Source organism: Strix aluco, chromosome 30, assembly GCF_031877795.1.
Source record: "Strix aluco isolate bStrAlu1 chromosome 30, bStrAlu1.hap1, whole genome shotgun sequence".
NCBI lineage: Eukaryota > Metazoa > Chordata > Aves > Strigiformes > Strigidae > Strix > Strix aluco.
The window spans coordinates 3363618-3424565 of record NC_133960.1 but is presented as its reverse complement, the minus strand read 5'-3'; the positions used below and the strand labels follow the sequence as shown (position 1 = coordinate 3424565).

General features: G+C 56.8%; 5 protein-coding genes across 6 annotated transcripts; 2 read left to right on the top strand and 3 right to left on the bottom strand.

Annotated features, from left to right (window-relative positions):
- Positions 1–356: 356 nt before the first annotated feature.
- Positions 357–5482, top strand: LOC141916782 (uncharacterized). Its single transcript, XM_074809557.1, has 7 exons — positions 357–482; positions 938–1009; positions 1375–1482; positions 2570–2677; positions 3198–3260; positions 3944–4088; positions 5081–5482. Exons 1-7 carry the CDS (start codon positions 389–391, stop codon positions 5106–5108), a joined length of 618 nt encoding a protein of 205 aa, XP_074665658.1. The 5' UTR covers positions 357–388; the 3' UTR covers positions 5109–5482.
- Positions 5483–11399: 5917 nt separating this feature from the next.
- On the bottom strand, positions 11400–21893 carry LOC141916700 (uncharacterized). Of its 2 annotated transcripts, XM_074809449.1 has the most exons (15): positions 21858–21893; positions 20879–20942; positions 18719–18821; positions 16220–16338; positions 15974–16077; positions 15690–15839; positions 15420–15574; positions 14979–15126; positions 14465–14602; positions 14192–14368; positions 13642–13797; positions 12867–12968; positions 12372–12474; positions 12152–12211; positions 11400–11585 (listed from the first exon to the last, which is right to left on the bottom strand). In XM_074809449.1, exons 2-15 carry the CDS (start codon positions 20892–20894, stop codon positions 11452–11454), a joined length of 1665 nt encoding a protein of 554 aa, XP_074665550.1. In that variant the 5' UTR covers positions 20895–20942; positions 21858–21893; the 3' UTR covers positions 11400–11451. The 2 variants fall into 2 exon arrangements, with proteins under 2 accessions (XP_074665550.1, XP_074665549.1); XM_074809448.1 differs by lacking the exons at positions 20879–20942; positions 21858–21893 and adding an exon at positions 20100–20267.
- A 10256-nt stretch (positions 21894–32149) lies between these two features.
- On the top strand, positions 32150–37275 carry LOC141916723 (uncharacterized). Its single transcript, XM_074809480.1, has 7 exons — positions 32150–32275; positions 32731–32802; positions 33168–33275; positions 34363–34470; positions 34991–35053; positions 35737–35881; positions 36874–37275. Exons 1-7 carry the CDS (start codon positions 32182–32184, stop codon positions 36899–36901), a joined length of 618 nt encoding a protein of 205 aa, XP_074665581.1. The 5' UTR covers positions 32150–32181; the 3' UTR covers positions 36902–37275.
- A 5737-nt stretch (positions 37276–43012) lies between these two features.
- On the bottom strand, positions 43013–45647 carry LOC141916762 (maestro heat-like repeat-containing protein family member 7). Its single transcript, XM_074809518.1, has 6 exons — positions 45435–45647; positions 44660–44761; positions 44165–44267; positions 43945–44004; positions 43298–43378; positions 43013–43146 (listed from the first exon to the last, which is right to left on the bottom strand). The coding sequence occupies exons 1-6, from the start codon at positions 45645–45647 to the stop codon at positions 43013–43015; spliced, it is 693 nt and encodes a 230-aa protein (XP_074665619.1).
- Positions 45648–45681: 34 nt separating this feature from the next.
- LOC141916761 (uncharacterized) lies at positions 45682–48142 on the bottom strand. Its single transcript, XM_074809517.1, has 8 exons — positions 48076–48142; positions 47830–47933; positions 47546–47695; positions 47232–47386; positions 46791–46938; positions 46265–46402; positions 45985–46161; positions 45682–45822 (listed from the first exon to the last, which is right to left on the bottom strand). The coding sequence occupies exons 1-8, from the start codon at positions 48140–48142 to the stop codon at positions 45682–45684; spliced, it is 1080 nt and encodes a 359-aa protein (XP_074665618.1).
- Between the last annotated feature and the right edge of the window lie 12806 nt (positions 48143–60948).

The following is a 60948-nucleotide window of genomic DNA, read 5'->3' as shown; positions in this document are numbered from 1 at the left end:
TGCTCCAGCCCTGCAACTCTCTCCCCAGGCGAGCCCAGGTCGCCATGGGACACACAGCCCCAGCCCACAGCCCGGGGCAGCCTCTCCCTGGCCACTGGGCTCTTCTCCAACAGATACGTGAACAATAATGTTTTCACATGGGCGCCTTTTCCGCCCAGAAAACGTGTCCCAGGAAGAAATCCCCAGGGACCATACGTTTGTCCATCTGGTCCTTGAGGGCTGTTGCACAGGGCCTGGAAACAGTATTTTGAAAGCCTCCAGGTGCAGCTAACAGGTCACCCCGGCCCCTCTGCACCTCTGGAAATCTCCACCCACGTCTGGGTCCCATGGCATTACCTGCCCCCCTCCAGTCACTGCAGGTCACTGGGAAAGGAGCTCACAACCTCTAATGGGAACGTGCTTGATTACAGCTGTGCCCGAAGCCAACGGCCACCCGACTGCTCAGCCGGATCTTCTCCGGGGTCCTCAGGGTGATCCCACAGGTATGTCCCCTGAATGAGTGAGCACTTAGGTTTTCATATTCCGTTCGTGTGAAATTTCACTTAACTCTCTCTTGGCCCACACTCAGCTGTGCAGAAGAGGAGCAGGGAGGGAGCGGGTGCTGTGAGCACTCTGCCTTCCGAAGGTGTCTGTGCCAGCGTCTCTGGCCCTGCGCTGCTTCTAGTGCCTGCTGCAAGGCCAGCGGTGGGCTTGTTGGGGTTGAGTTTAGAGCTGGTGTGAGCTCCAGGGACTCCTTTCTCCCAACACCTCCGTGCATGTTTTGTTTTCGATCCTCCTGCTCCAGGCGCCCAGTACCTGTCTGCACAACGCTCCTGATGGAGGGGGGAGCTGAGTGCCACGGAGCACTCCCGTGTTGGAACTGCCTTCACGGCCGTTCAGACCTGCAGAGGTGTATTGAAATAGTTCATGGGAGCTTCTCTGTTCTGTCTGTTCACAGACGTGGCTGGAGGCGATGGCTCTGCAGCTTCCCAGCTGGGTTCCAGGGCGGACGCTCAGGGAGATCGCACGGGTACGTCACGGCTTTTGACTTCCTTTGGGAGCCGCCGGCTCAAAGCCCAGATGTGAGCGAGGCGTCTCTCGCGGCTGTGAGAACGTGGACCTGCACTGTGTGTGCAGTGTCATTGCGTGATCCGCTCGTATGTTCTGCTGCTCAGTCCTGGCGGTGTGTATCACCGTGCGTGATGGAAATTCTCGTGGGTGTTTGGTTGCAGATGTGGGTACAGGGGGGACTTTTCCAGATTCTCAGCTGGATCCTGCGCTGGAGCTTCCCTGGCGTCGCTGGGGTGAGGAGTCAGTCTTGACTGACTTCACAGACGAAGCACTCGTTTTCAGTATTGTATTTGTGACAAATTTAACTTTGGACTTTCCGTTCAGGTCCTCAAAGAGCAAAGTATAACGCTGAAATGGGAAAATCCTCCCAGTGGGCCTCAGAAGTCGTCCAGGGAATTCTGAAGGAGCTGGACAGGACCATGCCAGCCCAGGGTGAGTGTCTGTCCCTGTTAAGCAGAAGCCTTGTCAAGCTGAGGTTTTAGATGTGTGGATGGACAAGCCGTAGCCTGCACAGTAGGAAGGGGCGGCTCAGAGCCTCACTGCGGTGACGCTCAGTTTCAGGCCTTGTGGGCGCTGGCGAGCTGCAGAGATGGTCGAGCCTCTGCTGGCAGTTGCGGTTCCAGCTGAACCCCAGGAACAGCTGCTGCCCCAGTTACAGCCTTACTGGGGCCAGAGCTGATCTGGGCAGACGGTGGTGTCTAGCTGTCAGGAGCTGGTGGGACTCACGCCTTGAGTGTGTGAGGGACTTGCCGAGGAGCTGATGGCTGCTCAGTGCTGAGAGGGCAGCACCCTGCCAGTCGCCGGAGGGGAGAGCGCAGAGGATGCGCAGGCAGCTGGGGGCCGCTGAGACCAGCAGGCACTGCCGGGGCTGCAGGCCTGCCCTGGCCAGCATCGGAGCAGCCCCAGCTTCAGAGCCTGGTCCAGCCCCGTTGTTCTCCTTGATGTCTGAGGCCTCTCGGTGACGCCTCGGTGTCAGGGACGGGTGAAAGCTGGACACCCAGCATGAGGCCGGACACCTGACTTGAAGGCAGCGAAAAGGAAGGGCTGTGAATTCAGTCTTGGGTGGTTTAGCTCTCTGCTTCTAGTTGTGCTTTAGAAAACTGGCTGGTGGTTTTCCTCTTGTTTTGGGGGACTGTGGGAAGTGCTGCTCGGAAAAGCTCTTTCCCCAGCTCAACTGGCTACAGCATCTTCCTGTCCTCTCTGAAGGACGTAACCTGCCATCACCTTGCAGTTTGCCAAAATGCACTAAGTGGAACGTGAACAAGACCACGTGCAGTCTGCTAGTCTCTGGGCAGGTCAGGATTTGCTGTCTGCTGGTAAACTGGAAAGGGTGTAGCGCTGACAGTTTTCTCCATGACTGACACCTTGTTTGGACTAGTGACTAGGTGCACCCCCAAACGTCCAGGCCTTGTTTCTGAGCATTGTGAATGTATTTGGAGAAGTACTGCCCTCTGAAGGCATCATTATGCTGATGAGGAACAGTTACTTCTACTTAATCTGACCTTCTTTCTTTCTAAAGGGATGGACCGTGAGTCTATGGAGAAGGAGGTGTTTGGGGAAGGAGGCAGCCAGGCGGTGCCAGCCTCTGCTGAAAGAACAGGGGCAATGCAATCAGCGGGCGTGCAAGGTAATTGCTGTCCTTGGGTCACCCAGTGTCATACATCAAAACCTCTCCCTGTCTGCAGGCTCTTCCCCCAGTGCCCGCTCCTGCACACCCTGTCAGCAGCACAGCCCACAACTGTTAGTGCAGAGCAAGTGTTTTCAAAGCTCTGAGGAGGACTGTCACCTCTGGGGTGTGGAGTTTTTTGGTTTCAGACAGACGCTCACCTCCCAGCACAGCCCATCACAGGAATTTCAGGACTTTGCCAGTTTGGGAACAAGAGCATCTCAGCCACGCTCAGCAGACAATGGGAAATGTGACTCTTAATCGAATGGGCCTCCCGCAACACCTGCATCCCAGAGCTTGCTGTGGGTGCCTGGAGGCCCCAGGCACAGCAGAGGGGGATCCCTCCTGTGACCTGAGGGCCGAAGGGGTGCACTGGCAGATCGGGCACAGGCTTAGAGGGAACCTGCACCATCCTTCCGCACCCTCTGTGCCTGAGCCGTGACCTTTCTCTGAGGCATTTCCTTTCTCTGACTCTTGGCAGTGCTGTTCAGCCCCGGGGAAGCCCACCACGACAGGGTCTACAAATTTCTTCGAAACGATCCAGGTACTGAGCAGTCTTGCAGGGGGCCGTAAGTGGGAGACAAGTCCTGAAAACTGGAGGCACACGAGCAGTGCCCACGCTGGGGAAAAGGCGAAGAGGGAGAGCGAGGTTCAGGCGTCTGCCGAGAGGGCCCGAGTCTGTCCCCTCGGGGTGCGGGTGCTGGGCTGGGGAGGGAGAGCTGGGGGGGCACTCCCTGATGCAGGGATGTTTTCTGTCCCTCTCGCTCAAAGGGGCGATTGCTGTGCTCCCCCACGCGCTCTCCATCTGGCCCGATGACTTCAGTTCAGAGGGACGACTTGTCCCAAAGGGTCAGAGGGGGCCTCCGTGCAGCAGCACTAGCAAGCCTCGGAGACCGATGGTGGGAAGTGCCAAAGGAATTGTGCGCAGATGGGAAGGGTGGCCAAGAAAGGAGAGCAAACCCCTGACACTGGGAGACTCGATTGTGGCCCCCCCAGAGTGTAAGCAAAGCTGAGAGGAGAAAGGGACGCTCCAGAGTGCACTGATGTGCAGTGGCTTTGGGAGTTGCCTTTCTTCTGCTGAAACCGAGGAAACATTGCAGCCCCAGGACAGTCACTGGCTCAGAGTTGCTGACAAAGTGAGAAGGAACTGGCCCTGGCCGTGTCAGACCTCCTGTGAGATGACCAGTCGTGTGCAGGACACTCTAACGCACAGAATTGTTCCTCCAGGAACGGACGGCAAGAGAAGAGCAAATGCCGCGGATCCTATGAATTTCCGCAAGTACTGCGTGGAAGGGGCCTTGGCAGTCCTGGGCTCCATGCTGCTTGGGATGGTCTTCTGCTGTGTGATCTGTGTGTGGAGGAAGAGAAAACGGTGAGTGTTGCCAAACTTCTGTCTCCGATGGCTGTTGTATTAGCCATGAAGCATGTAGAGGTGGGGTATTCTGGAGTGCCGAGTTAGTCGCTGGCCAAACTCTACTGAGATTTCTGCTGCAAGAAGTTGCAGCTGCCCTCTCAATTCATGGGCACTCTTTTCTGAAACCCCTTCTTCCTGTTGCAAGTGTTACTTAAAGCGACCCTGCCCCACCAAGAGCAGACCCAGTGACAGAGGTAGGCCGGGCAAGGTCAGGAAGAAGAGCAGTGAGGAAGGGCGTTGCCATGGAAAGGGAGCAGCGCAATAGTGACATCTCCCTGCCAGTGAACCTCCCGGCGGAAATCACCCTGTTAGGTGATGCCATAAACCACACGTGTTCCCCTCGGCCAAGGTGTCCCGGCAGCTCCGACCGTGATGATGAACCTTCCCAGCCCTCAGCCTGGCTTTGGAGCAGGAGGGTCGTTCTGTCCCACCTGCGCCCAAACGCTGCCAGCGTGCGTGTTCTCGGCACAGGCCCCCGGGGGTTTTGTCTGTGCAGAGGTCTGCATCTCTTTGGATAAGTGTTCTGAAGAGAGGATGGAGGGCCCCTCCCCTCCCCGAGAGCCGAGGCTGCCCCTTGTCTGGGCAGGGACGGGCAGGGGAGCCGAGTGCTGGTCTCTGGCAGCACCAGGAGCCAGGAGAACAGGAGGCTCTCCTGGCCGCGCAGGGCCGTGCCCAGCTCTGGTCCCCTCGCTCTGCTGGGGTCAGGTCTCCTTCCCGGCACGTGCAGAGCAGGCAGGTCAGGATGGTGAGGGCCGAGAGGAGACGAGCCCAGGGGAGGCCAGCAGGGCCCCAGCCGAGGGGTGAGGGGCACCCCATTTTCTGCACAGAGCTCTCTGTACCCACGGCTCCCACGTGCAGCCAGGGGGCCCACACTTCACGGGGTGCCCGGCGCTGCCCCACACCCTCGCACTCAGCCTCAGGGGGCCCTCATCAGTCTCCTCTCTCTGCAGGCGCCTCGACGAAGCTTGGAGATCCTAGCCCGACAGCAGCAGCTGTGGGTGTGCATGCTGGTTTACTGAACTTTCCGCCCACACTGACAATGGAAAAGTACATCCAGCACTCGGGTCAGAAGATTAACGACATCTGAAAACAAGAAATAGTTACAAGAAGGCCAGAAGAAAAGAATGTGCTCGTTAAGGAAGAAACTGATAAAGAAGGGACCTTTTGGAATTGCAAAAGCAGGAACTTATCTACTGGCTACGTGCGGGTAGCAGTGTTTGTGGAAAGTACCGAGGGGAGCTACTTTAGAAATAAGCATGCACAACAGTCTGTAAGGGCTTGCTGCTATTTTTAGAAGGCACAGCGGTCTATAAGGGCTTGCTTGCTAATAAAAGTTTGAGCTTGACTTCCAATCATATTGATTGTCTGTGGTCTTGTCTGCCGTGACCTGCACGGGAATCCGTCCCCACACGGGAAAGCCCAATCGGCCGTAGGTGGCTGAGGTGAGGCAAGTGCCGCGTGTGGGAGATGCGGCAGCAGCGAGCGTGGGTCAGAGGGCAGCGCGTGGGGAGGAAGGGAGCAGAGGCTCGGGCCGTTCGGGGCAATCTGTGATGTAAACGTTCCTGGCCCGGCTGGCATGCCGTTAGCTCACAGCACCGGGACTGTGTCTCTGCGGGGTGTTTCTGCCTGCTCTGGGACAGGAGCAAATCGTGACCAACGCAGAAAACGCAGGAAAGCAGAGCAAATTCTGGAGGGGGTGAATTCGAGGTGTGGGGGAAATGGTAAACCGAAACGCTGCTGCCTGGTAAAACGAAGACTTTAATCTCTTTATTGAATGTGGTACCGTGGCAAGGTTTCAGATCTCACAGGTGCCAGCACTGGTTTCACAGCCAGTGTTACCCCAAAAAGGAGCACCAGGATCTCTCCCTCTGCGAGCTGGAGGTGGGTGGGGTGATCCACGGGCCAGAGTCTGGAAACGCAGAAAGCAGGGTGTTAAAGCCAGGCTTTAACTGTTTCTCAAAGCTTGGCATAACCTGGCAAATCCAATAATCCTTTTCAAATCCACCATTTTTTAGAAAGTATTCTTCTCTACTTGGTGCTAAACCCTCTTACAAACAGCTCTGAAACTGCCACATGGTCCATCACAGCTTCCCCTGAAGCCCCGACTCGTCAGAGTCGATTTCTCACAGGTTTTTCAGGAGATTTTACTATTCCAGCTATTGCCATCTCAAGTCTTACTTCCAACGTGTCTCCCAGCTTATCAAATGGAGGAATTCCAGGCAAACAGAACTTTCCATTGTGCTGCCATTTAAATTTAACTGAAGCTGTATGTGATGACCAGGGAAAGGAACGCGGAGAAACCCTTTCTGGGCGTCAGTTCCCTGTAACGAGCAACTCTCCACAAATCTCTGACAGTGAGAACTGTGTTTCTGCCATAACCAGGGCATTTTCTGTGCAAACTGTGCCTCTGCTTTCGAGCCTCCTCACATGGATTACTGACGGCTTCTTCTCATCTGCCGCGCTTCAGCTGTGTCTTCTCTAGACCACTTGTGCTTGCAATGGAACAGGTACAAGCCATAGAAGAGTGGCTCGTTTCTACGTCCAAGGAACAGGGGAACGGTTACATTTTCCATCTGCACAAGTGCCAGTGCCAGCCAGGCTCCGACACGGGCAAGCGCCATGGAGACAGGCGGCCCGCTGCCACGTCACTGTGCGGTGGGCTGTGACGTCAGCGAGCGATGGAATGTGACCTCACGTCCCTCCCTGCAGGCTCTGCCTGCGCCCGGCCCAGTCTGGCTCCTGCCTGGACTCCTGCCGAGCGTGTCTGCGAGGTCTGGAGGGTCGAGCGAGGCTGCTCCGGGTGCGGGGTGGTGCTCTGGGGGCTGCTGTTGGCAGGTCTCGGTGCCCATCCCGGAGCCATCCCCTGTGTTTCCCCGGCCCTGCCTGGGTCAGGCAGCCGGGCACCGCCGGGCGCGCTCGCGGCAGCGGAGGTGAGCTGTGCGGGGGAGCGTCCCCCCCGGGGCGGGCGAAGGGGCTCGGGGAGCCGGAGGGTGTCCTTCGCCAGGGGCCTGGGCATTTCTTCCTCCCCTCCCTTCGCTGGGACAGCCAGTGACCAGGGCCACTCTCACTTTTGCAGCAGGGACACCCTTTCGCGTCACCGGCGCCAGCGAGCGGGAGCAGCTCGTCGTCCTCAGCGCTCCCCACCCTGCTGCAGCGCGTGAACGTGGCCATGGAGTCAGAGCAGATCTGCCCCATCTGCCGCGACGAGCGAGATGACGCCGCTTATGTGATGCCCTGTTGCCACCGGTTCTGCCTGGGCTGCATCCTGCGGTGGGCAGATGTGAAGGCAGAGTGCCCGCTCTGCAGGGGACCGGTGGAGTCGGTGCGGTTCGCTGTGCCGGGAGGCAATGGCTATCGAGAGTGTGCCATCACGCTCCTCCAAGGGTCGCCCGAAGCCAGCAGCCAGGCAGACACAGCTCCCAGCCGCCCGGCCGAAAACAGCCCCCATCGCCCCGTGGCTTCCCCTCCATCCTCTCCGCAGGGGACACTGTCCCCAGATGAGCAGGGGGCTGCAGAACCCGAGGCCGTGGGTGGCATCCTGCCTGAGGGCTGGGCAAGTTTTTTCCAAACTCAAGAGTATTTCCTCGATCCCGTGCTGTTCTGGCTGCGCCGGGAGCTGGAGGCGATCTATGGGTCCCAGTGGTGGCAGGTACAGCGTGCAGAGGGCAACATCCTGCACGCCCTGTGCGTCTGCGGCCCGGCTGCGGAGGCCATGGTCCGGGAGCTGCAGCCTGTCCTCGGGGAACACGCAGCCCCTCTGGTCCGTGGCATCATCGACGCCATCGAGAGCTGCAGCGAGGAGCTCTGGACCCTGCCGTGCTCCCCGGCTGTGGGGGAGGAGGACGACAGCTCTGAGGACAGCTCCAGCCCCACCAACTCCGGCTGCAGCAGCTCCCGGTGCGGGACTGCCAACACCTACGCGACCTCCCCCAGCAGCCCTGAGAGATCTGACAGGGAGGAGGAAGGCGGCACGTCAGAGGCCGCCCTCCACGGGGGTCCCAGCTGCCCCCCATCTGCGCCCGTCCCGGCAGAGCAGGAGCAGCCCCAGGAGGAGCCGGGGGAGGCGGCGGCGGCAGGTCCCTCCGCTCCCGGCCGGGGCAGGGACCGCTCCAGTGGGAGGCCCAGGCGCCCCCCGAAGAGGAGGGCCCCCGGCCCCCAGGACTCTCCCCAGCCCTGCAAGAGGCCGCCCCACCGGCAGCACTAGCAGGGCTGCAGCAGGGCTTTGTTCAAGTCCAAGAAAATAAATTCCTATTTCCCTGACCCCGTCTCTGGGTGCGGCTTTCTCCCCCTTCTCCTGGTACATCTTTTGCTTTATGGTAATACTTACATGGAGTGTGTAAACTGACAACTTTAGGATTATTGTGGAATTAATAATTTGAATTAATGGAATTAAGCTGGAATTAACAGAGCACCAGAATGTTAATAATATTAATTTTTAATCCCGTTTTACAGACTTTACCTTGTCATCAGGCAGCATCCTCTGATGCAAAGTCAACTGCCCAGCACAAAAACATAATTTTGCCTTGTGCCTTGTGCCTCCTTCACAAGCAGGGATAAGACAGGAGATTGGCTTATGGATTCCTTTAATCCAAGAGCAGTTGATGCCTTTGGGCAGATTTTCAACCCAGGAACATCCCCTTTGTTGCAGTCAAGGATGTCCATGGCGGGATCGCCTCATTGGGAAGGTCCTGTGAGCCCCCTGGGAACGCTGCGAGATTACCAATGAGCTTTACACGACTAGAGAGGGAGTCTGTACTGAATACTAGCTGGTATTTCAGAGGGGGTGTGGGATCCACCCGATGCATTCACTGGTCCTTCAGCTGACGTCGTACTGAATTCACCGATCAGGCTCAGAGAGTCTTTCCTGCCATTGCAGCTGAAAGTAAGAAACAAGGGAATCACACTCAGGACAGAGGATTATGCCCCACGCTCTGCCCCTGCCCCCCAGGTGACCACCTTCAGCCCCTCCCCGGTGCCCACGGCCACCACTGTCCCCAGTGTCCAGCCTGTGGTCAAACTGGTGTCAGCAGTGCCCACGGTCCCCAGTGCCACTGTCACCGGCAGCGTCCAGAAGTACATCATGGTGTCCCTGCCCCCACCAGTGACACCAAGGGGACACTGGGACCCCCATGGGTGTCCCCACCCCAGGACCCAAACTGTTCCCCTCTGCCACCACCTCCCCCACTGTGCCCCCCAGATCAGAGCCTGGGACAGTCCACAGCCACCCCCCTCCTCCGTTGGGAAAGTCAACAGGACCACCAGGTGGTGGCACAGTGCCCCCAGTCTGCACAGTGACCCCACTGGGACCCTGATGCTGGGGACAGGGGGTGACCTGGTGGTCCCCCACTTTCCCCGTGTCACCCCCCAGTGTCCTGGGACCTCCCTATGGGGACAGGGGGTGACCTGGGGGTCCACCGCTGTCCCCGTGTCCCCCCTGCAGTGTTCCCAAGTGTCCCAGGACCAATCTGTGGGGATGTGGGAGTGCTTGGGGGTCCCCCAGTGTCACCCCCAGTGTCTCCCAGTGTCCTGGGACCACCTCTGTGGGGACAGGGGGTGCCCTGGGGGATCACCAGTGTCCTCATGTCCCCCCCCTGCAGTGTCCCCATGTGACTTAGAGGTCCCCATGTGTTCTTGGGACCATTGGAATCTTGGGAATAATGGGGGACCAGTAGGATCTGGGTGGGGGCTAAGGGGGTTTTGGAGGGACTTGGAGGGGGGGAAATGGGGTTTGGAGGTGTCACAGGGGTGATTTGGGGTCTCTGGGGGTCCCAGGGGTACCTGACCCCCCCTCCATGTGTCCCCCCTCAGAGGGTGCTGCTGCCCCAGGGGTACCCCGAGAGCATCAGCCCCAACTACCTCCAGTACCAGTGCTGGGAGGCACTCCAGGTGCTACTGGGAGTACTGGGAGGGACTGGGAGGGGACTGGAGATCACCAGAAGGGGTGCTGGGAGGGGACTGGAGGGCTCTGGGAGGCATGTGGGGGCTACTAGGAAAGATCTGGGGGGACTGGGAGGTAACTGTGAGGGAGGCAGTGTGGGCATGGGGTACTGGGAGGTAACTGGATGGTAACTGGGAGTACTGGGATGGATTGGGGGGGTACTGGGAGGTAATTGGAAGGCAGCTGTGGGCTACTGGGAGGGGACTCGGAGGCACTGGGATGAACTGGGGGCATGGGAGAGGACTGGAGAAACTGGAAGGTGGTTGGGGGCTACTGGGAGGAGCCAGGGGGGCACTGGGAGAGACTGGGAGGTAAGTGGGAGGGAGGCGGTGTAGATGGTGGTAACTGGGTGGTAACTGGGAGCACTGAGATGGGCTGGGGGTCACTGGTAATTGAATATGGTGGGGGACTACTGGGAGGTGTCTGGGGGTTAAGGAGAAGGACTGGGAAGTAGCTGGGAGGGAGGTGGGGCAGGTGGGGATTACTGGGAGGTAATAACTGGGGGTGACTGGGAGCACTGGGCAGGTGCTGTGCAGACTCTGATGGGTGCCCTGGCCACCCCGGGGGGTGCTCCAGGCCCATGGGGTTGGGGGATGGTGCTGCCACCATCACTGGGGCCACCCTCACCCGAATGCTGTGGGGTGAGACCCCCAAAGCCCCTTTTCACCCCCAAATCATCCATGGCCCCAGAATCCCTGCTTCACCACCAAATCCCCCAATTTTACCACAAAATTCCCACGTTTGACCCCCAAATCTCCCATTTTTGACTCCCAAATCTCCCACTTTGATCCCAGAATTTCCCAGTTTGACACCAAATCAGCCTCAGCACCCCCAAACCCCCTATTTTTCATCCCAAAATCTATCTTGAATCTCAAAATCTCCCAGTTTTACCCACAAATCTCCTACTTTTACCCCCAAATCTGCACCAGCACCCCCAAAAGCCTCACAGTTTCACCCCAAAATTCTCTTTGGACCCCAGAATTGCCCAGTTTGACCCCAAAATGTTCTAGCAACTAACCAGTGCCCAGTCAAAACCAGCCCAGCTCCCCAGTACAAGAGAGGATTTTGGTGCTGGGACAAATGGCGATGTGCCAGCTTGGCGCACGGGTGTGTTTCCGTGCCCTGAGATGTCTCGGGAGGGGTGGGATGGGCTAAAGGTGCCCTCCTCCTCCTCCTCCTCTCCGGGCTTTGTGGTCTCGTGGGATAACCTGGGTCCGGGTGTGCGGTCCCGGGGGCAGCGGCAGAGGCCGGGGTGGACCCTGCTCAGCACACTCAGGGTGGTCCCCTGGGAAGGACACTATGGAGTGAGTCCCAGCAGCTTGTGGCTCCAGCTTTATTTAAAAAAAAATTATTCCAGTACAGCCTTTTTCGTCTCTCCGAGGCTCAGCAGAGCCAGCAGCACAGCGACCGCAGGCTCCATCTTGGTAACGGGCTACGCTCTGCTGTCAGGACGGAGATGGTCTCGGCTGCCAGGGAACTGACGGAGAGTTCAGTGTCTTCCCTCAAGGGCAGGAGCGCTGCGAGAGAAGGGAACAGAGCAGACGTGAACCCCCACTGCCTGCAGAGACCCCCAGGACCCCCGTCCAGCCCATGCCAGCCCCATCCATCTCCTTCCCTGGCCGGGAGGAGCTGGTGAGACAACCAGAGCGGCTCAAGCTGCTGCTCAGGAATGACCCGTGTGCCCCCGACACACAAGAGAGCTCAGGACTGGGCCAGGCCACAGAGTCTTTCTTTCGTTTGCCGTACGAGCTAGTCTAGAGTTGTGTGCGGCCTCAACGAGCCCGTGTATTGATCTGAGCATCACAATGTGGAGTCTGGACATCATCAGCCTCCTGGCAAGGGGCAGGACAGAGATGGCTGTTCTTTCCCCACAAATTCCCTTCCTTTCTGGTGACAAAACAAAATTCCTCCAGTTTCAAGACCTTACTAGAAGAGATATGCTAACCTATGTGTCAAGACACAAACAACTTTCTGAAACTGCTCTTGAAAAAAACCTCCTGAAACTGCTCGTCTGCCCCTGGAGCGTTTTCCTGGAGCGGATCCGGGCACAGCAGCACCTGCCCGGGCTCTGTCCCCTACTCACCGTCCCAGACCTGCGACAGCTTCTCCTGCCTGAGGATCCTCCGGCCCCGCACAGCAAGCCCTGGGGCACAGAGATAATGTCAGAGCCCTGCTACCCCTCGGCAGGGCTGTCCCCCGGCAAGGACAGCTCCCGAGGGCGGTGGGACTCAGCAAGACCCCCAGCGAGCCCCACCAGTGGGGACTGGGGCTGGGTGGCCAGAAATGGGTCCCTGGGGACTCACCAATGAAAGTGATGGCCACCTCTCGCAGGGTGGCTTGACGGTCCTTCAGGTAGGGAAGGCTCTGGAGCAGATACTCATCCACCCTGCTCCTGTCGTGTGTTATCTGAGGGAGAACAAGGGCACGGGGCTGGTACGGACCCTCCGCGGCCGTCCGGACCAGTCCCTCCTGCCCGCACCCCCGTTCCCTCCCGGTGATTCCCATCTCCCAGCCAGGAGCCCCGTGGGGCTGAGGGCCAGAGAGAGCCGTGGGCAGAGGGGGCTGGGGGTGCTGAGACCCCTCCGTCCCGCTGCCAGGGCCCAGATGGGCTGGGGTCTCCTGGAGAAGAGCGCTTGGGGGGCTGCGTGCTGGAGGCCAGGGAAGGAGGATGCAGCTGGAGCAGCCGGGCTGGAGCAGGGCAGCGATGCAGAGCGGCACAGCCCTCCCCAGGGGTGGCCCCTGTCCCAGGCACGCAGCCCTCGTCCAGCCCGGCCCTGGGGTTTGGGGGTTGTCCTCACCAAGCACTCTCCGATCCGGTGTGTCTGCCATGTCTCGGCCAGGAAGCTGAGCTTCCTCCAGCCCAGGAACTCTCCACAGGCGCTGAGGGTGTCCCGGGAAGCCTGCGGAGAAGCAGAGGCTGGGAGATGGTACCAGAGCCCAGGGAAGGAGACCTGGCATCCTCCTCCTCTGGGCCTGGCTTTGAGCTGGGGGGGGCGGGCAGGGGACAGGCAGGGACATGGGGCAGCACTCCCTCAGGCAGAACAGAGATCCCCCCGAGGTGCTGCCTGCGATGGGGACAGGCACAGGGGGTGCGGGGCAGCGAGGGAGGCAGGACGGAGCTGGCAGCCCATCCCATGGGCACCCCCGGCAGCGGGACCCTTGGCTCTCCAGCAGGGGCTGCCCCAGCTCCTTCCCACCCAGGCTCCAGGCAAGCAGAGCTTTGATCCCGGGATGCAGGGCCAGGCCCCTTCATCTCCTGGGCACCTATGGGCACAGCCCTGGGCGACAGGAATTGGGGCTCAAAGCACAAAACCCGTGGGGACTCGTGTGGCCACGGGCCGCTGCTGAGCAGGGAAATGTCCGTGCCAGGTTCTCTGGCCCTGCTTGTGCTGGGGCTGCAGGGACCCTTCCTCTGGGCTGGGGGGGACCCCACCTCCCCATCCACCTCTGCAGCGGTGGGACCAGTGCAGCGGCACCCTGCGGTGACACACATTCCCATTGTCCCTCATGGCCAGGCCACCCCCGTGGTGCCAGCACACCCTTCCCCGCGACACCAGTCGCTGGTCACTGCACCTTGGCCACGTTCTCGACCACGTCGCTCATATGGAAGAACAGTGGGAGCAGGGCACTCCGCACTTTCTTCACCATTTTTTTCTTGTTTCTCCCCACCGCAGTCTTTATCACGTCTTTGAAGAGGCGGATGGAGACCTCCCGCAGACGGTTGGACTCCTGGCAGGGAAGAGGACAGAGGGAGCTCAGCACCCTGCCCACGGGGAGCAGGGGCATTAGCGCGGCTGATGGGAGAGGAGCTGCTCCGGGGTCAGATCCTGAATGCAGGAGCCGTCGGCCAGATCTGCAGCTGCAGTTCAATGGCCCCAGAGCCCTGGAAGGCCGCGGACGAGGAGCGGGGAGGGGAAGAGTCCTGGAAGGCCATGGAAGAGGAGTGGGGAGGGGAAGAGCCCTGGAAGGCCATGGAAGAGGAGTGGGGAGGGGAAGAGCCCTGGAAGGCTATGCAAGAGCAGCAAGGGGGGGGATCCCTGCCCAAATGCTTCCCGCATGGCCGCACTGAAGGGCAGCCATCTTGCAGCCACTGCCTTGGCTCAGGCTCCCATGGCAGCCTTACATCATCGAAGAGGGGTAGGAGCTCCTCCGCCAGCCTCAGGGAGATGAGGTTGGCCTCTTCCCTCTTCATGTGACCCATCATGTTGATGAACAACACCAGAGCCTTGGTCTTGACATCGGCGTTGGCATCCGTCAGGGTCTCCAGCACGTCAGGCAGCAGCACCGTCAGTTTTCTGGCCTGTACGAAACACACCGTTGCCTTTTTGTGAAAAGACCCCCCCACCGCCCCAGCCCCCGGCTGCCAATGTGGCTCCCCTTGCCGACCCCCGCTCACCGTTTCAGGTGTTTTTGAGAGGGTGACAAGGCCCGTGAGCACCAGCGAGAGCATCACCGGGCTGGGACGCCTCAGGTACCTCTGGGCTTTGTACAGGGCAGCAAACGCCTCCGCGTCAATGTCAGCATAGGCCAGGAGCTAAAATGGAGACAGTGGTGAGAGACCAGCAGAGCTGCAGGGCTCCCTCCCCCACACCAGCACGGTCCACGGCAAGTGTCTCCTGTCCCCTTGAAGCCACCTGAGTCCCCATGTCTCTGACCTGGTACCAGTAACTGCCTTGACTCTGGTTTCTGCCCCTTTCCGGGGTCTCCAGGCTGCAGAGCTGGGCAGGGGGATGCAGGCAGGGGGGAGGGCAGAGTGCTGCCTGTGCCGGGACAGGCTTGGTGGGGCCACACCAGCATGGGGTGGGCCCGAGCGTGTGGGCACGGGGATCTGGCTGGTGCTGGGCAGGGGGAGGAGGAGGAGGAGGAGGAGGAGGAGGGCAGAGCTCTGGGGCTGAGCGTGGGTCACTCACAGACAAGGGGTAGATGCAGGCGTCCTCCGTGACAGAGCTGAACACCTTGCGCACCCGGCAGTCCTGCAGCACGTCGAACAGCTCCATCAAGACGTTCCCCAAAGTCCAGGGCACGGAGATCATCACCTCCCACATGGCCATGGCAGCCCTGCGGAGCCAGAGCAAACTCGGTCAGCAGAGCTGCCTCGGCTCCTCCGGACGCTGGCCCTGCCCATCCCCCTCATTTTGGGATGCCCAGGGAGGCAGAGGGTGGTGAGGTTCTGTTCCCCATGGGGCAGGGGCTCCGCTTTGGCCAGCTCTGGCTGAAGGGGGAAGCGTGGTGGGATGGAGAGCCCTGCTCCTCAGGGATAGATATCCTGCAGTTTTCCGTGGGTCTGGCAGCCAGTCTCTGGGCCACTCTCCCTGTGGGGAACGAGCCCTCAAAGCTGTCGAGGCCGATACCTGTCACATGTAGGAGAGATCCTCAAAAGGCTCCTGACCACCTCCCTGGGGCTCCACTTGGTCAGCTCCAGCAGCAGTGAGTCCAGTCTTTTCTGGGCTGACTTCCTGCGGATGTGCTCCACACTTTTGTGGATGTATCTCATGATTTTTGGCACCTGGAGGGGACATGGGTAAGAATGGTGCTGCCGTTCCCATCCCTTAGGGCAGGAGGGAAGAACAAGACTTGACACGTCTTGACATGGAAGGACAGTCCAGCCACGGGTCACTTACATCCAACAGCCAGGATGCAGGGGCTCTCACAGCCATGTCCACGATGTCTCTGCCCATCTGCCTGACGTCGACATCGTCTGCCATCATGGCCTCGATGGCCACGAGGAGAACGTCCATCCTCTGAGAAGGCTGGAGGTGTTCGCCAAACACCTACGGGAGGAGGGATGGGGGGAGGAAGATGTGTCACGCTGAGCTTGGCTGAGCAGCTCAACCATCCCTGGGTCCCTTCGCTCACACCAGCCGATGCCACGGACAAGGGTCCCTGTGAGGGGGGAGCTCGTTACCATTGTGTCGCTGCTGTCAAGTGAAGAAAGCAACAAGGAGCTCTCAGAATTCTGTCCTGGTTGGAGCTCCAAGTGCTCTGAATTCTCCTCTGGCAGTGTCTCGCCTACATGGAAACAAGGAAGCGTCAGTAGGACACGCCATCTTCGCCAACAAGCCTCCCAGAAGGCGAAGAGAACTTTAAATGTCACCATGCTGAGGAAACGGGGTCCTGGCATGGAGCCAGCCCTGGGGAGCCCTCTACTCACCGATCTGCAGTGGCTGGGCCGTGGACACCTCGCAGGGCTCTGGTGGAGAGCTGCTCTCCTGGGGAGCACCCACCTCCTCCCAAACCATCGTGGCGCAGCTGGGGTGTCTCTCTGCCATCCTCAAAAATGGAGAAAAGTGGTTGAGGGACAGTGCGGGGGTTGAGCTTTTACGGGAAACGCCAGGGGTGGCGGGGAAAGATGTGGGCTGTGCTCAGGAGTATCCTCGCTGCGCTCCTGCCCTGTCCCTTCCCCGTCTTTCAGACACTGCGGGGCTGCGCTGCTTATATACAGTGCCGTGGGGTGACACGGAGGCGTGTCACAAAGGGGGTCACATTGTGACCCGTCACCCAGGCCGGGTGGGGCAGGGTTCCGCTGCAGGGGGTAGGGACCCAGATCGCCATTGGGCCATGGCTCCTCTTGGGGTGTCCCCAGGCCCCCATCATGTCCCCTCAGGACATTCCTGTACCCTCAGGCTCATCCCAGAGGGTTCACACACCCCGGCATGGCCCCTGGACATTCTGCTCTGATCCCGACAGACACTCCAGACTGCCCCATCTCTCCTTTGCGGTCACCTGAGGTGTTTGCTCGCCTGTGCCCAGTTCTCTCCCACACTCACAGAGTATGTTTAATCTGCTACAACAGTGCCCTGGTTTCAGCTGGGATAGAGTTAATTTTCTTGAGCTGGGAGCGGGTACAGCCGGAGTGCCAGGCCCAGACTGGACGTTGGAGTGTTCCATATCCCGTGACGTTATGCTCAGGATATAAAGCAGGTGCGTTCTCTCTCGCTTCCAGTTTTGTGACGACAGGATCTTCGTTCTGTCGGGATCGCTGGGCGGGAGCGGGCTGGGTGTCGGTCGGTGGGTGGTGAGCAATCACATTGTGCATTACCCACTTGTACTTTCTACTATTGTTATTGTTTTGTTTTATTACAATCACTAAACTGGTGGTTTTTATCTCAACCTACGAGTTTTCCTTGTGTCCTTCCACTCTCTTCCCCCACTCCCTGGATGGGGGGAGGGTGAGCGAGCGGCTGCGTGGAGTTTGGCTCCGTTCAAGTTCAAACCACAACAGTCCTTTTTGGTGCCCAGTGTGGGGCTCAGAGCGCTGAGATAATGACAGACCTGGTCAGTGTGTCATAACCATTTGTTAGAAGCATTCATTATATTGGCTTATCAATTGCTGCTCGTAATGTCAATCGCTCGTCTCCTCAAAATTTCCGCTCCTCATTTGCCGTATATAGTCCCCGTGCTGCTGCTCACCACCCGTGGGAGCTGGATTAAGATTTTTGTTTTGCTGAACTGTGTAACACTGATTTATGGCGCGATGAAGTCGTCGGTCCTGAGGCTACTTACAACTGGGAGCCAGTGTGTTCCTGCATGTGGTTCAGGCTTTGTTCAGGGTTAAGCAACTATTTAAGAGTATCACCAGGAGATCTACCCCAAGGTTGGGGAATTATGAGTGGTTGGGGGTGTGGGACAGCACGGGCAAGTGCCCAGGACAGTGGGCACCTCTGGTGTATTGGAACTTCACTCCCAACAGGTGCAAAATCCTGACAAACTAGTAAAATATTTGGAAAACGTGTGGTGTCACCCGGGTAATTCCAGAGAGACACAGCTCATTGCAACGTGCTGGGGCCTGGCCCGTGCCCACCGAGTCAGTGTGCAGAGGTGAAAGCCATCCAGCTGGACTTGACTATTGCTGAGCGAGAAAGGTGGCCAGTGCTCTGCCTCTGCACTGACTCATGGGTGGTGGCAAATGCGCTGTGGGGGTGGTTACAGCCGTGGAAACGGAGCCACTGGCAGCGCAGAGGCAAACCCGTCTGGGCTGCTGAACGAGGGCGAGAGATTGCTGCTGGGGTAGAGAACCTGGCTGTGAAAGTACCTCGTGTAGATGCTCACGTATCCAAGATCTGGGCCACTGAAGAACATCAGAACAACCAACAGGTGGATTAAGATTAAGGTGGCTCGAGTGGATCTGGACTGGCAGCGTAAGGGTGAACAATTTAGGGCTCGCTGGGCCCTTGACTCCTCAGGCCATCAGGGACGAGATGCAACATACAGATGGGCTCGTGACCGAGGGGTGGCCTTAACCATGGATGCTATTGCACAGGTGATCCATGAGCGTGAGAGATGTGCTGCGATCAAGCAACCAAACGGTTAAAGCCCCTTTGGTATGGAGGACAATGGTCAAAGTATAAATACGGGGAGGCCTGGCAGATTGATTATATCACGCTCCCACAAACTCGGCACGGCAAACGCTGTGTGCTCAGTTGTGGGAGCAGCCACCAGATGGCTGGAAACACATGCTGTGCGCCGTTTTTTTCCCTTTCTCCTATCACAGTTCTCACCAGTGTAAGTGCTGACCGAGAGCACAGTGTTACCCAAACAGTTTTAAAACTCTCAGTACTGATATTGTATGTCTTAGCTGCAAGACCTCACACAGCAGCCTATCTCTGCACCAGCAACACTTGCACTACCCAGGAAAAATTGCTTTGCTTACTGGCGAGAAAAAGAAGATCTTTTGCTTCCAGCAGCAGACACGTGGACTTCAGGCACTAAAATACTGCGCATGCCTCTTGAAGAGCTGAAATCAGTTTTACTCCCTGGAAAGAAGTGAAGAGTAAAAACATGATGGAAATTAGAACTCAAAGACTGTTTGCAAATCACAGTGAATCAGAAGCATCCTTCCTTTGTCTGTGCCCCCGCTGCAGAACCCACGTTAGGACTCAGCTGGGAACATTTGCTGTGATGACCTGTTTGCTTTCTCACAGCCACCAACACATGTGGCTGGATTAGGCTCAGAATACTTTAACCAGGGAATCAGAAAGCTGTTGTAAACACTGGCATCAATAATACAGATTGTCATTTAAAAGCAGAGCACAAAAAAGACCCCTCATAAGGGAAGATTCTGAATGGCCTCTTTCACATACACAGTATTACTTTCTGTGGAGGTAAAGCCAGCTGAAAACCACAGGGAACAGCCAGGAAGAGCAGAAAATTCGCTGCAGTAAATACACAAATTGCAAAGCATGTCCTAGCTTGACCTCACACATATTTTAAAACAAAGACTTAAGAGTGTGCAGTGTGTATAGTGCCGGCTTCTTGTTTTGGCTCATATTCCGTACTGGATTAGCAGAGGAGAGGAAACAAACTCCTTGAATATACAAAATTTTTTTTCTGACTAAAGATCACAGCTATTGCCATCTTCCACATCTACCTCAACCCTGACCGCTAAACCCCAGCGCCCTTCTCACGCCCGGAACTCAGGCACCTTTTCCAGAGGCAGGAGCACGTCCCCACCGCCCCCAGGAGACCGGCATCTCTGCCAACAGGCGTTTGGGGCTAAAAGGCGAATTGGCTGGCACGGGTCTGCCCCCGCCCAGCACCCGGCGGCTCAGGCGCTCCCTGCACAAGCCCCACACCCGCATCCTCCCCTCACTGGGGTTCGCAGCCGGAGCCGCGGCTCCTCACGGGCCAAGCGCAGGGCGAAGCTCGGGGCTGCGGCGTCCTGAGGTGAGAATCTCCCGTTAGCGGTGGGCGTCCCACTGGCTGCACATCTGGAGCGGTACCGGGACAATCAGCAGGCAGAGAGAGAGAGCAGGGAGTTACGGTGTGCCTGCTGGGAACTGGCTTCCGACCCCCAATAACAGCGACTGAGCTACACACAGTGGCGCAGCTCCCCCGGGAGCAGACTCCCCGCACCCCCTCAGCCTGCCCAGCAGCTGCTGTCAGGGCGCTCTTCTCCTTCGGGCTCGGGCCCGTCCTCCAAAAGAGGCAAACAGACCTCAAGAGAAGTTGCTTTTCCCTTCACTGAACTAAGGAGCAGGCGTCTCCTTTTACTGGTTTATTTTTAGTTTGTGAGGAAGGAGGTAAGTACCGACCTGCAGAAGATTTGTGCCCGAGACCCTGAACTGCCGGTGGCCTGTGCGGCCAGCCCGGAGCTGAGCAGTTCATTATTTAGGACAGACGGGATTCAGGCTTCTGCCTTTTTCTTGCCCATTCCTGCTTTGTATCTTGCTGACTTCTCTTTCAGACCCTCCGTGTTCACTGTGACGTCTGGGTGCCTGCTGCAGCCTGAGAGTCTTCTGAACAAAAGGAGATCCATGGCCTGAGAGGCCACAGCCCAACCACTGATCGCCTGCGTCTCTACCACACAGCTTCGACAATAATGTTTTAGAAGGCGGCGGGTCATAACATTTGTGGCACAGAATTAAAAGATCGTTTTTCTAAGCCGCTCTGATTTAACAGGAACTTGTAGATTTGGCTTCAAAAATACAAAACGCTTTACAGCCAAAACACTCTTTGTAACTGCTACTTTGCTTATTCTCGTTTGAAAGAAATACTTGGTGATTTGAACGTGTTTTCCACATCGATTCAACTAAGTTTGTTTAAATTCAAACTTTAAATCTATAATAGATAAAAATGCAAACTAAAAAATAGAGTGCTATGCTCATAATTTTTACCTCACTTTTTAAGCATCTTTTGCTCTAAATATTTGTATCCCAATGTTATCTCTCAGAAGTAACAGAGAAGTTATGAGATGCAGAATCTCCCCGGGCAGTGCCAGGTGCCTCGGGCAGCGGTCCTCAGAAACAGGACAGAGAGGGCCTGGGCTTATCAGGGATGAACAGAAGAGGAAAAGGCATCTAATTAGACCTACCTGGAGATCCAAGCATGATCTTCAAACAGAAGCTTCTGCAACTGAATGTCTAAGAATCTCCTTTCTGTTAAAAAAACAAAAATACAGATAGAAAAAGATACAAATAAATGAGCCAGAGACTGTACTTGGCTTCAGTGAGGGCCAACAGCAGAGTGGTCAGAGACCTGGTGAGGAACACAGGAGCCTGCGGTGGGATTCATCTGCCTCAACGTGGATGTCTCTAATGGAGGCGCCCACGTCCCAGCCAACCCTGGTCTCACTTCAGGCAACCGGGAGTTAGTCAGTATAACCAGTGAGTTCAAGGAACTGTTTATCTTACCCTCAAGTAAATGCTTATATGATCGGTCAGAGAGACCGTGGATTCACTGATTTTATTAATTATATCTCCTTTAAAACAAAATAGGCCCCCAGGCCACTTGTGCAGGCAGAGACAATTACAGCTACAGCACAGACACACCGCTGAGGTCAGAGAAATTACAGCCCATCTCTGCTCTACCCAGTCTGGCTCAGCCGGTGAATTTACACCTCCCTCACCCCCAGAACAGCTCCTGTAACCCCCAGAAGAAGGGAAATGGCAGATTCACCTGTTAAAGCTCTTCCCCTTCCTGTGAGCAATGGGACCAGTCACTGGACTAGAGACAGAGAGCCCATCCCCCCGTAGCCCCCAGCTCCTGAAGGTCGTCTAAGGAGACCTGGGGGTTCAAATTTTACCTCTTCTGAATCACAAGTACCGAGGGATTTCTGCCAGGCTGAGCAGCTCCAACTGCATCTCCTGGCTGCGCTGGGTCCGTTGACCCAACTGGGAGGGACCGTTCAAAACCTGCCCCAGGGACCCAGAGATTCCCCAGCGGGTGGGGGCGGGGCTGTGCAAATGAGGGACCCCAACAGCCGCGGCCACCCCGCTGCCATCCCCCAGCCCTCACAGCACCGACTGCTGCAACACACCAACCCCTCGCGGGGTGACGCCCTCCCCGCTCACCTCGAGGACACGAGCTCTGGGGACAGCACGGGCTGGAACCCGCACACGGCGTCCTGGCTCCTGGAGGTGAGATGTGCGCGGTCATCTCTGCTGAAAGAGGAAAAAACGGCATTAGGAACCCTCCACGTGACACAACAACAGCTTTAACTCAGTTAAACCAGACACAGAAGATGTTTCTATGAACTTCTGACCCTAGGTTTTACGAACAACACTCAATTTAGACTACTACGATTAATTGGAAGAAATCACACTAGATAATCTGAATGGCACTTGAAAGAGGGCCATTCACTCCAAAAAGGAGATTATTCACTGTATAATAGCACACAGCTATTCACACAAACCCTATTTTGTAATTTTTCTTTTTAATTAAAGAAACCCCAAGTGCCACTAATCAGTATTCCAGATGGAAGGCAAGTGTGGGTAATCCTTCCAGAAATATTGGCAGCTCAAAGCAATTGCCCTCCTGTCCCACAGAGCATCCCCAAAGACGACTGAGCTCCCCAACAGTTTTTCCTCCCAGCCTCACAGCTCTCCTACGCAAGAAACATAAGCTACAGAAGAAAAAAAACTGCTTCAGTGAACACCAAAACACCCATGACTTTCTCAAACTCGCAATCCGAGAGCCAAGGGACGGGATCTCCTAAAGGCTCTTTCACAGGCACTGCCCTGAAACCCCCACACTGCTTCTCTGCTTAGTGCACAAAGAGATTAGGAAGCTCCGTTTTTATGTAGATGGTTTCTGAAATCCGACAAGTAATTTCTAACGAGGAGAAGCCCTTTGCCTTGCGGCTGGCAACCAACAGGGATGTGGACCCAGCAGCACAGACCAGTGCCACGCACAGACCGCCACCCTGCGCGTAGGGAAAGCACGACACGTCAGACGCGGTACCCGGTAACGACAGAAAATGGCTCTGCACATCAGTTCTCCGTATGGGCAGGTGAGCTCTTTTAGTCAGACACAGCAATCAGAAATGATTTCTTCTCCTTTTGCTGCAGTAGACTTTCAGTAAATCCTGCCAAAGGATGCAAAACCAACCCAAAAAGCACGTTTAAGCACGTACTTCCATCCTCACTAGATGCATGGCATTGAAGTGTTTCTCACATTCTCTCCTCTACTCTAAAGGGTCCCCACTTAAGATGCATTTGAGTTACACTGACCATTAGACAGACACCACTACCAGATAGTTCTCTAGACTGAAGGCTGACAGCAGTGCACAAGGACAGTCTTTTCTGGACATCTCACTCCTGCGTAGAAATCCCAGAGACTTCCTGTAATGAGAGGAGTCCAAAGAGCTACAATAAGCTTTTTAAATCAAGCACTGCAAATAAAAAGCGAACGGGCAAACAAACAAACAAAAAATGACAGGTAAACCTCTGGGGCACTAACGAGGAACAAAAGGTCTGATCAGATCTGACAAGAAATTGTGCCCCCCAAATCCAAAATGATCAGGAAATCTATCTGAAATACAGATTCACATCCATGTCATGGATGGTGAACTCGCCCTAAGCACACGTCGTGCCTTGAGACAGGAGCTAAGGGCTGCACCAAGTCACCGCCATGAGCAGACGCTCAAACCCGAAGCATCCAGAAGACACAGACAAACCTCCACCCTTTTTTCAGCAATGTTTCAAGTCACGTGATACTCAGTCCAGGATGTCACAAAATGTCACTAACCTTAACGATAGCAGCCTCTTTGCAGGTTTCTTACTCAAAAGCAAAAACCAAAAAGCCACGTGCCCCTGGGGAAACCCTTGCCCTTCCGTGTGGCTGGTGTCTTCCCAGGGCTCTTCCCCAAGGCAGGAGAAATGACCGTGAATTTGGAAGTCCACATAAATTAAGAAGCACACTTAGTCCTCTGGCGGTCGTTACCTAGGGGCCACAAGTCCTCTCAGCCCTTCCCAGAACTGCCCATTAGTCGTCTGGCAGTCATTCTCCATGAACCGCAAGTCCTCCACACCCACCTACCAACTGACCAGAAATCAGTGGGACAGCACCAGAAGGGACACTGCCCGACCTGCTGTAGATGTATCAGGCCAGAGATGATGGTTTCAAGAGAGAAAACAACACAATCCACCAAAACAGCAAAAAAGCCAACCAGAAGAAACATCGTACACAAAGCAAAGGTCCCTATCCAATCCCTAAAAAGGCAAGCTCTCCACAAAAAAAGACAACACAGAACGTAAGGTAAAAATAACCTAACCCCAGGAACCCAGGGCCAACAAACCCAGATCCAGTCCATAACAATAACACACTTTAATCCTAACTCACTTAACCTCTGGCATACCATAACCCTGCCATCCCATAACCCTGCCACCCCATAACCCTAGCAAACTCTAACGCTAGCATCCCATAACCCTAGCGCACTGTAGCCCCAAGATATCATAAAAGTGAACACAAACACCCTGGAAATGCCTGCCAGGGCCTTCAGGTGGCCCAGGATTTCAGGCATCACAACTCTGAAGTGAGAGTGGGACAGAGCCACCAGGATGTCACCAACATCCGTCATCCGTCACACCCTAAAAAAGGCCACGTGTTAAACACTCCCAGGCGGAAAGGCTGAGGCACTCAGAGACTCTGAACTGGCCAGCCACGGCCACGGGGCTTCAGCTCATCATTTCTGTGCCAGAGCCACCAGGCAGATGACCCCGTCCTCCTGAGACACCCCTCTGGGCAGCCGTACCCAGCTCTGAGGGGCTGGATACGGCCTTTGCTCAACGGGGATGTGCTGCCCAGGAGCAGCATCTCTCACAGGGGCACTGGGAAGCCTCCTCAGGCCCGGATGCCTGAGAAACACCTCGGCGCCGCTCCATATCTCACCAAAACCAGGGGTGGCGGGAGGCGGCTTTGCTGGCCTCCAAGAGAACCAGCTCGCCTGGGCTGCTCTGCGGCCACCGGGCCCCTTTGCTGTCAGGCGGGTCTCAGCGTTGCTCTGCACTCGGCTGTCACCTCCCTGCAGGACGCTCTCCAGCGCACGGGACGGCTCCGCTTGGTCGCCCTGTGGACAGAGATGGAAAGGGAGGGATGGGTTGCTTTGCCCCCATTCCCAGGGTGCTACAGGAGAGACCTGCCACCCCAAATGAGCTGTGTGACGTGGACACCACATACGAGCTGCAGGCGTGGGCCAGGATGGCTCTGGGCTGTGGACAAGCCCTTCTGCAGCGCCCCCGGTGCTGGAGACAACGGGGGGAGACCCGGGGCAGCTGGCAGCTGGCGGTGGGGCCCGGCAGGGTGCAGGGCCCGCAGAAATGCCCGGCTCTGTCAGCCTCAGCGCCGGGGCTGCAGCACGGGGCTGGCACCAGCTGGGGCTCCGCTGCAAAAAAAAGGCAGGGGTGACCCTGGAATCCCACACACGTACCCGGCCCTGGGACATGGCAACCTGCCCCTCTGCCCATCACCATCACGGGACCCAGAAAGCAGCACCGCCAGCCCTGGCGTGGACCTGAGCCGTCTCTTGACAGAGGAGTCTCTAACCAGCAGGCCTAGGAAGAGGACAAATTTCGCAGAATTAAGCTGTGCTCGAGTTTTTGCAGGCAGTACGGTTTTTTGAGCTGCCTGGTGGTGCTGCGGCCGGGGAACACTCACGAAACAGGGAGGCAGGCTGCAGGCAGGGGGTGGAATGTGCGCAGCGAGAGCGAGCGATGGTTTGTGCAGCTGTTGAAGGGGTTCGGCCTATAAAAGTGTCCAGCCTGGTCCGCCTGGTTCCTTTTGCCTTTGCAGGTTGTATTTAGAGCTTACATCACAACATCACACTTTTAAAAAGCAAAACCAACAAGCAGACAAAGAAAAAAAGAAGCCGGGCAATTTTTCTTCCCCCAGCTGGGCTTTTTTTCCCTGGTCCTGGCCACTTTGCAGCGTGATGATCGGCACCAATATTAGTGCGCAGGACTGGGCCCAGGGCAGGGCTTTTGCAGGCAGCACATTTCTTGAGGCTCCCAGTAATGCAGTGCAGTTCAGGGGGGGCGCTCAAGAAATGGGGGCACTCGCCCATAATTGCTCTTTTTGGTCTCTCCCCATCGCGCTCTGTCCGGATCCCTGCCCCCATTTTTTAATTCCTCCCCCTCTGTCTTTAGCCCATCGCTAGTTTGTCTTTCTCTTTCTTTCTCTGTCTGACTCCCTGTCTGCAGTTTCTCATCCCCCCCTGTCTGTCCTATGGCCTGTTGCTACTTTTTCCTTTCTCCACATCTCTCTCTCCCTCTCCCTAGCCTTCTCTTTTTCCTGTCGCCATGTCCTGCTCTCCCGCAGCCTGTCCCCTCTCTCCCCCCTGTCTCCCCTGCTCAGCTGCCTGGGCCTTCTCTCTGGGCCTCTGTCCTGCTCCCCATCCCCTTTTGCTCTTCCTCCGTCTCCATCCCAGAGGCCACCGCTGTTCTGTCCTTCTCTGCCCCCTCGTCCTGATCCTCACCCTCCGTTTCTCAGTCTCCAGGGACTGGGTCCCGTCCCTCTCTCTCTGTGCCCTGCTCTCTGTCCCTGCCTCTCCCCTCTCACCCTTTCCCCTCCGTCCCTCTCTCCTGCTCCCTGTCCCATGTCCCTGTCACTCCTCTCCTGGTGCCTTTGCTGTCTCTCACCCCCCGTCCCGCTCCCTCGCCCTGCCTGTGTCTGTCCGTCCCTCTGTCCTCCTTCCTGCCCTTCTCCTCTCTCTGTCCCTCCGTCCTGAGGCTTAGCACTCTCTTTCTTCCTGCACCCACTGTCCCCTTCCCCTCCACCCTCTTCCCGCTCTGCCCCTCTGCCCGGCTCCTCACCAGGATTTTTCCTTCCCCCACTCCCTGCCCAGCTCCCCCCATTCTCCTCGTCCCACTGCCCGTTTCCCATCCCTCTGTCCACCTCCCGTCCCTCTCCAGCCAGCCCAGCGCCCTGTCCCACCTCTCTCTGCCGCTCTGTCCCTCCGTCCGTCCGTCCGTCCATCGGTGCTTGGCTGGGAAAGGCCCCGGGGAGAGGCCATGGGGCTGCGGGGGTGGGGCCGGGCCGGGGGACGGTGTCCCCGCAGGGTCAGACTGCAGGAAGCAGTGCCCGGGGCATGCTGGGAGCTGCAGTCCTGGGCATGGGGCTGCTGGGTGGCCATGTTGGTTCCCGGGGCATGCTGGGAGCTGCAGTCCTGGGCATGGGGCTGCTGGGTGGCCATGTTGGTTCCCGGGGCATGCTGGGAGCTGCAGTCCTGGGCATGGGGCTGCTGGGTGGCCATGTTGGTTCCCGGGGCATGCTGGGAGCTGCAGTCCTGGGCATGGGGCTGCCGGGCGGCCATGTTGTCTCGGGAGGTGCAGCCTCTGCTCCAGCTGCGGCCCGGCTGAGGTCAGTACTGGGGTCACCCGTGAGGAGAGAGGCCCTTGGGCAGGTGTCGGGGTTTCTCCTGCCCGCTGGACGCCTGGCGGTGGGGGGGGGCGCTCCTGGTCAGCTGGAGCCCGGCCCGGCCAGCGCAGGCCCAGGAGTAACGTGAGAGCTGGGGGGGAAGGGGGAAGGAGACAGCCCCCCCTGGGCACAGGCACCGGGCAGCCCTAATCCCAGAGCCCCCGGGAGCCCCCCCAGCATGTTGAGTTACTACAGCAATAGGAGTAGTGTGGTTTTGTTAGCTCTCACAGGGCTTGTGTTGTCCTTCAAACAGGGTTCATTACCCTGGGTGCCAAAAAGCCAATCTTACACACAGAGCTGAGAGAGCAGATTAATCTGTATTTGTGCAAAGATGGAGGCTAGGTTTAATTCCACAAAGCTAGCATGCTACACAAAGGGACTGCAGCGTATTTATCTTGTTACATGATTAGTAAAAACCTCTCTAAGATTACACTCATGGGTCCGTAATTACTATTCCATCTCCTATTGGTTAGTTATAGTTAAATTACCCTCACTTGCTGTGTAAATTAGCACGCATGCTGCTTACAGGTGTCGGGGACCAAGTCTTTCTGGTCTTGAGTTGAGTCAGTGGTCATGGTCGAACCCCCCCTCCCCCCAACACCTTTACCTTTCCCCAGTTATTGCTGATTCTTGCTGAATTCATGCTTCTCAGACAGTCATCCAAGCATCGGGCGCCTTCTGGGATAGGATGTTCCTCTCTTATCACTCTTTTAGCTGCTCTTCAAAGGTATAGTTGTTAGCAAGGCACCCATTGTTTATGCAAAGTTGGAGTAACTCACTCCCTTATCTCCTGGTTCCTTCTTTTCAGGGCAACAGCCTTAAACCAGAAACTGCCCCTGTCATTCTTCTCTTTACAAGTTCAGAATGAGCAGAGAAGCAAATTTCCTAGAGACATCAGGGAGGCCGGTCTGTGGGGCAGGGAAAGCTTCACCCGTCTCTGCAGCAGCTTGCCAGGACACCCGTCTGCACCTGGGAGGAAGCTCTTTGGAGCAGCCCCATGGGGAGGGCATTTTAACCGGGCTGTGGTCACCCCTGGACAGCACGGACCCGTTCCTGCACTTCTTCTGGGCCTGTGCTTTTCTGCAGACTTCTTGTGCCGGGTGGAGATATCCTTGGCCACTGCTCCGCTGCTAACCATGAACTGAAACCTGGAAAGCAAATGCTGCCACAGGCCTGGAGAAGGGTGACCCCCACCCTCTGCAGCTCCCCAGCACTAATCCTGACTGTCGTGCCAGGCACGGCATCCCTTTCCGTTTGTGGGCACGCACAGGTTCTGGTGGCAATCTCCCCCCAGCACCGGAAAGTGGAGCTTTAACCCTGTGCAGCTGGTTCTGTCTGATGTGAACGACGTCAGGCTGGGCATGAGAAACACTCGCCGTGCCCGATCACTCCAGCAGAACACAGGCCTCGCCTCAGCTCACTCTTCACTCTGATCACAGGAAAGAAGGAAGCCCCATCGTGTGCCGAATGCTTTCTCAGACTAAATCTGGACTTGGTTTCTCTCCGGATTGACCGAGAAGCAGCTGTGGGCACACGGGGTTGCCTCGGTGTGCTGCCACAATGCTCAGGGAGGGATCGCTCGCCAGGGCCCGGGATCTGCAGGGCAAAGGGGGACCAAGACACCAGCCCACCTTGTCCAGTTTCAGCTGTCCCAGGATGTCTGCAGACACACATCCCAGATAGCCACAACCTCTGGGAAGCAAGGGGAGGAAAGAGGTGTCGGGCTGCAGGCCAACCAGCTCACAGCCTGTCGGCCAGCTCTTTGCCCAGGGGGTGCCAGATGCGGGTGTTGAAAACCAGCGCAGACAAACACCACCGTGGCTGCGGAGCTGGGCTGTGCCCCAGTTTATGACTGCCAGCCTTACGCTGCTCCTGGGACAGGGCTGAACAGAAATGGGGCTGTGAGAAGGGCCCAGGACCAGGGCTCTGGCTGTCTAACCCCTGGAAAGGGATGGCACCCCCGAGCCCAGGACATGATCTGCCAGCCTGGTGCCACAAGAGGATCCTGTGGGAAGGAACAGAGGTTCTCCCAAAGGGGACTGGTTCAAGGTAACGGGCTGATTTACAGCAGGGGCATTTCCAGCCAGCTCAGGAGAGAGAGCCCTGTGGGAGCTGGGGCTGGAGCTGTAGGTGCCCAGCCCCCGGGACGCAGGACCCCTTTTCATCCCAGAGCCAGAACCCCAAGGGGTACCAGCTCCCAGGGGAAGCTGGCCCTGGATGGCCCCCTCACGAGGGGAAGAGGTGATTCACGGAAAAAAGACTCTACAACTCGAAATAGAGTTATACAGCAGGTATGTTTTACTCCGGCCGGGGTGCAAGGGGATTTCTCCACAAAGCTTGCACACCCACTGCACATTTTACCAGAAACTTACCGAGTGTGGATACACATATTCATTGGATTACATAACACAAACATACATATGCATGAGTGAGGCTGGGTTAGTTCTAGAGGCTGGTGTCAGCAGTTTATGTTCTCTTTGCACCTGCGCACTGCCTCCTGGGGGGCGTCTTCGGGGGTCTGTTGGAGGAAGGCTCATAGTCTTTCTCACCTTGTTTTTTCCCCGGAGCATGCGCAGATTCTTTTAGCCAATTTCTTGAACAACAAAAATGTTTTTCAGCTGGTTTGCTCATCCTATCTTCAAAGGGAACCAATGAAACTTCTACCATCCGTACATGGCTATCTTTACTCGTTACCGAGGCCCAACTAGCAGGAGCACACCTGTTCCTCAAGGACAAAAACATGATATTTTGCTGAACACGGCAGTTCTTGGTAGATTTTCACAGGAAACTGCTTTGTTTTGATGGACGCAGTAGTCCTTGGTAAAATTCCACAGAACAGTCTGGGCAAGCAGGATTCTTAGCGATATTAAAAAATGCTATAAGTAATACTATAACTTGCTAGAAGTAAGGAAATAAGTTGCTAAGCAGTTTTCTGTAAGTAACTAAGTAACTAAGTCTTAAAACAAGTAATCCTTTCTCTGTATCACAGGCCATGCCCACAGGAGCCTCAGGGCTCAGGGCAGCCCCAGCACCACGACCCGGGGGTCCTGGTTGCCACATGGTCCCCTGAGGCCGCCAGGACCCTCAGGCAGGGCTCTCGCAGCAGCCCCCAGCCCTGTCCAGCCACCCCCACAGCCCAGCAGCTGCAGCCTTTGACAGTGGACAGCCCCACTGTGTCACCGAAATCGGGAATAAACCTCTCAGCACCAGTGTAGCGTTAAGAACAGGCATTTCTTTATTCGGCGCTGGGTGCATGGGGGATCATGCACACACTAAAACAAAAGGTTATCCTTTATGTACCTTAAAGACATGAATATTCATACATTTTTCGAGAAGTCTCCGCCTTTCCTCCTATCTACTACATTTCCATAATGCTGGTGTTGCAAAACTACACTACGCATGCGGGGAGCTCGGGTGGTCGTTTGGGGAGTTACCCCCTACTCCTTTTTCCCTTTTATGGTCACGAGTCTTTTGAGGACAGTTTTTTCTCCTTGGATGTTTTCCAACTCTGTAGTCTGGCCACGCTGTTCTTTGTTATCCACCTTGTTTCAGCAGTTCTGCCAGGATGTGTCTCTTCTCAAGGTTAGGATATCTTCTCTGTGCACTTTAATCACTCAGGCCTTATTCCATACAAAGGTCAACATTGCTTGGCAACACAATTTCTCAACAACTGCAACCCTTTGGGAAAGAACTCCTGAAAACCTTACCTGTGCTGGAGAGCTGCAGGAGCGTGGGGAACAAGCTGCACAGCTCACAGCTGACAGCCGCGGTGCAGCAGCCCTCCATCACGCTTGTCGCCTGTTGCCCTCAGCTCAGAAAAAAAGATGCTCTTCACAGAGCGTCTCCTCTCCAACGTGCCCTGCCCCAGGGCCGTGGCTGCGGGGGAGAGGCCGCACTGTGAGGTCACAGAGCCCTGCGGTGCCACGCCGGGGTGTGCGGTGCTGTTGCCGGGCACCACATCAGATGCGCCGGCAGCAGCAGCGGCAGCAGCAGCAGCATGGTGCAGGTGCAGGGGACCATGGCCCCCACCCTCGTGCTCATCCTCCTTCTGGTGGCCCTGCGAGCCCAGGGTGCCGGGGCTGCTCCGTGGCGAGCGCGGGGATTAGGTAGGTGGGCAGGTGAGGGCCAGCGCCCAGCCCTGGCAGCGTGGGGCAGCACCCACTGCACCTCGGGCTGACAGCGGGGCTGGGGTCGTGGTGGGGCAGGGCCGGGAGAGCCACGGGGCCGGGCTGGGCCGGGCGAGCTGTGTCCAGCTCCGCGGGCAGCAGGAGGCAGATGTACGGGGGCGCAGGGGGCTGCGTCTGCTGCGGGGGCCTGTTCCAGGTGGACAGTGGGACTGGGAGCAGCCGTGAGAAAGTGTCCCTGGAGCCGGCCCTGTGCCACCTGCCCCAGGCAGCCTTGCCCCGGTCTGTGTGTCAGGGCCCGGCAGCACGGCAGCAGCCGGGCAATAGCCCTCGGGAGCACTTCTTCCCCAGGCTGGGCACAGCCACGTCCAGCAGGTTTGTGGCTCTGCCGCTCCCCAGCTGGACCCCAGCTTTCAGCCTCGGGGACGTCTGTCCTGGGGAGATGTCCACTGGGGAAAACAGGAGCATTCCTGCTCCAGCCCTGCAACTCTCTCCCCAGGCGAGCCCAGGTCGCCATGGGACACACAGCCCCAGCCCACAGCCCGGGGCAGCCTCTCCCTGGCCACTGGGCTCTTCTCCAACAGATACGTGAACAATAATGTTTTCACATGGGCGCCTTTTCCGCCCAGAAAACGTGTCCCAGGAAGAAATCCCCAGGGACCATACGTTTGTCCATCTGGTCCTTGAGGGCTGTTGCACAGGGCCTGGAAACAGTATTTTGAAAGCCTCCAGGTGCAGCTAACAGGTCACCCCGGCCCCTCTGCACCTCTGGAAATCTCCACCCACGTCTGGGTCCCATGGCATTACCTGCCCCCCTCCAGTCACTGCAGGTCACTGGGAAAGGAGCTCACAACCTCTAATGGGAACGTGCTTGATTACAGCTGTGCCCGAAGCCAACGGCCACCCGACTGCTCAGCCGGATCTTCTCCGGGGTCCTCAGGGTGATCCCACAGGTATGTCCCCTGAATGAGTGAGCACTTAGGTTTTCATATTCCGTTCGTGTGAAATTTCACTTAACTCTCTCTTGGCCCACACTCAGCTGTGCAGAAGAGGAGCAGGGAGGGAGCGGGTGCTGTGAGCACTCTGCCTTCCGAAGGTGTCTGTGCCAGCGTCTCTGGCCCTGCGCTGCTTCTAGTGCCTGCTGCAAGGCCAGCGGTGGGCTTGTTGGGGTTGAGTTTAGAGCTGGTGTGAGCTCCAGGGACTCCTTTCTCCCAACACCTCCGTGCATGTTTTGTTTTCGATCCTCCTGCTCCAGGCGCCCAGTACCTGTCTGCACAACGCTCCTGATGGAGGGGGGAGCTGAGTGCCACGGAGCACTCCCGTGTTGGAACTGCCTTCACGGCCGTTCAGACCTGCAGAGGTGTATTGAAATAGTTCATGGGAGCTTCTCTGTTCTGTCTGTTCACAGACGTGGCTGGAGGCGATGGCTCTGCAGCTTCCCAGCTGGGTTCCAGGGCGGACGCTCAGGGAGATCGCACGGGTACGTCACGGCTTTTGACTTCCTTTGGGAGCCGCCGGCTCAAAGCCCAGATGTGAGCGAGGCGTCTCTCGCGGCTGTGAGAACGTGGACCTGCACTGTGTGTGCAGTGTCATTGCGTGATCCGCTCGTATGTTCTGCTGCTCAGTCCTGGCGGTGTGTATCACCGTGCGTGATGGAAATTCTCGTGGGTGTTTGGTTGCAGATGTGGGTACAGGGGGGACTTTTCCAGATTCTCAGCTGGATCCTGCGCTGGAGCTTCCCTGGCGTCGCTGGGGTGAGGAGTCAGTCTTGACTGACTTCACAGACGAAGCACTCGTTTTCAGTATTGTATTTGTGACAAATTTAACTTTGGACTTTCCGTTCAGGTCCTCAAAGAGCAAAGTATAACGCTGAAATGGGAAAATCCTCCCAGTGGGCCTCAGAAGTCGTCCAGGGAATTCTGAAGGAGCTGGACAGGACCATGCCAGCCCAGGGTGAGTGTCTGTCCCTGTTAAGCAGAAGCCTTGTCAAGCTGAGGTTTTAGATGTGTGGATGGACAAGCCGTAGCCTGCACAGTAGGAAGGGGCGGCTCAGAGCCTCACTGCGGTGACGCTCAGTTTCAGGCCTTGTGGGCGCTGGCGAGCTGCAGAGATGGTCGAGCCTCTGCTGGCAGTTGCGGTTCCAGCTGAACCCCAGGAACAGCTGCTGCCCCAGTTACAGCCTTACTGGGGCCAGAGCTGATCTGGGCAGACGGTGGTGTCTAGCTGTCAGGAGCTGGTGGGACTCACGCCTTGAGTGTGTGAGGGACTTGCCGAGGAGCTGATGGCTGCTCAGTGCTGAGAGGGCAGCACCCTGCCAGTCGCCGGAGGGGAGAGCGCAGAGGATGCGCAGGCAGCTGGGGGCCGCTGAGACCAGCAGGCACTGCCGGGGCTGCAGGCCTGCCCTGGCCAGCATCGGAGCAGCCCCAGCTTCAGAGCCTGGTCCAGCCCCGTTGTTCTCCTTGATGTCTGAGGCCTCTCGGTGACGCCTCGGTGTCAGGGACGGGTGAAAGCTGGACACCCAGCATGAGGCCGGACACCTGACTTGAAGGCAGCGAAAAGGAAGGGCTGTGAATTCAGTCTTGGGTGGTTTAGCTCTCTGCTTCTAGTTGTGCTTTAGAAAACTGGCTGGTGGTTTTCCTCTTGTTTTGGGGGACTGTGGGAAGTGCTGCTCGGAAAAGCTCTTTCCCCAGCTCAACTGGCTACAGCATCTTCCTGTCCTCTCTGAAGGACGTAACCTGCCATCACCTTGCAGTTTGCCAAAATGCACTAAGTGGAACGTGAACAAGACCACGTGCAGTCTGCTAGTCTCTGGGCAGGTCAGGATTTGCTGTCTGCTGGTAAACTGGAAAGGGTGTAGCGCTGACAGTTTTCTCCATGACTGACACCTTGTTTGGACTAGTGACTAGGTGCACCCCCAAACGTCCAGGCCTTGTTTCTGAGCATTGTGAATGTATTTGGAGAAGTACTGCCCTCTGAAGGCATCATTATGCTGATGAGGAACAGTTACTTCTACTTAATCTGACCTTCTTTCTTTCTAAAGGGATGGACCGTGAGTCTATGGAGAAGGAGGTGTTTGGGGAAGGAGGCAGCCAGGCGGTGCCAGCCTCTGCTGAAAGAACAGGGGCAATGCAATCAGCGGGCGTGCAAGGTAATTGCTGTCCTTGGGTCACCCAGTGTCATACATCAAAACCTCTCCCTGTCTGCAGGCTCTTCCCCCAGTGCCCGCTCCTGCACACCCTGTCAGCAGCACAGCCCACAACTGTTAGTGCAGAGCAAGTGTTTTCAAAGCTCTGAGGAGGACTGTCACCTCTGGGGTGTGGAGTTTTTTGGTTTCAGACAGACGCTCACCTCCCAGCACAGCCCATCACAGGAATTTCAGGACTTTGCCAGTTTGGGAACAAGAGCATCTCAGCCACGCTCAGCAGACAATGGGAAATGTGACTCTTAATCGAATGGGCCTCCCGCAACACCTGCATCCCAGAGCTTGCTGTGGGTGCCTGGAGGCCCCAGGCACAGCAGAGGGGGATCCCTCCTGTGACCTGAGGGCCGAAGGGGTGCACTGGCAGATCGGGCACAGGCTTAGAGGGAACCTGCACCATCCTTCCGCACCCTCTGTGCCTGAGCCGTGACCTTTCTCTGAGGCATTTCCTTTCTCTGACTCTTGGCAGTGCTGTTCAGCCCCGGGGAAGCCCACCACGACAGGGTCTACAAATTTCTTCGAAACGATCCAGGTACTGAGCAGTCTTGCAGGGGGCCGTAAGTGGGAGACAAGTCCTGAAAACTGGAGGCACACGAGCAGTGCCCACGCTGGGGAAAAGGCGAAGAGGGAGAGCGAGGTTCAGGCGTCTGCCGAGAGGGCCCGAGTCTGTCCCCTCGGGGTGCGGGTGCTGGGCTGGGGAGGGAGAGCTGGGGGGGCACTCCCTGATGCAGGGATGTTTTCTGTCCCTCTCGCTCAAAGGGGCGATTGCTGTGCTCCCCCACGCGCTCTCCATCTGGCCCGATGACTTCAGTTCAGAGGGACGACTTGTCCCAAAGGGTCAGAGGGGGCCTCCGTGCAGCAGCACTAGCAAGCCTCGGAGACCGATGGTGGGAAGTGCCAAAGGAATTGTGCGCAGATGGGAAGGGTGGCCAAGAAAGGAGAGCAAACCCCTGACACTGGGAGACTCGATTGTGGCCCCCCCAGAGTGTAAGCAAAGCTGAGAGGAGAAAGGGACGCTCCAGAGTGCACTGATGTGCAGTGGCTTTGGGAGTTGCCTTTCTTCTGCTGAAACCGAGGAAACATTGCAGCCCCAGGACAGTCACTGGCTCAGAGTTGCTGACAAAGTGAGAAGGAACTGGCCCTGGCCGTGTCAGACCTCCTGTGAGATGACCAGTCGTGTGCAGGACACTCTAACGCACAGAATTGTTCCTCCAGGAACGGACGGCAAGAGAAGAGCAAATGCCGCGGATCCTATGAATTTCCGCAAGTACTGCGTGGAAGGGGCCTTGGCAGTCCTGGGCTCCATGCTGCTTGGGATGGTCTTCTGCTGTGTGATCTGTGTGTGGAGGAAGAGAAAACGGTGAGTGTTGCCAAACTTCTGTCTCCGATGGCTGTTGTATTAGCCATGAAGCATGTAGAGGTGGGGTATTCTGGAGTGCCGAGTTAGTCGCTGGCCAAACTCTACTGAGATTTCTGCTGCAAGAAGTTGCAGCTGCCCTCTCAATTCATGGGCACTCTTTTCTGAAACCCCTTCTTCCTGTTGCAAGTGTTACTTAAAGCGACCCTGCCCCACCAAGAGCAGACCCAGTGACAGAGGTAGGCCGGGCAAGGTCAGGAAGAAGAGCAGTGAGGAAGGGCGTTGCCATGGAAAGGGAGCAGCGCAATAGTGACATCTCCCTGCCAGTGAACCTCCCGGCGGAAATCACCCTGTTAGGTGATGCCATAAACCACACGTGTTCCCCTCGGCCAAGGTGTCCCGGCAGCTCCGACCGTGATGATGAACCTTCCCAGCCCTCAGCCTGGCTTTGGAGCAGGAGGGTCGTTCTGTCCCACCTGCGCCCAAACGCTGCCAGCGTGCGTGTTCTCGGCACAGGCCCCCGGGGGTTTTGTCTGTGCAGAGGTCTGCATCTCTTTGGATAAGTGTTCTGAAGAGAGGATGGAGGGCCCCTCCCCTCCCCGAGAGCCGAGGCTGCCCCTTGTCTGGGCAGGGACGGGCAGGGGAGCCGAGTGCTGGTCTCTGGCAGCACCAGGAGCCAGGAGAACAGGAGGCTCTCCTGGCCGCGCAGGGCCGTGCCCAGCTCTGGTCCCCTCGCTCTGCTGGGGTCAGGTCTCCTTCCCGGCACGTGCAGAGCAGGCAGGTCAGGATGGTGAGGGCCGAGAGGAGACGAGCCCAGGGGAGGCCAGCAGGGCCCCAGCCGAGGGGTGAGGGGCACCCCATTTTCTGCACAGAGCTCTCTGTACCCACGGCTCCCACGTGCAGCCAGGGGGCCCACACTTCACGGGGTGCCCGGCGCTGCCCCACACCCTCGCACTCAGCCTCAGGGGGCCCTCATCAGTCTCCTCTCTCTGCAGGCGCCTCGACGAAGCTTGGAGATCCTAGCCCGACAGCAGCAGCTGTGGGTGTGCATGCTGGTTTACTGAACTTTCCGCCCACACTGACAATGGAAAAGTACATCCAGCACTCGGGTCAGAAGATTAACGACATCTGAAAACAAGAAATAGTTACAAGAAGGCCAGAAGAAAAGAATGTGCTCGTTAAGGAAGAAACTGATAAAGAAGGGACCTTTTGGAATTGCAAAAGCAGGAACTTATCTACTGGCTACGTGCGGGTAGCAGTGTTTGTGGAAAGTACCGAGGGGAGCTACTTTAGAAATAAGCATGCACAACAGTCTGTAAGGGCTTGCTGCTATTTTTAGAAGGCACAGCGGTCTATAAGGGCTTGCTTGCTAATAAAAGTTTGAGCTTGACTTCCAATCATATTGATTGTCTGTGGTCTTGTCTGCCGTGACCTGCACGGGAATCCGTCCCCACACGGGAAAGCCCAATCGGCCGTAGGTGGCTGAGGTGAGGCAAGTGCCGCGTGTGGGAGATGCGGCAGCAGCGAGCGTGGGTCAGAGGGCAGCGCGTGGGGAGGAAGGGAGCAGAGGCTCGGGCCGTTCGGGGCAATCTGTGATGTAAACGTTCCTGGCCCGGCTGGCATGCCGTTAGCTCACAGCACCGGGACTGTGTCTCTGCGGGGTGTTTCTGCCTGCTCTGGGACAGGAGCAAATCGTGACCAACGCAGAAAACGCAGGAAAGCAGAGCAAATTCTGGAGGGGGTGAATTCGAGGTGTGGGGGAAATGGTAAACCGAAACGCTGCTGCCTGGTAAAACGAAGACTTTAATCTCTTTATTGAATGTGGTACCGTGGCAAGGTTTCAGATCTCACAGGTGCCAGCACTGGTTTCACAGCCAGTGTTACCCCAAAAAGGAGCACCAGGATCTCTCCCTCTGCGAGCTGGAGGTGGGTGGGGTGATCCACGGGCCAGAGTCTGGAAACGCAGAAAGCAGGGTGTTAAAGCCAGGCTTTAACTGTTTCTCAAAGCTTGGCATAACCTGGCAAATCCAATAATCCTTTTCAAATCCACCATTTTTTAGAAAGTATTCTTCTCTACTTGGTGCTAAACCCTCTTACAAACAGCTCTGAAACTGCCACATGGTCCATCACAGCTTCCCCTGAAGCCCCGACTCGTCAGAGTCGATTTCTCACAGGTTTTTCAGGAGATTTTACTATTCCAGCTATTGCCATCTCAAGTCTTACTTCCAACGTGTCTCCCAGCTTATCAAATGGAGGAATTCCAGGCAAACAGAACTTTCCATTGTGCTGCCATTTAAATTTAACTGAAGCTGTATGTGATGACCAGGGAAAGGAACGCGGAGAAACCCTTTCTGGGCGTCAGTTCCCTGTAACGAGCAACTCTCCACAAATCTCTGACAGTGAGAACTGTGTTTCTGCCATAACCAGGGCATTTTCTGTGCAAACTGTGCCTCTGCTTTCGAGCCTCCTCACATGGATTACTGACGGCTTCTTCTCATCTGCCGCGCTTCAGCTGTGTCTTCTCTAGACCACTTGTGCTTGCAATGGAACAGGTACAAGCCATAGAAGAGTGGCTCGTTTCTACGTCCAAGGAACAGGGGAACGGTTACATTTTCCATCTGCACAAGTGCCAGTGCCAGCCAGGCTCCGACACGGGCAAGCGCCATGGAGACAGGCGGCCCGCTGCCACGTCACTGTGCGGTGGGCTGTGACGTCAGCGAGCGATGGAATGTGACCTCACGTCCCTCCCTGCAGGCTCTGCCTGCGCCCGGCCCAGTCTGGCTCCTGCCTGGACTCCTGCCGAGCGTGTCTGCGAGGTCTGGAGGGTCGAGCGAGGCTGCTCCGGGTGCGGGGTGGTGCTCTGGGGGCTGCTGTTGGCAGGTCTCGGTGCCCATCCCGGAGCCATCCCCTGTGTTTCCCCGGCCCTGCCTGGGTCAGGCAGCCGGGCACCGCCGGGCGCGCTCGCGGCAGCGGAGGTGAGCTGTGCGGGGGAGCGTCCCCCCCGGGGCGGGCGAAGGGGCTCGGGGAGCCGGAGGGTGTCCTTCGCCAGGGGCCTGGGCATTTCTTCCTCCCCTCCCTTCGCTGGGACAGCCAGTGACCAGGGCCACTCTCACTTTTGCAGCAGGGACACCCTTTCGCGTCACCGGCGCCAGCGAGCGGGAGCAGCTCGTCGTCCTCAGCGCTCCCCACCCTGCTGCAGCGCGTGAACGTGGCCATGGAGTCAGAGCAGATCTGCCCCATCTGCCGCGACGAGCGAGATGACGCCGCTTATGTGATGCCCTGTTGCCACCGGTTCTGCCTGGGCTGCATCCTGCGGTGGGCAGATGTGAAGGCAGAGTGCCCGCTCTGCAGGGGACCGGTGGAGTCGGTGCGGTTCGCTGTGCCGGGAGGCAATGGCTATCGAGAGTGTGCCATCACGCTCCTCCAAGGGTCGCCCGAAGCCAGCAGCCAGGCAGACACAGCTCCCAGCCGCCCGGCCGAAAACAGCCCCCATCGCCCCGTGGCTTCCCCTCCATCCTCTCCGCAGGGGACACTGTCCCCAGATGAGCAGGGGGCTGCAGAACCCGAGGCCGTGGGTGGCATCCTGCCTGAGGGCTGGGCAAGTTTTTTCCAAACTCAAGAGTATTTCCTCGATCCCGTGCTGTTCTGGCTGCGCCGGGAGCTGGAGGCGATCTATGGGTCCCAGTGGTGGCAGGTACAGCGTGCAGAGGGCAACATCCTGCACGCCCTGTGCGTCTGCGGCCCGGCTGCGGAGGCCATGGTCCGGGAGCTGCAGCCTGTCCTCGGGGAACACGCAGCCCCTCTGGTCCGTGGCATCATCGACGCCATCGAGAGCTGCAGCGAGGAGCTCTGGACCCTGCCGTGCTCCCCGGCTGTGGGGGAGGAGGACGACAGCTCTGAGGACAGCTCCAGCCCCACCAACTCCGGCTGCAGCAGCTCCCGGTGCGGGACTGCCAACACCTACGCGACCTCCCCCAGCAGCCCTGAGAGATCTGACAGGGAGGAGGAAGGCGGCACGTCAGAGGCCGCCCTCCACGGGGGTCCCAGCTGCCCCCCATCTGCGCCCGTCCCGGCAGAGCAGGAGCAGCCCCAGGAGGAGCCGGGGGAGGCGGCGGCGGCAGGTCCCTCCGCTCCCGGCCGGGGCAGGGACCGCTCCAGTGGGAGGCCCAGGCGCCCCCCGAAGAGGAGGGCCCCCGGCCCCCAGGACTCTCCCCAGCCCTGCAAGAGGCCGCCCCGCCGGCAGCACTAGCAGGGCTGCAGCAGGGCTTTGTTCAAGTCCAAGAAAATAAATTCCTATTTCCCTGACCCCGTCTCTGGGTGCGGCTTTCTCCCCCTTCTCCTGGTACATCTTTTGCTTTATGGTAATACTTACATGGAGTGTGTAAACTGACAACTTTAGGATTATTGTGGAATTAATAATTTGAATTAATGGAATTAAGCTGGAATTAACAGAGCACCAGAATATTAATAATATTAATTTTTAATCCCGTTTTACAGACTTTACCTTGTCATCAGGCAGCATCCTCTGATGCAAAGTCAACTGCCCAGCACAAAAACATAATTTTGCCTTGTGCCTTGTGCCTCCTTCACAAGCAGGGATAAGACAGGAGATTGGCTTATGGATTCCTTTAATCCAAGAGCAGTTGATGCCTTTGGGCAGATTTTCAACCCAGGAACATCCCCTTTGTTGCAGTCAAGGATGTCCATGGCGGGATCGCCTCATTGGGAAGGTCCTGTGAGCCCCCTGGGAACGCTGCGAGATTACCAATGAGCTTTACACGACTAGAGAGGGAGTCTGTACTGAATACTAGCTGGTATTTCAGAGGGGGTGTGGGATCCACCCGATGCATTCACTGGTCCTTCAGCTGACGTCGTACTGAATTCACCGATCAGGCTCAGAGAGTCTTTCCTGCCATTGCAGCTGAAAGTAAGAAACAAGGGAATCACACTCAGGACAGAGGATTATGCCCCACGCTCTGCCCCTGCCCCCCAGGTGACCACCTTCAGCCCCTCCCCGGTGCCCACGGCCACCACTGTCCCCAGTGTCCAGCCTGTGGTCAAACTGGTGTCAGCAGTGCCCACGGTCCCCAGTGCCACTGTCACCGGCAGCGTCCAGAAGTACATCATGGTGTCCCTGCCCCCACCAGTGACACCAAGGGGACACTGGGACCCCCATGGGTGTCCCCACCCCAGGACCCAAACTGTTCCCCTCTGCCACCACCTCCCCCACTGTGCCCCCCAGATCAGAGCCTGGGACAGTCCACAGCCACCCCCCTCCTCCGTTGGGAAAGTCAACAGGACCACCAGGTGGTGGCACAGTGCCCCCAGTCTGCACAGTGACCCCACTGGGACCCTGATGCTGGGGACAGGGGGTGACCTGGTGGTCCCCCACTTTCCCCGTGTCACCCCCCAGTGTCCTGGGACCTCCCTATGGGGACAGGGGGTGACCTGGGGGTCCACCGCTGTCCCCGTGTCCCCCCTGCAGTGTTCCCAAGTGTCCCAGGACCAATCTGTGGGGATGTGGGAGTGCTTGGGGGTCCCCCAGTGTCACCCCCAGTGTCTCCCAGTGTCCTGGGACCACCTCTGTGGGGACAGGGGGTGCCCTGGGGGATCACCAGTGTCCTCATGTCCCCCCCCTGCAGTGTCCCCATGTGACTTAGAGGTCCCCATGTGTTCTTGGGACCATTGGAATCTTGGGAATAATGGGGGACCAGTAGGATCTGGGTGGGGGCTAAGGGGGTTTTGGAGGGACTTGGAGGGGGGGAAATGGGGTTTGGAGGTGTCACAGGGGTGATTTGGGGTCTCTGGGGGTCCCAGGGGTACCTGACCCCCCCTCCATGTGTCCCCCCTCAGAGGGTGCTGCTGCCCCAGGGGTACCCCGAGAGCATCAGCCCCAACTACCTCCAGTACCAGTGCTGGGAGGCACTCCAGGTGCTACTGGGAGTACTGGGAGGGACTGGGAGGGGACTGGAGATCACCAGAAGGGGTGCTGGGAGGGGACTGGAGGGCTCTGGGAGGCATGTGGGGGCTACTAGGAAAGATCTGGGGGGACTGGGAGGTAACTGTGAGGGAGGCAGTGTGGGCATGGGGTACTGGGAGGTAACTGGATGGTAACTGGGAGTACTGGGATGGATTGGGGGGGTACTGGGAGGTAATTGGAAGGCAGCTGTGGGCTACTGGGAGGGGACTCGGAGGCACTGGGATGAACTGGGGGCATGGGAGAGGACTGGAGAAACTGGAAGGTGGTTGGGGGCTACTGGGAGGAGCCAGGGGGGCACTGGGAGAGACTGGGAGGTAAGTGGGAGGGAGGCGGTGTAGATGGTGGTAACTGGGTGGTAACTGGGAGCACTGAGATGGGCTGGGGGTCACTGGTAATTGAATATGGTGGGGGACTACTGGGAGGTGTCTGGGGGTTAAGGAGAAGGACTGGGAAGTAGCTGGGAGGGAGGTGGGGCAGGTGGGGATTACTGGGAGGTAATAACTGGGGGTGACTGGGAGCACTGGGCAGGTGCTGTGCAGACTCTGATGGGTGCCCTGGCCACCCCGGGGGGTGCTCCAGGCCCATGGGGTTGGGGGATGGTGCTGCCACCATCACTGGGGCCACCCTCACCCGAATGCTGTGGGGTGAGACCCCCAAAGCCCCTTTTCACCCCCAAATCATCCATGGCCCCAGAATCCCTGCTTCACCACCAAATCCCCCAATTTTACCACAAAATTCCCACGTTTGACCCCCAAATCTCCCATTTTTGACTCCCAAATCTCCCACTTTGATCCCAGAATTTCCCAGTTTGACACCAAATCAGCCTCAGCACCCCCAAACCCCCTATTTTTCATCCCAAAATCTATCTTGAATCTCAAAATCTCCCAGTTTTACCCACAAATCTCCTACTTTTACCCCCAAATCTGCACCAGCACCCCCAAAAGCCTCACAGTTTCACCCCAAAATTCTCTTTGGACCCCAGAATTTCCCAGTTTGACCCCAAAATGTTCTAGCAACTAACCAGTGCCCAGTCAAAACCAGCCCAGCTCCCCAGTACAAGAGAGGATTTTGGTGCTGGGACAAATGGCGATGTGCCAGCTTGGCGCACGGGTGTGTTTCCGTGCCCTGAGATGTCTCGGGAGGGGTGGGATGGGCTAAAGGTTCCCTCCTCCTCCTCCTCCTCTCCGGGCTTTGTGGTCTCGTGGGATAACCTGGGTCCGGGTGTGCGGTCCCGGGGGCAGCGGCAGAGGCCGGGGTGGACCCTGCTCAGCACACTCAGGGTGGTCCCCTGGGAAGGACACTATGGAGTGAGTCCCAGCAGCTTGTGGCTCCAGCTTTATTTAAAAAAAAATTATTCCAGTACAGCCTTTTTCGTCTCTCCGAGGCTCAGCAGAGCCAGCAGCACAGCGACCGCAGGCTCCATCTTGGTAACGGGCTACGCTCTGCTGTCAGGACGGAGATGGTCTCGGCTGCCAGGGAACTGATGTAGAGTTCAGAGTCTTTCCTCAAGGGCAGGAGCGCTGCGAGAGAAGGGAACAGAGCAGACGTGAACCCCCACTGCCTGCAGAGACCCCCAGGACCCCCGTCCAGCCCATGCCAGCCCCATCCATCTCCTTCCCTGGCCGGGAGGAGCTGGTGAGACAACCAGAGCGGCTCAAGCTGCTGCTCAGGAATGACCCGTGTGCCCCCGACACACAAGAGAGCTCAGGACTGGGCCAGGCCACAGAGTCTTTCTTTCGTTTGCCGTACGAGCTAGTCTAGAGTTGTGTGCGGCCTCAACGAGCCCGTGTATTGATCTGAGCATCACAATGTGGAGTCTGGACATCATCAGCCTCCTGGCAAGGGGCAGGACAGAGATGGCTGTTCTTTCCCCACAAATTCCCTTCCTTTCTGGTGACAAAACAAAATTCCTCCAGTTTCAAGACCTTACTAGAAGAGATATGCTAACCTATGTGTCAAGACACAAACAACTTTCTGAAACTGCTCTTGAAAAAAACCTCCTGAAACTGCTCGTCTGCCCCCGGAGCGTTTTCCTGGAGCGGATCCGGGCACAGCAGCACCTGCCCGGGCTCTGTCCCCTACTCACCGTCACAGATCTGCCACAGCTTCTCCCGCCTGAGGGTCCTCCGGCGCTGCACAGCAAGCCCTGGGGCACAGAGATAATGTCAGAGCCCTGCTACCCCTCGGCAGGGCTGTCCCCCGGCAAGGACAGCTCCCGAGGGCGGTGGGACTCAGCAAGACCCCCAGCGAGCCCCACCAGTGGGGACTGGGGCTGGGTGGCCAGAAATGGGTCCCTGGGGACTCACCAATGAAAGTGATGGCCACCTCTCGCAGGGTGGCTTGACGGTCCTTCAGGTAGGGAAGGCTCTGGAGCAGATACTCATCCACCCTGCTCCTGTCGTGTGTTATCTGAGGGAGAACAAGGGCACGGGGCTGGTACGGACCCTCCGCGGCCGTCCGGACCAGTCCCTCCTGCCCGCACCCCCGTTCCCTCCCGGTGATTCCCATCTCCCAGCCAGGAGCCCCGTGGGGCTGAGGGCCAGAGAGAGCCGTGGGCAGAGGGGGCTGGGGGTGCTGAGACCCCTCCGTCCCGCTGCCAGGGCCCAGATGGGCTGGGGTCTCCTGGAGAAGAGCGCTTGGGGGGCTGCGTGCTGGAGGCCAGGGAAGGAGGATGCAGCTGGAGCAGCCGGGCTGGAGCAGGGCAGCGATGCAGAGCGGCACAGCCCTCCCCAGGGGTGGCCCCTGTCCCAGGCACGCAGCCCTCGTCCAGCCCGGCCCTGGGGTTTGGGGGTTGTCCTCACCAAGCACTCTCCGATCCGGTGTGTCTGCCATGTCTCGGCCAGGAAGCTGAGCTTCCTCCAGCCCAGGAACTCTCCACAGGCGCTGAGGGTGTCCCGGGAAGCCTGCGGAGAAGCAGAGGCTGGGAGATGGTACCAGAGCCCAGGGAAGGAGACCTGGCATCCTCCTCCTCTGGGCCTGGCTTTGAGCTGGGGGGGGCGGGCAGGGGACAGGCAGGGACATGGGGCAGCACTCCCTCAGGCAGAACAGAGATCCCCCCGAGGTGCTGCCTGCGATGGGGACAGGCACAGGGGGTGCGGGGCAGCGAGGGAGGCAGGACGGAGCTGGCAGCCCATCCCATGGGCACCCCCGGCAGCGGGACCCTTGGCTCTCCAGCAGGGGCTGCCCCAGCTCCTTCCCACCCAGGCTCCAGGCAAGCAGAGCTTTGATCCCAGGATGCAGGGCCAGGCCCCTTCATCTCCTGGGCACCTATGGGCACAGCCCTGGGCGACAGGAATTGGGGCTCAAAGCACAAAACCCGTGGGGACTCGTGTGGCCACGGGCCGCTGCTGAGCAGGGAAATGTCCGTGCCAGGTTCTCTGGCCCTGCTTGTGCTGGGGCTGCAGGGACCCTTCCTCTGGGCTGGGGGGGACCCCACCTCCCCATCCACCTCTGCAGCGGTGGGACCAGTGCAGTGGCACCCTGCGGTGACACACATTCCCATTGTCCCTCATGGCCAGGCCACCCCCGTGGTGCCAGCACACCCTTCCCCGCGACACCAGTCGCTGGTCACTGCACCTTGGCCACGTTCTCGACCACGTCGCTCATATGGAAGAACAGTGGGAGCAGGGCACTCCGCACTTTCTTCACCATTTTTTTCTTGTTTCTCCCCACCGCAGTCTTTATCATGTCTTTGAAGAGGCGGATGGAGACCTCCCGCAGACGGTTGGACTCCTGGCAGGGAAGAGGACAGAGGGAGCTCAGCACCCTGCCCACGGGGAGCAGGGGCATTAGCGCGGCTGATGGGAGAGGAGCTGCTCCGGGGTCAGATCCTGAATGCAGGAGCCATCGGCCAGATCTGCAGCTGCAGTTCAATGGCCCCAGAGCCCTGGAAGGCCGCGGACGAGGAGCGGGGAGGGGAAGAGTCCTGGAAGGCCATGGAAGAGGAGTGGGGAGGGGAAGAGCCCTGGAAGGCCATGGAAGAGGAGTGGGGAGGGGAAGAGCCCTGGAAGGCTATGCAAGAGCAGCAAGGGGGGGGATCCCTGCCCAAATGCTTCCCGCATGGCCGCACTGAAGGGCAGCCATCTTGCAGCCACTGCCTTGGCTCAGGCTCCCATGGCAGCCTTACATCATCGAAGAGGGGTAGGAGCTCCTCTGCCAGCCTCAGGGAGATGAGGTTGGCCTCTTCCCTCTTCATGTGACCCATCATGTTGATGAACAACACCAGAGCCTTGGTCTTGACATCAGCGTTGGCATCTGTCAGGGTCTCCAGCACGTCAGGCAGCAGCACCGTCAGTTTTCTGGCCTGTACGAAACACACCGTTGCCTTTTTGTGAAGCAGTGAAAGACCCCCCCACCGCCCCAGCCCCCGGCTGCCAATGTGGCTCCCCTTGCCGACCCCCGCTCACCGTTTCAGGTGTTTTTGAGAGGGTGACAAGGCCCGTGAGCACCAGCGAGAGCATCACCGGGCTGGGACGCCTCAGGTACCTCTGGGCTTTGTACAGGGCAGCAAACGCCTCCGCGTCAATGTCAGCATAGGCCAGGAGCTAAAATGGAGACAGTGGTGAGAGACCAGCAGAGCTGCAGGGCTCCCTCCCCCACACCAGCACGGTCCACGGCAAGTGTCTCCTGTCCCCTTGAAGCCACCTGAGTCCCCATGTCTCTGACCTGGTACCAGTAACTGCCTTGACTCTGGTTTCTGCCCCTTTCCGGGGTCTCCAGGCTGCAGAGCTGGGCAGGGGGATGCAGGCAGGGGGGAGGGCAGAGTGCTGCCTGTGCCGGGACAGGCTTGGTGGGGCCACACCAGCATGGGGTGGGCCCGAGCGTGTGGGCACGGGGATCTGGCTGGTGCTGGGCAGGGGGGGGAGGAGGAGGAGGAGGAGGAGGAGGAGGAGGAGGAGGGCAGAGCTCTGGGGCTGAGCGTGGGTCACTCACAGACAAGGGGTAGATGCAGGCGTCCTCCGTGACAGAGCTGAACACCTTGCGCACCCGGCAGTCCTGCAGCACGTCGAACAGCTCCATCAAGACGTTCCCCAAAGTCCAGGGCACGGAGATCATCACCTCCCACATGGCCATGGCAGCCCTGCGGAGCCAGAGCAAACTCGGTCAGCAGAGCTGCCTCGGCTCCTCCGGACGCTGGCCCTGCCCATCCCCCTCATTTTGGGATGCCCAGGGAGGCAGAGGGTGGTGAGGTTCTGTTCCCCATGGGGCAGGGGCTCCGCTTTGGCCAGCTCTGGCTGAAGGGGGAAGCGTGGTGGGATGGAGAGCCCTGCTCCTCAGGGATAGATATCCTGCAGTTTTCCGTGGGTCTGGCAGCCAGTCTCTGGGCCACTCTCCCTGTGGGGAACGAGCCCTCAAAGCTGTCGAGGCCGATACCTGTCACATGTAGGAGAGATCCTCAAAAGGCTCCTGACCACCTCCCTGGGGCTCCACTTGGTCAGCTCCAGCAGCAGTGAGTCCAGTCTTTTCTGGGCTGACTTCCTGCGGATGTGCTCCACACTTTTGTGGATGTATCTCATGATTTTTGGCACCTGGAGGGGACATGGGTAAGAATGGTGCTGCCGTTCCCATCCCTTCCTGCTTCCTTGAAATGGTTTTGGATGCCTGAGAGAGCCGGGTTAGGGCAGGAGGGAAGAACAAGACTTGACACGTCTTGACATGGAAGGACAGTCCAGCCACGGGTCACTTACATCCAACAGCCAGGATGCAGGGGCTCTCACAGCCATGTCCACGATGTCTCTGCCCATCTGCCTGACGTCGACATCGTCTGCCATCATGGCCTCGATGGCCACGAGGAGAACGTCCATCCTCTGAGAAGGCTGGAGGTGTTCGCCAAACACCTACGGGAGGAGGGATGGGGGGAGGAAGATGTGTCACGCTGAGCTTGGCTGAGCAGCTCAACCATCCCTGGGTCCCTTCGCTCACACCAGCCGATGCCACGGACAAGGGTCCCTGTGAGGGGGGAGCTCGTTACCATTGTGTCGCTGCTGTCAAGTGAAGAAAGCAACAAGGAGCTCTCAGAATTCTGTCCTGGTTGGAGCTCCAAGTGCTCTGAATTCTCCTCTGGCAGTGTCTCGCCTACATGGAAACAAGGAAGCGTCAGTAGGACACGCCATCTTCGCCAACAAGCCTCCCAGAAGGCGAAGAGAACTTTAAATGTCACCATGCTGAGGAAACAGGGTCCTGGCATGGAGCCAGCCCTGGGGAGCCCTCTACTCACCGATCTGCAGTGGCTGGGCCGTGGACGAGCTGCTCTCCTGGGGAGCACCCACCTCCTCCCAAACCATCGTGGCGCAGCTGGGGTGTCTCTCTGCCATCCTCAAAAATGGAGAAAAGTGGTTGAGGGACAGTGCGGGGGTTGAGCTTTTACGGGAAACGCCAGGGGTGGCGGGGAAAGATGTGGGCTGTGCTCAGGAGTATCCTCGCTGCGCTCCTGCCCTGTCCCTTCCCCGTCTTTCAGACACTGCGGGGCTGCGCTGCTTATATACAGTGCCGTGGGGTGACACGGAGGCGTGTCACAAAGGGGGTCACATTGTGACCCGTCACCCAGGCCGGGTGGGGCAGGGTTCCGCTGCAGGGGGTAGGGACCCAGATCGCCATTGGGCCATGGCTCCTCTTGGGGTGTCCCCAGGCCCCCATCATGTCCCCTCAGGACATTCCTGTACCCTCAGGCTCATCCCAGAGGGTTCACACACCCCGGCATGGCCCCTGGACATTCTGCTCTGATCCCGACAGACACTCCAGACTGCCCCATCTCTCCTTTGCGGTCACCTGAGGTGTTTGCTCGCCTGTGCCCAGTTCTCTCCCACACTCACAGAGTATGTTTAATCTGCTACAACAGTGCCCTGGTTTCAGCTGGGATAGAGTTAATTTTCTTGAGCTGGGAGCGGGTACAGCCGGAGTGCCAGGCCCAGACTGGACGTTGGAGTGTTCCATATCCCGTGACGTTATGCTCAGGATATAAAGCAGGTGCGTTCTCTCTCGCTTCCAGTTTTGTGACGACAGGATCTTCGTTCTGTCGGGATCGCTGGGCGGGAGCGGGCTGGGTGTCGGTCGGTGGGTGGTGAGCAATCACATTGTGCATTACCCACTTGTACTTTCTACTATTGTTATTGTTTTGTTTTATTACAATCACTAAACTGGTGGTTTTTATCTCAACCTACGAGTTTTCCTTGTGTCCTTCCACTCTCTTCCCCCACTCCCTGGATGGGGGGAGGGTGAGCGAGCGGCTGCGTGGAGTTTGGCTCCGTTCAAGTTCAAACCACAACAGTCCTTTTTGGTGCCCAGTGTGGGGCTCAAAGCGCTGAGATAATGACAGACCTGGTCAGTGTGTCATAACCATTTGTTAGAAGCATTCATTATATTGGCTTATCAATTGCTGCTCGTAATGTCAATCGCTCGTCTCCTCAAAATTTCCGCTCCTCATTTGCCGTATATAGTCCCCGTGCTGCTGCTCACCACCCGTGGGAGCTGGATTAAGATTTTTGTTTTGCTGAACTGTGTAACACTGATTTATGGCGCGATGAAGTCGTCGGTCCTGAGGCTACTTACAACTGGGAGCCAGTGTGTTCCTGCATGTGGTTCAGGCTTTGTTCAGGGTTAAGCAACTATTTAAGAGTATCACCAGGAGATCTACCCCAAGGTTGGGGAATTATGAGTGGTTGGGGGTGTGGGACAGCACGGGCAAGTGCCCAGGACAGTGGGCACCTCTGGTGTATTGGAACTTCACTCCCAACAGGTGCAAAATCCTGACAAACTAGTAAAATATTTGGAAAACGTGTGGTGTCACCCGGGTAATTCCAGAGAGACACAGCTCATTGCAACGTGCTGGGGCCTGGCCCGTGCCCACCGAGTCAGTGTGCAGAGGTGAAAGCCATCCAGCTGGACTTGACTATTGCTGAGCGAGAAAGGTGGCCAGTGCTCTGCCTCTGCACTGACTCATGGGTGGTGGCAAATGCGCTGTGGGGGTGGTTACAGCCGTGGAAACGGAGCCACTGGCAGCGCAGAGGCAAACCCGTCTGGGCTGCTGAACGAGGGCGAGAGATTGCTGCTGGGGTAGAGAACCTGGCTGTGAAAGTACCTCGTGTAGATGCTCACGTATCCAAGATCTGGGCCACTGAAGAACATCAGAACAACCAACAGGTGGATTAAGATTAAGGTGGCTCGAGTGGATCTGGACTGGCAGCGTAAGGGTGAACAATTTAGGGCTCGCTGGGCCCTTGACTCCTCAGGCCATCAGGGACGAGATGCAACATACAGATGGGCTCGTGACCGAGGGGTGGCCTTAACCATGGATGCTATTGCACAGGTGATCCATGAGCGTGAGAGATGTGCTGCGATCAAGCAACCAAACGGTTAAAGCCCCTTTGGTATGGAGGACAATGGTCAAAGTATAAATACGGGGAGGCCTGGCAGATTGATTATATCACGCTCCCACAAACTCGGCACGGCAAACGCTGTGTGCTCAGTTGTGGGAGCAGCCACCAGATGGCTGGAAACACATGCTGTGCGCCGTTTTTTTCCCTTTCTCCTATCACAGTTCTCACCAGTGTAAGTGCTGACCGAGAGCACAGTGTTACCCAAACAGTTTTAAAACTCTCAGTACTGATATTGTATGTCTTAGCTGCAAGACCTCACACAGCAGCCTATCTCTGCACCAGCAACACTTGCACTACCCAGGAAAAATTGCTTTGCTTACTGGCGAGAAAAAGAAGATCTTTTGCTTCCAGCAGCAGACACGTGGACTTCAGGCACTAAAATACTGCGCATGCCTCTTGAAGAGCTGAAATCAGTTTTACTCCCTGGAAAGAAGTGAAGAGTAAAAACATGATGGAAATTAGAACTCAAAGACTGTTTGCAAATCACAGTGAATCAGAAGCATCCTTCCTTTGTCTGTGCCCCCGCTGCAGAACCCACGTTAGGACTCAGCTGGGAACATTTGCTGTGATGACCTGTTTGCTTTCTCACAGCCACCAACACATGTGGCTGGATTAGGCTCAGAATACTTTAACCAGGGAATCAGAAAGCTGTTGTAAACACTGGCATCAATAATACAGATTGTCATTTAAAAGCAGAGCACAAAAAAGACCCCTCATAAGGGAAGATTCTGAATGGCCTCTTTCACATACACAGTATTACTTTCTGTGGAGGTAAAGCCAGCTGAAAACCACAGGGAACAGCCAGGAAGAGCAGAAAATTCGCTGCAGTAAATACACAAATTGCAAAGCATGTCCTAGCTTGACCTCACACATATTTTAAAACAAAGACTTAAGAGTGTGCAGTGTGTATAGTGCCGGCTTCTTGTTTTGGCTCATATTCCGTACTGGATTAGCAGAGGAGAGGAAACAAACTCCTTGAATATACAAAATTTTTTTTCTGACTAAAGATCACAGCTATTGCCATCTTCCACATCTACCTCAACCCTGACCGCTAAACCCCAGCGCCCTTCTCACGCCCGGAACTCAGGCACCTTTTCCAGAGGCAGGAGCACGTCCCCACCGCCCCCAGGAGACCGGCATCTCTGCCAACAGGCGTTTGGGGCTAAAAGGCGAATTGGCTGGCACGGGTCTGCCCCCGCCCAGCACCCGGCGGCTCAGGCGCTCCCTGCACAAGCCCCACACCCGCATCCTCCCCTCACTGGGGTTCGCAGCCGGAGCCGCGGCTCCTCACGGGCCAAGCGCAGGGCGAAGCTCGGGGCTGCGGCGTCCTGAGGTGAGAATCTCCCATTAGCGGTGGGCGTCCCACTGGCTGCACATCTGGAGCGGTACCGGGACAATCAGCAGGCAGAGAGAGAGAGCAGGGAGTTACGGTGTGCCTGCTGGGAACTGGCTTCAGACCCCCAATAACAGCGACTGAGCTACACACAGTGGCGCAGCTCCCCCGGGAGCAGACTCCCCGCACCCCCTCAGCCTGCCCAGCAGCTGCTGTCAGGGCGCTCTTCTCCTTCGGGCTCGGGCCCGTCCTCCAAAAGAGGCAAACAGACCTCAAGAGAAGTTGCTTTTCCCTTCACTGAACTAAGGAGCAGGCGTCTCCTTTTACTGGTTTATTTTTAGTTTGTGAGGAAGGAGGTAAGTACCGACCTGCAGAAGATTTGTGCCCGAGACCCTGAACTGCCGGTGGCCTGTGCGGCCAGCCCGGAGCTGAGCAGTTCATTATTTAGGACAGACGGGATTCAGGCTTCTGCCTTTTTCTTGCCCATTCCTGCTTTGTATCTTGCTGACTTCTCTTTCAGACCCTCCGTGTTCACTGTGACGTCTGGGTGCCTGCTGCAGCCTGAGAGTCTTCTGAACAAAAGGAGATCCATGGCCTGAGAGGCCACAGCCCAACCACTGATCGCCTGCGTCTCTACCACACAGCTTCGACAATAATGTTTTAGAAGGCGGCGGGTCATAACATTTGTGGCACAGAATTAAAAGATCGTTTTTCTAAGCCGCTCTGATTTAACAGGAACTTGTAGATTTGGCTTCAAAAATACAAAACGCTTTACAGCCAAAACACTCTTTGTAACTGCTACTTTGCTTATTCTCGTTTGAAAGAAATACTTGGTGATTTGAACGTGTTTTCCACATCGATTCAACTAAGTTTGTTTAAATTCAAACTTTAAATCTATAATAGATAAAAATGCAAACTAAAAAATAGAGTGCTATGCTCATAATTTTTACCTCACTTTTTAAGCATCTTTTGCTCTAAATATTTGTATCCCAATGTTATCTCTCAGAAGTAACAGAGAAGTTATGAGATGCAGAATCTCCCCGGGCAGTGCCAGGTGCCTCGGGCAGCGGTCCTCAGAAACAGGACAGAGAGGGCCTGGGCTTATCAGGGATGAACAGAAGAGGAAAAGGCATCTAATTAGACCTACCTGGAGATCCAAGCATGATCTTCAAACAGAAGCTTCTGCAACTGAATGTCTAAGAATCTCCTTTCTGTTAAAAAAACAAAAATACAGATAGAAAAAGATACAAATAAATGAGCCAGAGACTGTACTTGGCTTCAGTGAGGGCCAACAGCAGAGTGGTCAGAGACCTGGTGAGGAACACAGGAGCCTGCGGTGGGATTCATCTGCCTCAACGTGGATGTCTCTAATGGAGGCGCCCACGTCCCAGCCAACCCTGGTCTCACTTCAGGCAACCGGGAGTTAGTCAGTATAACCAGTGAGTTCCAGGAACTGTTTATCTTACCCTCAAGTAAATGCTTATATGATCGGTCAGAGAGACCGTGGATTCACTGATTTTATTAATTATATCTCCTTTAAAACAAAATAGGCCCCCAGGCCACTTGTGCAGGCAGAGACAATTACAGCTACAGCACAGACACACCGCTGAGGTCAGAGAAATTACAGCCCATCTCTGCTCTACCCAGTCTGGCTCAGCCGGTGAATTTACACCTCCCTCACCCCCAGAACAGCTCCTGTAACCCCCAGAAGAAGGGAAATGGCAGATTCACCTGTTAAAGCTCTTCCCCTTCCTGTGAGCAATGGGACCAGTCACTGGACTAGAGACAGAGAGCCCATCCCCCCGTAGCCCCCAGCTCCTGAAGGTCGTCTAAGGAGACCTGGGGGTTCAAATTTTACCTCTTCTGAATCACAAGTACCGAGGGATTTCTGCCAGGCTGAGCAGCTCCAACTGCATCTCCTGGCTGCGCTGGGTCCGTTGACCCAACTGGGAGGGACCGTTCAAAACCTGCCCCAGGGACCCAGAGATTCCCCAGCGGGTGGGGGCGGGGCTGTGCAAATGAGGGACCCCAACAGCCGCGGCCACCCCGCTGCCATCCCCCAGCCCTCACAGCACCGACTGCTGCAACACACCAACCCCTCGCGGGGTGACGCCCTCCCCGCTCACCTCGAGGACACGAGCTCTGGGGACAGCACGGGCTGGAACCCGCACACGGCGTCCTGGCTCCTGGAGGTGAGATGTGCGCGGTCATCTCTGCTGAAAGAGGAAAAAACGGCATTAGGAACCCTCCACGTGACACAACAACAGCTTTAACTCAGTTAAACCAGACACAGAAGATGTTTCTATGAACTTCTGACCCTAGGTTTTACGAACAACACTCAATTTAGACTACTACGATTAATTGGAAGAAATCACACTAGATAATCTGAATGGCACTTGAAAGAGGGCCATTCACTCCAAAAAGGAGATTATTCACTGTATAATAGCACACAGCTATTCACACAAACCCTATTTTGTAATTTTTCTTTTTAATTAAAGAAACCCCAAGTGCCACTAATCAGTATTCCAGATGGAAGGCAAGTGTGGGTAATCCTTCCAGAAATATTGGCAGCTCAAAGCAATTGCCCTCCTGTCCCACAGAGCATCCCCAAAGACGACTGAGCTCCCCAACAGTTTTTCCTCCCAGCCTCACAGCTCTCCTACGCAAGAAACATAAGCTACAGAAGAAAAAAAACTGCTTCAGTGAACACCAAAACACCCATGACTTTCTCAAACTCGCAATCCGAGAGCCAAGGGACGGGATCTCCTAAAGGCTCTTTCACAGGCACTGCCCTGAAACCCCCACACTGCTTCTCTGCTTAGTGCACAAAGAGATTAGGAAGCTCCGTTTTTATGTAGATGGTTTCTGAAATCCGACAAGTAATTTCTAACGAGGAGAAGCCCTTTGCCTTGCGGCTGGCAACCAACAGGGATGTGGACCCAGCAGCACAGACCAGTGCCACGCACAGACCGCCACCCTGCGCGTAGGGAAAGCACGACACGTCAGACGCGGTACCCGGTAACGACAGAAAATGGCTCTGCACATCAGTTCTCCGTATGGGCAGGTGAGCTCTTTTAGTCAGACACAGCAATCAGAAATGATTTCTTCTCCTTTTGCTGCAGTAGACTTTCAGTAAATCCTGCCAAAGGATGCAAAACCAACCCAAAAAGCACGTTTAAGCACGTACTTCCATCCTCACTAGATGCATGGCATTGAAGTGTTTCTCACATTCTCTCCTCTACTCTAAAGGGTCCCCACTTAAGATGCATTTGAGTTACACTGACCATTAGACAGACACCACTACCAGATAGTTCTCTAGACTGAAGGCTGACAGCAGTGCACAAGGACAGTCTTTTCTGGACATCTCACTCCTGCGTAGAAATCCCAGAGACTTCCTGTAATGAGAGGAGTCCAAAGAGCTACAATAAGCTTTTTAAATCAAGCACTGCAAATAAAAAGCGAACGGGCAAACAAACAAACAAAAAATGACAGGTAAACCTCTGGGGCACTAACGAGGAACAAAAGGTCTGATCAGATCTGACAAGAAATTGTGCCCCCCAAATCCAAAATGATCAGGAAATCTATCTGAAATACAGATTCACATCCATGTCATGGATGGTGAACTCGCCCTAAGCACACGTCGTGCCTTGAGACAGGAGCTAAGGGCTGCACCAAGTCACCGCCATGAGCAGACGCTCAAACCCGAAGCATCCAGAAGACACAGACAAACCTCCACCCTTTTTTCAGCAATGTTTCAAGTCACGTGATACTCAGTCCAGGATGTCACAAAATGTCACTAACCTTAACGATAGCAGCCTCTTTGCAGGTTTCTTACTCAAAAGCAAAAACCAAAAAGCCACGTGCCCCTGGGGAAACCCTTGCCCTTCCGTGTGGCTGGTGTCTTCCCAGGGCTCTTCCCCAAGGCAGGAGAAATGACCGTGAATTTGGAAGTCCACATAAATTAAGAAGCACACTTAGTCCTCTGGCGGTCGTTACCTAGGGGCCACAAGTCCTCTCAGCCCTTCCCAGAACTGCCCATTAGTCGTCTGGCAGTCATTCTCCATGAACCGCAAGTCCTCCACACCCACCTACCAACTGACCAGAAATCAGTGGGACAGCACCAGAAGGGACACTGCCCGACCTGCTGTAGATGTATCAGGCCAGAGATGATGGTTTCAAGAGAGAAAACAACACAATCCACCAAAACAGCAAAAAAGCCAACCAGAAGAAACATCGTACACAAAGCAAAGGTCCCTATCCAATCCCTAAAAAGGCAAGCTCTCCACAAAAAAAGACAACACAGAACGTAAGGTAAAAATAACCTAACCCCAGGAACCCAGGGCCAACAAACCCAGATCCAGTCCATAACAATAACACACTTTAATCCTAACTCACTTAACCTCTGGCATACCATAACCCTGCCATCCCATAACCCTGCCACCCCATAACCCTAGCAAACTCTAACGCTAGCATCCCATAACCCTAGCGCACTGTAGCCCCAAGATATCATAAAAGTGAACACAAACACCCTGGAAATGCCTGCCAGGGCCTTCAGGTGGCCCAGGATTTCAGGCATCACAACTCTGAAGTGAGAGTGGGACAGAGCCACCAGGATGTCACCAACATCCGTCATCCGTCACACCCTAAAAAAGGCCACGTGTTAAACACTCCCAGGCGGAAAGGCTGAGGCACTCAGAGACTCTGAACTGGCCAGCCACGGCCACGGGGCTTCAGCTCATCATTTCTGTGCCAGAGCCACCAGGCAGATGACCCCGTCCTCCTGAGACACCCCTCTGGGCAGCCGTACCCAGCTCTGAGGGGCTGGATACGGCCTTTGCTCAACGGGGATGTGCTGCCCAGGAGCAGCATCTCTCACAGGGGCACTGGGAAGCCTCCTCAGGCCCGGATGCCTGAGAAACACCTCGGCGCCGCTCCATATCTCACCAAAACCAGGGGTGGCGGGAGGCGGCTTTGCTGGCCTCCAAGAGAACCAGCTCGCCTGGGCTGCTCTGCGGCCACCGGGCCCCTTTGCTGTCAGGCGGGTCTCAGCGTTGCTCTGCACTCGGCTGTCACCTCCCTGCAGGACGCTCTCCAGCGCACGGGACGGCTCCGCTTGGTCGCCCTGTGGACAGAGATGGAAAGGGAGGGATGGGTTGCTTTGCCCCCATTCCCAGGGTGCTACAGGAGAGACCTGCCACCCCAAATGAGCTGTGTGACGTGGACACCACATACGAGCTGCAGGCGTGGGCCAGGATGGCTCTGGGCTGTGGACAAGCCCTTCTGCAGCGCCCCCGGTGCTGGAGACAACGGGGGGAGACCCGGGGCAGCTGGCAGCTGGCGGTGGGGCCCGGCAGGGTGCAGGGCCCGCAGAAATGCCCGGCTCTGTCAGCCTCAGCGCCGGGGCTGCAGCACGGGGCTGGCACCAGCTGGGGCTCCGCTGCAAAAAAAAGGCAGGGGTGACCCTGGAATCCCACACACGTACCCGGCCCTGGGACATGGCAACCTGCCCCTCTGCCCATCACCATCACGGGACCCAGAAAGCAGCACCGCCAGCCCTGGCGTGGACCTGAGCCGTCTCTTGACAGAGGAGTCTCTAACCAGCAGGCCTAGGAAGAGGACAAATTTCGCAGAATTAAGCTGTGCTCGAGTTTTTGCAGGCAGTACGGTTTTTTGAGCTGCCTGGTGGTGCTGCGGCCGGGGAACACTCACGAAACAGGGAGGCAGGCTGCAGGCAGGGGGTGGAATGTGCGCAGCGAGAGCGAGCGATGGTTTGTGCAGCTGTTGAAGGGGTTCGGCCTTTAAAAGTGTCCAGCCTGGTCCGCCTGGTTCCTTTTGCCTTTGCAGGTTGTATTTAGAGCTTACATCACAACATCACACTTTTAAAAAGCAAAACCAACAAGCAGACAAAGAAAAAAAGAAGCCGGGCAATTTTTCTTCCCCCAGCTGGGCTTTTTTTCCCTGGTCCTGGCCACTTTGCAGCGTGATGATCGGCACCAATATTAGTGCGCAGGACTGGGCCCAGGGCAGGGCTTTTGCAGGCAGCACATTTCTTGAGGCTCCCAGTAATGCAGTGCAGTTCAGGGGGGGCGCTCAAGAAATGGGGGCACTCGCCCATAATTGCTCTTTTTGGTCTCTCCCCATCGCGCTCTGTCCGGATCCCTGCCCCCATTTTTTAATTCCTCCCCCTCTGTCTTTAGCCCATCGCTAGTTTGTCTTTCTCTTTCTTTCTCTGTCTGACTCCCTGTCTGCAGTTTCTCATCCCCCCCTGTCTGTCCTATGGCCTGTTGCTACTTTTTCCTTTCTCCACATCTCTCTCTCCCTCTCCCTAGCCTTCTCTTTTTCCTGTCGCCATGTCCTGCTCTCCCGCAGCCTGTCCCCTCTCTCCCCCCTGTCTCCCCTGCTCAGCTGCCTGGGCCTTCTCTCTGGGCCTCTGTCCTGCTCCCCATCCCCTTTTGCTCTTCCTCCGTCTCCATCCCAGAGGCCACCGCTGTTCTGTCCTTCTCTGCCCCCTCGTCCTGATCCTCACCCTCCGTTTCTCAGTCTCCAGGGACTGGGTCCCGTCCCTCTCTCTCTGTGCCCTGCTCTCTGTCCCTGCCTCTCCCCTCTCACCCTTTCCCCTCCGTCCCTCTCTCCTGCTCCCTGTCCCATGTCCCTGTCACTCCTCTCCTGGTGCCTTTGCTGTCTCTCACCCCCCGTCCCGCTCCCTCGCCCTGCCTGTGTCTGTCCATCCCTCTGTCCTCCTTCCTGCCCTTCTCCTCTCTCTGTCCCTCCGTCCTGAGGCTTAGCACTCTCTTTCTTCCTGCACCCACTGTCCCCTTCCCCTCCACCCTCTTCCCGCTCTGCCCCTCTGCCCGGCTCCTCACCAGGATTTTTCCTTCCCCCACTCCCTGCCCAGCTCCCCCCATTCTCCTCGTCCCACTGCCCGTTTCCCATCCCTCTGTCCACCTCCCGTCCCTCTCCAGCCAGCCCAGCGACCTGTCCCACCTCTCTCTGCCGCTCTGTCCCTCCGTCCGTCCGTCCGTCCATCGGTGCTTGGCTGGGAAAGGCCCCGGGGAGAGGCCATGGGGCTGCGGGGGTGGGGCCGGGCCGGGGGACGGTGTCCCCGCAGGGTCAGACTGCAGGAAGCAGTGCCCGGGGCATGCTGGGAGCTGCAGTCCTGGGCATGGGGCTGCTGGGTGGCCATGTTGGTTCCCGGGGCATGCTGGGAGCTGCAGTCCTGGGCATGGGGCTGCTGGGTGGCCATGTTGGTTCCCGGGGCATGCTGGGAGCTGCAGTCCTGGACATGGGGCTGCTGGGTGGCCATGTTGTCTCGGGAGGTGCAGCCTCTGCTCCAGCTGCGGCCCGGCTGAGGTCAGTACTGGGGTCACCCGTGAGGAGAGAGGCCCTTGGGCAGGTGTCGGGGTTTCTCCTGCCCGCTGGACGCCTGGCGGTGGGGGGGGGCGCTCCTGGTCAGCTGGAGCCCGGCCCGGCCAGCGCAGGCCCAGGAGTAACGTGAGAGCTGGGGGGGAAGGGGGAAGGAGACAGCCCCCCCTGGGCACAGGCACCGGGCAGCCCTAATCCCAGAGCCCCCGGGAGCCCCCCCAGCATGTTGAGTTACTACAGCAATAGGAGTAGTGTGGTTTTGTTAGCTCTCACAGGGCTTGTGTTGTCCTTCAAACAGGGTTCATTACCCTGGGTGCCAAAAAGCCAATCTTACACACAGAGCTGAGAGAGCAGATTAATCTGTATTTGTGCAAAGATGGAGGCTAGGTTTAATTCCACAAAGCTAGCATGCTACACAAAGGGACTGCAGCGTATTTATCTTGTTACATGATTAGTAAAAACCTCTCTAAGATTACACTCATGGGTCCGTAATTACTATTCCATCTCCTATTGGTTAGTTATAGTTAAATTACCCTCACTTGCTGTGTAAATTAGCACGCATGCTGCTTACAGGTGTCGGGGACCAAGTCTTTCTGGTCTTGAGTTGAGTCAGTGGTCATGGTCGAACCCCCCCTCCCCCCAACACCTTTACCTTTCCCCAGTTATTGCTGATTCTTGCTGAATTCATGCTTCTCAGACAGTCATCCAAGCATCGGGCGCCTTCTGGGATAGGATGTTCCTCTCTTATCACTCTTTTAGCTGCTCTTCAAAGGTATAGTTGTTAGCAAGGCACCCATTGTTTATGCAAAGTTGGAGTAACTCACTCCCTTATCTCCTGGTTCCTTCTTTTCAGGGCAACAGCCTTAAATCAGAAACTGCCCCTGTCATTCTTCTCTTTACAAGTTCAGAATGAGCAGAGAAGCAAATTTCCTAGAGACATCAGGGAGGCCGGTCTGTGGGGCAGGGAAAGCTTCACCCGTCTCTGCAGCAGCTTGCCAGGACACCCGTCTGCACCTGGGAGGAAGCTCTTTGGAGCAGCCCCATGGGGAGGGCATTTTAACCGGGCTGTGGTCACCCCTGGACAGCACGGACCCGTTCCTGCACTTCTTCTGGGCCTGTGCTTTTCTGCAGACTTCTTGTGCCGGGTGGAGAAATCCTTGGCCACTGCTCCGCTGTTAACCATGAACTGAAACCTGGAAAGCAAATGCTGCCACAGGCCTGGAGAAGGGTGACCCCCACCCTCTGCAGCTCCCCAGCACTAATCCTGACTGTCGTGCCAGGCACGGCATCCCTTTCCGTTTGTGGGCACGCACAGGTTCTGTTGGCAATCTCCCCCCAGCACCGGAAAGTGGAGCTTTAACCCTGTGCAGTGATACAGAGAAATGATTACTTGTTTTAAGACTTACTTACTTATCGAAAACTGCTTAGCAATTGGAAGGGGGGAAAAATGTGGGTGTAAATTTATTCCCCTTGTGAGTTGTAGAGTCTGTTTCCGCAAGTCAGTTGGGACCCAGATGGGACCCTCTCTGTCCGGCTGCAGGACCGGCTGAGAGGGGGATGTTCTAGTCACGCCCCGAGATTTCTTTCTCAAAGAGCCTCCCTCGCTCTCCCAATCTTGGCAGGGGCAGACAAGGACCATCTATCGGGCTCAGGGTTTGAAGTGTCACAGGTGAAATATCTCCTCTAGCGGGAGGCAGTAATTCTGTGTTCATTGTTGTCTTGAATTTAGGTGCGTACTCTGCGGGGGGAGTGCACCCTTGTACCATCTGCCTGCGGGGTTATTGTCAGCTTAATCGGGTAGCGTGTTAAGGTAAAGTAGACGAGATGGGAAGTGGCCAGAATGGGGGAATAGTCAAAAAGTTTCCCCTCGGCTGTATTTTTAAATGCTGGAAGAAGATAGGGGGAGCTCCAGGTGCAAGTGTGAACAAAAAGACACTAATAACATATTGCAACCAGTGGTGGCCCCTATATAAATTGGATGAGGGGAAAAATGGCCCCTTAATGGGTCCTTGAATTATAA

What these genes read in the sequence shown, in the direction of transcription:
- LOC141916700 (XM_074809448.1), bottom strand. Translation starts at nt 20,172, where the DNA reads ATGAACTGCTCAGCTCCGGGCTGGCCGCACAGGCCACCGGCAGTTCAG. An exon ending in CGGGCACAAATCTTCTGCAG is followed by an intron (nt 18,822 to 20,099) that starts GTCGGTACTTAC and finishes ACTTCTTTCCAG; the next exon opens with GGAGTAAAACTGATTTCAGC. An exon ending in AGATCTTCTTTTTCTCGCCA is followed by an intron (nt 16,339 to 18,718) that starts GTAAGCAAAGCA and finishes TCCATTTTTGAG; the next exon opens with GATGGCAGAGAGACACCCCA.
- LOC141916723 (XM_074809480.1), top strand. Translation starts at nt 32,182, where the DNA reads ATGGGAACGTGCTTGATTACAGCTGTGCCCGAAGCCAACGGCCACCCG. An exon ending in CGCTCAGGGAGATCGCACGG is followed by an intron (nt 32,803 to 33,167) that starts GTACGTCACGGC and finishes CTTTCCGTTCAG; the next exon opens with GTCCTCAAAGAGCAAAGTAT. An exon ending in ATTTCTTCGAAACGATCCAG is followed by an intron (nt 35,054 to 35,736) that starts GTACTGAGCAGT and finishes TTGTTCCTCCAG; the next exon opens with GAACGGACGGCAAGAGAAGA.
- LOC141916782 (XM_074809557.1), top strand. Translation starts at nt 389, where the DNA reads ATGGGAACGTGCTTGATTACAGCTGTGCCCGAAGCCAACGGCCACCCG. An exon ending in GCAATCAGCGGGCGTGCAAG is followed by an intron (nt 2,678 to 3,197) that starts GTAATTGCTGTC and finishes GACTCTTGGCAG; the next exon opens with TGCTGTTCAGCCCCGGGGAA. An exon ending in GTGTGGAGGAAGAGAAAACG is followed by an intron (nt 4,089 to 5,080) that starts GTGAGTGTTGCC and finishes CTCTCTCTGCAG; the next exon opens with GCGCCTCGACGAAGCTTGGA.
- LOC141916761 (XM_074809517.1), bottom strand. Translation starts at nt 48,142, where the DNA reads ATGGTTTGGGAGGAGGTGGGTGCTCCCCAGGAGAGCAGCTCGTCCACG. An exon ending in CTGCATCCTGGCTGTTGGAT is followed by an intron (nt 47,387 to 47,545) that starts GTAAGTGACCCG and finishes TGTCCCCTCCAG; the next exon opens with GTGCCAAAAATCATGAGATA. An exon ending in TCTCAAAAACACCTGAAACG is followed by an intron (nt 46,162 to 46,264) that starts GTGAGCGGGGGT and finishes TGTTTCGTACAG; the next exon opens with GCCAGAAAACTGACGGTGCT.
- LOC141916762 (XM_074809518.1), bottom strand. Translation starts at nt 45,647, where the DNA reads ATGCCCCTGCTCCCCGTGGGCAGGGTGCTGAGCTCCCTCTGTCCTCTT. An exon ending in GGTGGCCATCACTTTCATTG is followed by an intron (nt 44,005 to 44,164) that starts GTGAGTCCCCAG and finishes TCTGTGCCCCAG; the next exon opens with GGCTTGCTGTGCAGCGCCGG. An exon ending in GCTGTGGCAGATCTGTGACG is followed by an intron (nt 43,379 to 43,944) that starts GTGAGTAGGGGA and finishes CTTCTCTCGCAG; the next exon opens with CGCTCCTGCCCTTGAGGAAA.